General features: G+C 30.5%; 2 protein-coding genes across 5 annotated transcripts in view; both read left to right on the top strand.

Annotated features, from left to right (window-relative positions):
• Positions 1-15,120: 15,120 nt before the first annotated feature.
• On the top strand, positions 15,121-58,042 carry LOC142326227 (kelch domain-containing protein 3). 4 transcript variants are annotated; one of them, XM_075368521.1, is made up of 10 exons: positions 15,121-15,223; positions 15,407-15,455; positions 19,171-19,339; positions 27,564-27,734; positions 32,982-33,181; positions 36,024-36,237; positions 40,816-41,011; positions 44,904-45,001; positions 48,112-48,205; positions 57,467-58,042. In XM_075368521.1, exons 3-10 carry the CDS (start codon positions 19,189-19,191, stop codon positions 57,534-57,536), a joined length of 1,194 nt encoding a protein of 397 aa, XP_075224636.1. In that variant the 5' UTR covers positions 15,121-15,223; positions 15,407-15,455; positions 19,171-19,188; the 3' UTR covers positions 57,537-58,042. The 4 variants fall into 4 exon arrangements, with proteins under 4 accessions (XP_075224636.1, XP_075224638.1, XP_075224639.1 ...); XM_075368523.1 differs by lacking the exons at positions 15,121-15,223; positions 15,407-15,455 and adding an exon at positions 15,570-15,803; XM_075368524.1 differs by lacking the exons at positions 15,121-15,223; positions 15,407-15,455 and adding an exon at positions 15,570-15,808.
• Positions 58,043-63,883: 5,841 nt separating this feature from the next.
• Positions 63,884-72,089, top strand: part of bsf (bicoid stability factor) — an 88,742-nt gene continuing 80,536 nt past the window's right edge. The window contains exons 1-3 of the mRNA XM_075368520.1: positions 63,884-64,077; positions 69,100-69,257; positions 70,581-70,703. Coding sequence (XP_075224635.1) covers positions 63,953-64,077; positions 69,100-69,257; positions 70,581-70,703 — 406 coding nt within the window. The 5' untranslated portion in view covers positions 63,884-63,952. The remainder of the gene's footprint in view (positions 64,078-69,099; positions 69,258-70,580; positions 70,704-72,089) is intronic.

Below are 72,089 nucleotides of genomic sequence, written 5' to 3'. Positions count from 1 at the left end.
TTAGTATAGAACACTCGGTGGATAGTTTACACGGTATATAGAAAAGAAAATTTACTTTAGTAGATCCTGCTTCTCTCTTTATAAAAAAAAAATCAGATATAATTAAATTTTTATTCATTCATGTTTATTTTTAATTATATATTTTTTTATTGAAAACGATGCAACTTCAAACATGAACAATAAGAAAATTAAAAAATTATTGCTTGATAACCATTCAACTATTCAAATATTATATCCTTTATATCTTAAAATGTATAAAGAAAAAAAAATTATGCATGAAATAAAATGCCTCATTACGTCTTTGTTTCTAGTTATATATTGCTGGAGTTAAGAATTTAACACTTTTGAATTATATATACAGCATCCCCCGTCGCGGCTTCGCCCGTGCTATATGGTGGTTATATGCGTTTCCCGTCGCGGTCAGTTTTTTTGTTTGTTTTTCTTATACAAAATAAAGGAAGTATTTTGATCGCAATAATTTTCGGTTTTCAGAATTCAACGGAAATATCCATTTTGCCTATCCCGTCAAAAATAAAAAAAAAATTGAATTTTGGACTTTTTCTTAACTGCAGTAAATTATTGAGAGCTTTTCAACGATATAAGTGGTACTTATTTTCATTGGTTCCAGAGTTGTAGCCAAATAGGATTTTAATTAATGAAATATTATGATCTTACAACGGGAAGGCACATCGGTTCGAATCAGACATCCCCTTTTTTAACTTTTTTTTTTTAAATTTAAATATATTGATTTATTAATAATTATTAATTCTAATTGTAAAAAAAAACCTTTAAGATAAATAATAATTCAATAATAGCAATAAAAAGAAAATGAAAAATATCAGAAGTTACTAATGTGTAACAATGTGTATATGTAATTTAATAGGCGAACAAGGAAGTCATGGGGTGTGCACATCAGATTTTCTAGTCAAGTAACCGGAGGCAGGTAATCGGAGGCTGTGTGTGTGTGTCACATCACACACATAGTAACAGTGGCAGTGGCTGTGTTGGTTTAACCGCCACATCGTACACCGCGCACCCCTTAATAAACCGAAATTTAAAAAACTTCGAAAATAGTTTTTAAATATTTATCTGATTTATTAGAAATATTTAGCTGATATTTCATATGTGCGGGAGAGTCCCTCAGGGATCAGTGCTGGGTCCTGTCATCTGGGACCTAGTCTTTGATGAACTTCTGAGACTGGAGTTTCCTGGGGATACGGATATAGTTGCGTATCGGACGACCTCGCAATCCTTGTTGCTGGATACACTGAAGGGGAGGTTGAGCAGGTTGCAAATGAAGCTGTTGAGAGGGTCAGTGACTGGTTAAAGTCGAAAAACATGAAGCCTGCACCACAAAAGACAACAATAGTGGTGATGGTAGGTCGTAGTAAAATAGGGGACATACAGGTAGATCACATAAGGGTGGGCTTGTCAAAAATGCTAAATATCTTGGGGTTTGGATGGAGAAGTCGGGATTTTTAAGGCCGGTATGTAGCAGACAGAGGAATTTACCAAAAATGCGGAGAAAGCTATCAACTCGTTAGGAAGACTCGTGGCTCATAGATGGAGATCTACAGCGGATAAGAGGAAACTGGTGTTGACAGCAGCCACATCAGTTCTCCTGTATGCAATATCCGCATGATTGGTTGCACTTAATAAGAAAAAGAACGTAAACCGTATTGCATCCCTTCAGCGGAGGGCAACAATTAAGATAACGACTCCATATAAGACGATCTCGCGAAAGCAGCTGACGTACGGGCTGGTGTTCCACCGATTCGTTTACGAGCCCTGCACCTAACCAGGACCCATCAGAGGTATGGCTATGACGGATGCATAAAAACTATTATTACGTGAATGAAAAAGTGACTGAAAAACTACTATCAAGGGAACCTGGACGCGGACTTTGATCCCCGAGATTGAACCTTGGCTCAAAAGAAGATCTGGTGAGGTGAATTTTCACCAGACGCAATTCATTTCAGGACTTTTCAGGATTTTGGCGAGTATCTACGTAGGTTCCGAATTAAGGACTCATCGAGGACTGTGCTTATTGTGGAGAGGGAGACACGCCAAAATACACTTTTTTTTCCTATCCACGATGGAGGCAGGATAGATTTCAGGACTGGGCTGGACAAAACCAGAAACTATTGTTGCCCACATGCTGTTTAGCCAACAGAACTGAGATACTGTAGAGAAATATGTAACAACAATTCTCCAATGTAAAGAAGTAGAGCAACAGGAATGGAATGCGGATTAAATGGCTTTCGATGACTAGATAACTTAGTACAAGGTTGGAAAGCGAGAGGATGATGGACAGCCCTCTGCGGAGACGTCGTTCTTCCCCGACTGGACGAATGGGTGACGTTGATAATACACGGGGTTTCTGGATTCCCTGAGCTTGATGGCACTCCCCGGGGCTGAATGATTCTTAACCGATGGTCCGAGCCCAGGGAGGGAAGAGTCGGTGAGGTAATGAGGTTTAGTCGGTAAGGCGCAGGCACACATATGCACCCTTAATAACATTTTGCGGAACCTGTTAGCGAGTCCGACACTTGGCCCGTAAATGGGGTTCCTCAGACTCACCGAAAAAAAAATACATATATTTTTATTTGTAGAATATTTGCAAGCCCAAAAAAATACAGCATCCCGACACGGCTTCACCCGCGCTACCGTTTCCCGTCGCGGTCAGGCGATATTTAGCTGGTCATGACTCACTTCGCTCGCGCTTCCCGTCTAGCCAGAGCCTCTGCCCCTTGGATCCCGTTGCGTTCATTAAACTCATGCCTGTGAGAATAATAATGATAAATAAAAACTAAAGCCTGTTCAATTTTTTTTTTAATATTATTCATTGTAATTTCTTTGGAATAACACTTTGGTTAGTACAGGACCCGAAACTTTGAATGATTTAAGAATATGGGTTTCAAAAAGTCAGCCTCTACTTAAAAATATTAGTTATAAATGGTTGTAACAAATTAAAAATTTTTCCGGTTCTTAGCGTTACCAGATAAATAGCACTAGAAGGTGATCGTCTCTCGTTTTTAATTTTTTTAATTACATTTATTTTCTTTTTAGTCAAGTAACCGACAAGTCCAGCCAGTCGCGTCGTACATACATTAACAGTGGCTGTCTTGGTTGAGCCATTGCGCTGTACACCATTGCACTCTATAAAAAATAGAAATTCAAAAACCCGAAAATGGTTTTTAAATATTAATCTGAAGAGTATTTGCAAATTCTAATCTTGCAAAAATCTTGTTTAGTATAGTCGAATATGAGTAAAATTTGCAGTCATATTTCAATTTTTTCACCTTTCTTCTCCCCTTTCACGGTCAAGTTTCAAAAAATCTAGAAATTTGTCTTTAGATATTTACATTAAAATTACACACACCAAAATTCAAGTTGATATCTTCATTTTTTACGGAAAAAAATAGTAAATTTCATTGTTACTCCATTTTAACCCTTTAAACTCGGAATTTAAAAAAAAAAATCCTTTCTTGTTGTGCACTTTCACCGTAAGAAGAACGTGTATACAAATTTTCATAAATTTATCTTTAGTAGTTTTTGCAGGACGTTGATGATGAATCAGTCAATCAGGACAAGTTATGCATAATTTTTTTTTATCGAGAAAATTTTTCTGGTGGTCTTATTATAAATTTGCTATTTTTCCTATAACTTAGATTGGCGATGAAAAAATAAAAATGATCTAGTTAGTTGATTTAATCAATTATTTTTTGTTAATATTATTATTATATACTTAATTCTGGTCTGTCATACAATATGTAAATTGATGTTATTCTAATATTCAAATATTTTACACAAAATTTAAAAAAAAAAGAGAGAATTAATAAGAAAACTAAAAGCGTAATAATTATATACTCTTCTGCTCAGAGAACCGTATTTCATGGCTGGTTACTAGCAGCAGTACCTTTAAGTCGTTTTTCTTCTGTGTACACTTTTCTTAATTTTAACAAGGTAAATTTTTCACTCCTTTTTATTTCTATTGGTTAGCTTTTTTTTATGATACTAGATTTTTTTAGGCCAATTTATACTTAAAATAAATATTTTATATTATTTATTTTTTGAATCCGACATCAAGCGTTGTTCATTTAATGACAATACATTAATTTCATATTAATCGCTTGTCCAAATGTAACCCTAAGCAGTATAACACATTGTGGCAAAAAGTCGTATAATAACTATATGGATGTAATCCTCTTTAAAGTGTAAATTATTTGTGGATTATGTTTTGAATTGATTGATTTATGCCACTGAGTCCTTTTACGCTTCTGTTTCGGTTGGTATATCCTACGGATAAATTTTAGTTCTCCATCAGTACAGTAAATTGTTTTTTGTTTCTTTTTTAAATTCTATCCTCATTAGATATACTTTTTGATTTACGCGATGACAATATCGTATTCAAGTTCTAAAAGTTCAATTTTATATCTTACATTATTTTCAACAGCAAATATTCCTGATAGAAATCAGTTCTAATAAAAACTTAACTATTTTTTACTTCCGTTCGGTAATTAATTATAATAATAATAATGGTTTTTGCTATGACAGTGGAACCATAAAAAAATCAATCCGTTTTTAAAATATGCACACAAAGTTTTGAAAAACCTCTGTTTGTTGTAGTCTCGAAATGGTTAACAGGTGAGGAACCTTTGGTAGTTTCTGCTGGAATGAACGGATTAAGTAATAATCTATGGAAAAGAGATTAGAAGCTATTTTAAATTAGCTACGAAATAAATTAAACAAAGAAAACAATAGTTTTTAACGAGTAGTGGTTTGGTGAATTAAATAAGTATGTTAACATCTTAACACGTAAAATACTCTGTTTTGAAATTCAGAAAAAGATGATTGAAATATTTTACCCAGAAACCCCTATGGTTCGTAAAAAACTTGCAATTTATTCTGTTAACACGCGTGTATATTTACATTAACAAAAAAAATATTTTTACATACAACAAAAATATATCTTTCAGAAATTTATTCGTGAATAAATTTTAAAATATAGTGATCATATTTAACGGTGCTAATCTGGTCGATCTTTTCTATTCATTGTTCATACGTTCAAAATCTAAGGAAAAATACTAACATTAAAATTAATGTGCTCAACAGCTTTTGTGTTATATATTACATTCATAGATGAAAATATAATTCCAGTGAAAACATTTTAATAAGTTACAAAGATAGAGATATTAATGTAGTAGGCGATCTATCTCTACAGTTAGTTCTTAGATGACGCCACTAAAACGTTATATGAAATAAGAAAATAAATAAATAAAATTATAAATATAATCTAATCAATCTACGCACGCCTCGCTCGCTACCCAACCTTCACTAGCGAAGCGAGCGTATATTGGTTAGATTATATTTATCATTTTGTTAATTTCTTTATTTTCTCATTGCAATATAGCGTTTCAGTGGTGCCATCTAAGAACTAACTAACTAACTACAGCGGTAGACCGCCTACTACTTCAATACCCAAAAACAGTCCTTTTAGTAAAAACATTAACGATAAATTAATGAACGATTAATTAATTTCTGACAATAGCTATATAACTGCTACAGTAGCTGTCAACAGTTATAAGAGAAAATATGATGATAGATCAATTTTTTTTTATGCGAGTTTTTTTTTAAATCCTTCTAAATTCACTAAACACTAAATTCTCCTAGAAAATTTCGGAAGTGTGTATGTTTGTGTTTACGTATATATTTGAAAAATATCTCCGGACTGCCAGAATATTAAAACTTGAAATTGGTTAACTATTCTTAAATATGAAGAGCCCATTAAAGTTTTTAAATAATTAGTCAAAATGGTGAGGTATTTACCACCGCTTACTGGTAATACTGTATGATTTGTTTACGTAACTGAAATTGTAAATCAATTTGAGGTAGAGATCGGGATATAATTACTCAATTGTTTTGAAGTTTTTTTATATTTTTTCAAACCGGATTATTAAAAACTCATGAAACTTAGAAAAAAATTCCTCTAGATAAATTGTAACTCCTGTTAAATTTTATACGTAATCTGTTAATGGGATATGCTCATATAAAAATATATATATATATTTTTTTTGAGTTTGCTTATTTCTAAATTATCTTAATCAATAAGCGCTAAATTAGTCCAAAATATTTCTGTATATGAGATCTTAATTGTATTACGTTTTATACTCCTTTAGACAATGGGGTAATTCGATACTCAATTTCACATTTTATTAGTTTTCTTCAAAAAAATTTGTATTAAAGCACAAAAATTAATTTAAATGTTTTCTTATAAGAGAGAATCATACCGAAGGATATTAATTTTAAGAATTTTGTTCTCCAGAAAGGAAAAAATTGTTATATAAATCCGGTTTCTAAAACTGTTTTCTGCTTTATGATCTATTTTAAGCAATTAAAATTGCTTTTATTTTCTTTTTTTGTGTTTTAAAAACCCTAAACTTATTTTAAACAAAATTCTGTTATAGGGAAGCCGAAAAGTTATGCAACACTTGCCGGCAATTTTTGTTTTTAGCTGTTTTTTTTAAATAAAATATTTTTATATTTACTTATATGGAAGAAAAATTATATTTGAGGCAATTATTATGAATACTATGATTGACTTTTAAGTCGTTGTATTTCAATTATGAAATACAATTTTGTAAATTTGTCGATAACCAATTTATATTATTCATAATTGTTGAAAAACAATTTATCACACTTAAATAATAATAGAGTATAATCTTACAAAATAAAGATTCTGCTGCCTTTCAAAATAAAAGATCGTGTAAATAAATAAGAAGAATTAACTAACTTTGATGTACATTGGCTACACAAATTATTCCTGTCATATTGTACGAAAATTAATTTCTTTGTTACTTTAAAATAAATAAAGCTATTACAGGTACTACAATCACATAAAAATAATTAGTATAAAGATTATATTATATACGTTACAGTAGTATCTGAGTGGAATTTATGAATCTATTGAAAAAATAAAGAAATTTTGGTACGTTTGATTCAATATTAAAAGTAGGAAGATCTTTCCTACTCCTCCCATAAATATGTTTAAAAAAAAAGGTGACAACACATTTATTTCTGACGCACGGCTTACACACACAATTTAACTTAAAATTTCTTTAAAATTTTTTCGTTTATTTAATTCAACGATTCTAATTAAGCTCGCACACATACCGTATTTGATTCGCGCAGGTCTGGCGTTACCAGCAGCGACGGTCGGCACTAACTAAACTAATTTCACCACTTACATAGAACAAATGTCTCTTGTACGGTCGGCCGACTGGTGTAGCCGCGAGGCCTAACACACCAAATACCGAGTCAGCCAGGCTGGGACTCGGAGTTCGAGTCCCAGCCAGACCGAGTTACTTTAAATATTATTCATTTATTTAATTCAACCGCTCACCTGTGACACCACAACATAGCAGACGATTACAATAGTAGTAATAGGGTAGGGGTGTGATTTTTCAAATATTTTTTTTGCAAACATTGTTATTTTTTAATGTTAGCAAATGCGCCTAAGAAAAATATGACCTTAATTAGGCGAAATTTCGAGATACTGAGGGTGACCTTGTTCTATAGCCTCAACCCCTGGACTTTTTAAGTTGAAAATTTAATGGCATCGATGCCCCATATATAGTAGTAATCTGACCATGTTTGATCAAAATCTGTCCAGTAGTTCTGGATATATAAGGTTATTTAGAGACCAGCACCGAACACACATGTTCAAACGAACAGTAACATCCGGAAAAGTTCGTCCGGTGTTTTGGGTTCCTCAGGTGTCAAAACGTCAAGATCCGGTGAAAACCGCGTATTCCCAAATTGGACCGACTACAATATTTTCCCTCCTAGAGATATACTCGTAGCTCTACTATAGCGCTATCTAGACAGGAAATAGTTCCTTGACCTTTGGTTCCATATGCAGAATTTTATTACATTGACATAAATTTACAGGTTATTGTAAAAAGTTATTCGAAGTAGAGTCGTTGTGATAAAAATTTTCATTTTTAATTCTGTTATAATAAAATAATTATTATAACAGAGAATATTTCCTAAAATATTAGGAAATATTTTTCCTAATATTTTATTTAATATAAGAGTAAACTCTGAAAATGACTTCCAATAATCTATAAAAATTATTTATCTAATTTTTTATTTATTAATTTTTGAATTATCAGTCACAAAAACGATCTAACGAAATCAAACGATCTGTGTGTCAGTATACAGCCCAGGGGATCTGAAATTGCTGAATCAGTTCCAAAATGTAATGCATCATTATTAAGGACTTTGCTTCATTGCTCATTAATCGCCCATTGCCAGGAATCGAAAGCATATCTTATTTTTTAAGCGATGCCAATCTCACAGAAATGTTACTAAATGCTTTTAAACATTGAAAGTGCTTATTTTATGACTAATTACCAACCAATACATCTTTATTTATTCATAAATTAATATAATTAAGAACACAATCAATACGTTTTAGGTTACTAACCTCCATTAATAACGTTACGCTTTGTTAATATCAACAAAAATTACATCAGGCACTTTCTCTCAAAAACTAAAAATATATTATCAACATTTGTCGTCGTCAGACCCTCCGTACAATGGACAAAGGAAACAAATGACCAAGAACCTACGAGAATATGTAATCCGATTTATATAATATAAACATACATAAATTTAAAATTGTCGCCCAAACACGGTCATTTTCATCTGTATACATCTAGAAATAAAGCACAAAATGTAATGACAAGAAATCGCCTCAACAATGAATTGAAAAATTGATTTGGTTTTTACAGGCCTTTCACCTAACCATTTCGTTACATTTTAACAAATTTTAATATAATTAAATCAATATTTCTACATCATTTAACACTTATTCCTTCAGCTATGGCTTTTAAAGTATACTTTAAAAGCCCGTTCGATATATATCATTGATTACTAAATATTTTGATTAATAGAGTTATTTTAGTTATTCCATAATCAATTTATGAAATAATTTAATATAGGCTGAAAGATTACAAAATAAATTCAGATACTTATATGATCAACAATCAATCAATCAACAATTATTATGACAAAAGAAACGGATCAACAAGGTTAACAAAATTACATAAACATTTTTCCGAATGAAAAAAAATTAAATAAGGCCAAAATAATTATTATCATATCACATTAATTTCTGTTATAGCATTAATCATTTTTGGAGAATGTTTTTTAACTGAAAAATTATTTTACTCCCTTAAACAATTCTTCTCAACTGCAAATAATCATGTAAATCTATGATCAGTATCAAGCCTACTCTAGATTCCTCAGTACAAAATCACAGAGATTATTAAAAATATATATATTATTAAAAAACAGGAAGTTGTAAATAATACGCCTTTTTATAGACATTCATTCAGTTGGTTTACGTACGCTCCACTAGTCACAGCACATACCGACAATACATAAATGTTAAAAAGAGTACAGTAAAGATAATTTCTAATAAGACTATTTTTCTTATCCTTAATCTGTTATCAATTATATTTCTTGCTACATGATATCTCCACTTAATTAGACTACACCGTATTTGATACAGCATCATTTTCTTTGAACATTTATTACATAAATTCAATTTTAGTCATATTTGAATAATTTATATTAGTAATTTTTACACTTTTCATTTCATCTATCATCTATAAAATTATAAGTATTAAAGTACTTTTTAAGGTTGTAGTATTATAATAAATTCTATATCATGTTCAAATTAAATATGATTGATCATGATTTTATAAGATTAAAAAAAAAATCAAATTAAAATTAACACACAGCCTAAATGCATGGAAATGTGAATCCAAAAGATTTTTTCTGAACTTTCATTCATGTATATGGTACAGAGTATTTTTGTAGATAGCAAGATATGAAGGTAATAAGAATAGCTATTTTCTTGTATTAAACCTGTTGAGTGAAAAAACTGTATGTTTATGTCGATATTATGAGAGTTTATTCACTATATTGATTCTATCAAGCTTACTGTTTTTAGATTTCATATTCTTCAAGTGTGTTGTAATCATGTTTTTTCTTAATTATCATATTTGTATGAAGACAATTTTTACGTTATAGTTAGTTCATAACACTGAGAAAAAATTAAACATTTTTTAGCATGAGGAACAAAATATGTGATTCTAATAAACTTTTCCCACTCAATTCAAATATGTAAAATAAATTTTATCCATCATACACAATTTGTTTTGTGATACATAGGTAAGCTTTGAAAGAAATGTAAGAATTTGCAGAGTTCTATTCAACTTACCTAAAATGTGGTAGTTTTCCTTTTGTGTTTGGCATCTTAACACACCTCTTTAGCATCCAACAATAATCTGCGAGCATTCTTACACTCCACTGTCACTGGTACCTATTTTCCGTGACTGAGATTTGCTGGTGGAAACATTACCCGTGCTTATCACTGATGGTGGCAAGATTGTCTAGAAAGAAATATTTCAACCTGGATTTTTGTTAAATGACTGAGTAGTTACAAATATATTTCATTTTCTAAATACCACAAAATGAACGCTATTAATATTTTAGCCTGCAGTGGGGTATTAGCCCAGTTTAGACAAATCCTGCCCTACATTAATGAGGTTTACATCATTTTATCTGGTGGAAAACCTAGTATTTTTTCATCAAGAAAAGCAGACATAATTCTTTTACAATAATGTGGACTATGTGTGTATATCCTGTTACATCTAAACAGCATCCTATATACACACTCATTAATTAGTACGCTAATGTTAATTAATTAATAATAAAAAAATTTTTTTTTCTGCTAAAATTGTCATTTCTGCCTTTCTTAGCAGTACAGTGGTTTTTGAAAATGGAATATATCTGAAATGTGTCAACATGTGATTTAGTTATGATGAACCTAAGAAAGGTAAATAATTGTACTCATATAAAAATTATAACTATCTTAGCAGAAAAAAATAAATAAATAAATATATATATATATATATATATAGTTCAATAATAATTTTAATGAGGTTAACTAGAATAGAATTATGAAGAGATTTGAACATACTTTAAGGAAATTACATAAGACAATAGCAAATATGTGGTTCAACAAACAATGTATTTACAATCAGATAATACTAAGCAGTATAATGAGTTTTGAAAATGGAATATATCTGAAATGCATAAACATGTGATTTAATTATGATGAAGCTAAGAAAGATAATATAAAAATAATAGATAATAGTAATAGATAATAGATGAGATAATAGTAGATAATATAAAACTAAAAATATGTAATATTTTTATTACAATATAAAAATAAATTATTTGTAATGAATAAAATATATTAATTATACTATTTTTACATAAAGAAGTTAGACTTATACATTTAAGATTTATATAGATTTTAAGACTTATATACAGTTTAAGATTTTAGACTTAGCTAATACAGTAACAACATAGAAATGAGAATTTTGAAATGTCAAGAATGAAGAGACTTCTCCTGAGCTGTAGTAAAATAAATTATACAACCTGCACGAATTCTACGACTACATCACTTCATGATCTTCAAGTGTGTACAGTATCAGTAACATAAATAGATAAATAAAAATTTTATTACTAAGGGAAATTTCACTGATTATATATTAGTTTTGGCAGAAACTAATACCAGTTAGTTAGTTATAAGCATAATCTTATACCTAAACTAATAAAATTTATTTTTATTGGAAAAATGGAATAGTGTTTTCAAAAAGTCCTTTTAACCTCCATAATATTTTAATGGTTGAAGATAAACATTTTAAATTTTCAGGGCCACCTCAGATTTGTGATCTGATGTCAGAATGTTGACTGATGCCAAGATCACTGAACTGCAGTGATATTCAGCTTTATAAGAGAAACTATAGGGATTACTTATATAATGAATATTTCTACTCTTAGCAAAAACAATATTTTAAGTGGTGCCTCAATAATCATAAAAAGACTGGGACAAATATTATGAACTAACAGATTAATATTCTCTCATTTTTCTGAAATAAAACATAATTATACATTGGTATATAAAGAATACAGACAAATAGAGAATTGCAAAATATTATTATTCTAAGAATAAGAATGTAGATATCTTGAGTTTTTTCAAGAGATTTTAAACAAGAGGAGAAGCTTTGTCAAAAAGAAAAAATGGAATTGTTCCTATATTTTGTCCAAAAATTTTGTTCTTGAATTTTGTGATTCAAAATTCTAGACTGGTGTAGCTAAGTACATTAAAAAGTTCATTAGCATTTCCATTACATACAAGTTAAATACCAGATTGAATGATTAGAAAAATCAAACAAACTAATCCATTTCCTTTTTAATCAATCCATTTACCAACAAATACATTTTGAAAATTTTCAAAATGAAAACTTTCATTATTCTCTTTTTATTTTACTAGCTAAAAAAAATTCTTATTTTATTAGATTTTATCTTTCTCCCATCCTTACAGTTTAATTTGCTTATTTACTGTGGATAAAAGTCTCTTTTCTTCTTAATAATGTTTTTTATGTTCAAAAGCTCTTCATCAATTGTGTAACAACTAGTGCCTCCCAAAAGCAATAAAGTAATGCAAGAAATTTTTTCTTGTACTTACTTTTTTCATTTACAATTCCAATGACATTATACTTTTGGAAAACTCTGAATGTTTAGAAACAATCTTCACTAACAAATTTTTATCAAATTTTCTTTTCATTTCAAATTATTTTTAGTTTGATAATAATACTATAATGAACTAAATTTAAATTGTTCATTAATTAGCTTTGAACTGATAATACAGTTAAGAGTGAGTGTGGGTAAACAGACCAGCTGCTATAGCATGATTCCAGTCCAGCCAAGTAACCACTTGGCCAATGTACTGTTTAACTACTCCACTATTCTGAATACCCAGAACCACCAGTAAACTGGACCTAAAGTAATTACTCCTATAAGTGCAATCTTTTTATTTTGATAAAATACTTTAATAGTTAAGTCATTATTTGAGTGTAATTACTTTGTTTTATTAATTTCTCATAAATTATTCAAAAATTGCCGCTCAATATCAAAATCAGCATTTCAGAATAGTTAAACATTCTGAAGAAACTATAATGTTAAAGGGTTCATTCTCACACCAGCACACTAATCTCAATGACAATTGTTACAAAGCTTAATGAGTTCTGTTAGCTTTTAATGAGCATATAAATATGAAACTTTTAACAAGAAAAATACTCAAGAACTCAAATTGCATAAAAGTTCCATTCAGAATGAAAAATTATTTTTGATTATTATCTGATAAATATGATGATTTTGATAGCAACAAGAATGTAGTAACCAAATAATGAGAAGGAAATCCAAACTTTATTATAGCATTGTTTTAGATGAAGTGTTAGTTTTCAACATCACATTTAATTATTGCAAGTGTCAGTACTGCAAAGTGAAAAGTATTACTTCATTTTAGTTTAAAATGAGTGAATTTTTCAGTTATATTTCCACAGCAATAGATTGACAATTGAGAAGAAGTAGAATTGTCAACCCACACCTAAAACTTGACTTTACTTAACTACTTTTTTTTCTGAAATTATTTAAAAACAAGGTTTATGAAACTTAGTTACTTTTAAAATAATACAACTTTAAACAGCTATATAAAACTATGATGAATTAAGTATAAAATTAAAATTTTACATAGTTTTACAAATGGTATATGGTTTACAGTTTTTGCAAGAAAGTGTGAAGTAATTAGTTATCAAAATTTAAATTTTTAAAATGTAAAGAAAACAAAGTATATTAAAATCTGATTTAAAATGAGATAATGTAATCTGATTTAAACATTGAAGTAGACATTGTTGGAATTTCAGATATCATTTTGTACTGTGACAAGATAACAATATTTAATTTTTGCTGTTTTCCATATTAATCTGAAATCTTTAAAATAAACTACTACTTGATGAGAGTTGATATCACCTTTTGTGAAAGAGAACTTAGTACTGAAACAAGAATATTCTATACATCAAAAGTTTATTTATCAAATCATAGTTTTTTACCTTTGTCAGTATAAAAGTTATTTAATTGTTATAGATCTTTTTGATGACACCGTAATTATGGAATGTTCTCATTTACAAAAAACAATTTTAACCTTGAATGGTAAGTTGGTTCCTGTACTCAAGATAATTTTTTCTATTGTGAAAATTCTGGTAAATTCATCATTAATGTCTGAACTAATGTAGAAATGTTAGAAATGAGGTACACTTTCTCCTGTTCATTTTTTTTTGTCGAGTCAGCTGTTATTGACTGAAATGTAATTTGATATTTTGTCATTACCTACAGGAACCTAGGAAAAAATACAACTCCTTTATTTAATGATATATATTTGTTAAAAGACCAATAAATTCTACTATCAATTTTATTGGTTGAATACATCTTATTTGCCAGAATTTTTTCTTAATACTTTTTCTCATTTATTTGTGATTTTATAATTAAAATGAGATATAGACAACTGAAGTTAATACTATTGTACATTACTGATTGTTAATCTTGTCATGGTATTAACTCGATTGTATAAGTTCTTATGTGTAGGTACATAATTTATCTTAATATTAGATTTATCTAATAAAGTACAAATTTAACTTGGATACAATAAAATCCATTCCAGATCAATAATTTTTAGAATACATGTTAAATTTAGAAAGATATTTTATACTTAATTTATAGGTTTAGTTAAATAGAGATGAAATTTAACAACAATTTGCATAATATTGTCTTAACAAATTATTTCACCATAATTGATAAAGTATACAATAATTTCTCCTGCAAAATTATTGAAAAAAATGATTTAATTATATTTATTTATATTTACTATTTTACAGAAGCAAAACTAACATAAATATTTTAAACATCATTATCAGAGAGATCCACTTAACAAAATTAATAAGCACATATGTTATAATTTTATATTCCATTAAGTAATACTGTTCAAGAATTTAGGAAGTTTTTATTCATTTTAAAAAAATAAAAAGATCCAGTCGGTATCAAATTTTAAATTTATATTTTTTCTCACATAGAATTACCATATACATTATTTTAAATTGACTGGATTTATCTGCAACCATAAGCTTAAACAAAATCGATTATTTTTTACTTTCGTTTTAGGGTTATGAAAAGTTGCAAGTCTATTTTTGTTGTTTTAAATAAACACTGTTTGGATTACATTATTATATATCATAGAGATCACAACTGTTAATTTTACATACAGTACACGTAAAATATACTTAAAACTATGGTGTTAGTCTTGAATTGTTCAGTACTTACTTTATCAGCGAAGTTTAAAATTTGGCAGAATTTAAATGTTTCACATTTTAAACTAACCGCAGCGTAGTAGAGCACTCTAGTGAGTAGTCGATTTTTTAATGCAAAAAACGTAGTGGACTAGAGTATTCGTTAAAAACATTTAAGAATAACATTTTAAGGTAGGAAAGTTGATTATTTTTAAAACCTGAGTGACTTGTATATTATTAATTAAAATATAAATGTGAAACTTATGAGGTATTAATAACAGTCTATATACGCTTCATCAGTTGTTCCATGTTACGAAACATTTGATGCACTTACTCTTAGGCTCTTTGTTGTTTACTGTGACCAGTATGTTATTTTTTTTTACGTAAATAACTAACGAGACTATATATGTTGCTACAATTTTAATGTGCTGTAAAAGATTATGTGACGATTACTTTGATGAACTGTGCGTAATTTGTATCATATATGTGTAAAGCATAGTGGACGTCATAAAAAATAAAAAAAAATATTTTAAGAAGAGTGTACAGTTTGGTATTTATTAAGTGTTACTCTTATTTTTATTACGTAGTTTTATAAAAAGTATACGTAAAATGTACATGATCCTTTCCTGTTAATTTACAATGACACATTTCCCCGCTTTTACAATTGTTTAATAATAACAAAATTATTAGGATGTCGTTTGAATTAAATTTTTTTTTATTAGACCTGTTGAATCGAGGATATTAAAATTTACTCTAAACTCTATTTAACATTTAAAACTAGGCGTATGATATACTTTAAAATTAAAGTCTTTTTAGGTTATGAGACTTCATTATGTGACATTCTCATAAGCAAAGCCAAGATTACTCATAATCTTTTACAATTTTTCTGAAAGCTGTCAAAATTTCATGTTATGTTTCTCCATGTTAAATAACTTTGCTATAATTATAAAATTGATGCATTAAAATGATCAGCTGTAATTATATCTTCTTTGTTAAACTGTCATGTGTTTATCTTGCCATGTGACAAACATATTTTTGTACTGAATTTTTTAAATTCAGCTGAGAGTGATTTTTTTAGTTATCTAATCATTAATTTCATTCAGCAGAATCAGCTTCAGTAACTAATGAAACAGGCTGCCATACTTTCTGTTAATATCCATTGGTTCTGTAACAGTAATGTAGGATGTAGGACAGCCTACATCCACATATCACTGGGGATGGATAAAACAGCAGGCTGTTTTAGGCTACTCTTATACTTTAAATGTAACCAAGAACAATGCACTAATTATTGCCAATACACCTTGGAATTACTAACAAATTGAAAGCAGAAAAAATTAAAATATAATGATTTACAGTGTGTGTTATATTAAATAAAATATTGGTTGTGATACAATCTACTTTTCCCTTCCTTAAGTGTATAATTTCAGTTTTTACTACGTTTAAGTATATTTGTTCATTTAATCTTACTAATAATAATTACCAAATTCAGCAGTGAATATATTCTGTAGAAATAATCCTTTCTCAGATCAGTATAACTTTGTTACATCTTATCCTGGGTAAATAAGCTTGTGCTATGTTTAAATTTTTGAGGTAGGCTGTATCAAATTTCACCATCTATTTTAATGCTATTGTGTTTTCAGTTTTGTTCTGTAGCTATAATTTTGGTGTGGTTAAAAATGTCACATGTTATTCTGCCGTCTCTGGGTAAACTTCAAATTAGTAGCTGTTATGTAACACATGGGTTTCTGCTGTAAGATTATTTATTCATTAGATAAAACAGAGATACATATTTTTAATAATAAAGTTAGATATTGATAGTCAGTCATTTTAGATTTGTAAAATTGAAAAATAAGCCTCCTTATTTTTATTATATAATAAATATAGGATTATGTACATTGATACAACCCGTATACCTAGTGCATGGTAGTTAGATGTTGTTTTAGTAAAGGAGTGTGATTGCTGTACATAAAGGATTTTTCCAAATTTAATAGACCCCTTTAAGCCTGAGACCTCTCTGTCCGAAGGGAATGAATGAGCCTTCTAAATCAGCTCCCCAATAACATTTGTGAGCTTCAATGAAATTTTCCTGAGCCGAGGAAAGTAGGTTTGTGAAAAGGCAAGATCTAGATAAAGACCAAGAAGCGATTGTATTGGAGCCTTGTGAAGATCATCATTTAACCAGCTAAATAAAAGACAAAAGTTTGTCAGTAAAACAGTGGCATTATCCAAAAGCTGTAAGCAGAGAATCCATCCAGCCTCACATAAAAAATTGAGGAATCCATATAGATACCTATTTCAAACAAGAGGTAAATTAGCAGTGTACTATCATCATATAGTGAACCCTACTTGGCTAAATATTAAACATTGAACTGTAAGAACCACCAAATAGCCAACAGGTATATAAGATCATATTAAGCCAATTTGAACAGAAAGGCCCAAGTGATCCAAAAGTTGTCATAAATTCTTTCAAACAAAATTCTTCTGTGATATGATATTCTTAAAAACACTTTTAAGTGAATTAAATGTTCCTTCTTCAAAATAATCACGTATTTTCCAGTGAGGAAAGATTTATCTCTACCACCCACAGCCAAATCTGTGAGGGATATCTTTAAAGTAAAGATCGCTAGTAAATTTCTCTCCTCAAGGTTGGTGAACCTGTGTCATTCATGGCCACGTTAGTAATGTACACACTGGATTGTTGTCTGTAAGTTGTCGCATTGTTGTATCTTTGATTACATGTGAGTTATTATGTTATAAAATGAATAGGAAAATCGATATTGCCGCCAACTGAAATACGTGGAGTCAAACATTTTTTAAACCATCAAAACTTTAAGCCAGCTGAAATTCATAGGCAGTCGGTTGCTGTGTTCGGTGATAATGTAATGAATGAAAGAAACATTTGAAAATGGTGTGATAAGTTTAGAAATAACAAAATTAATGTGCATGATGAAGAATGTTCAGGACGGCCCTCAATAATTACCGGGGACGTATTGAAGCGCGTCAATGATGAAATCAAAAAAGATTGTTACTCAACGATTTCCGACCTGGCCTATCTTTTTCCTGATGTTTCAAGAGCTGTTATTGGTCACATTGTTCACGACCACTTAGGCTTCAAAAAGGTATGTGCAGTTCTTAATGGAACGTCACAAAAAAATCCGAATGGGATCTGGTTTGGAATTTTTGATGCTCTACACAGAAAAAGGTGATAAGTTCCTTAAGTCAGTTGTTACTGGCGATGAAACATGGATTTTGTGTTACACGCTAGAGTGAAAACGGCAGTCAAGTGAATGGCATCAACCTCAATCAACAACCAGACCAACAAAGGTCAATCCATAGCCATTTGGATGCAAACTGATATCTAACAACTTTCTCAAATCACAATATCAATTTTATTCTTTTCATTGAAGCCACCCACTACTTATCAGAATCAATTTCTTTGAGAAGCTTCATTCCTGTTTCAATGAGATAACTTTTCAGTTACTCCAATTGGGAAACATTCATTATCTTCTATTGTGGTTTAAACTCTCCGAGTTTAAACCACAATAGAAGTTTTCTTTTCAAGGGGGTTTTCTTTTCAATGTTTTCTTTTCAAGGGGGTTTTGATGTGATTTTGAATTCCATCAAGTCTACAGTGATTGATTCACCTGCGTACTGGCCTCAACCAGTACAATGCTGTGCTGTCAAAACTTAAGTAGTACCACCTTCATAAGAGAAGACCTGATTTATTTAAAATTGTCAGCACCATATCAGTTTCTTAACTGTAAGGGTTGTGTCATTAATCTAATTTTATATTTTGAGATATGCCATGTGAATTTTTTTGATATTATTTGTGTGTTAATTTCGGAAGTTTAATCTATTTTGTTCTCAGTTATTATAATATTTCAATTTTAAAATTTAATTTTCACAGGTATGCCAGCTAATTAAAATGTATTGGACCGTTCACTTAGAAGGAGGTCCACGTCGTGTCAATCATGCTGCAGTTGCTGTTGGAGATAAGATTTATTCCTTTGGAGGATACTGCACTGGTGAAAACTATCGTAATAGACGGCCAATGGATATTCATGTTTTAAATACAGGTAGCAATGTTATTGTGTGAGATTCTGTTTATAATATTGATAATTCTTCAGTGAATTTCTTACGTATCATAAACAGAATTGATGTATCATGTCATGTTTATGACAGTATTTATAAATAAAAATGGTAATAAATTTAAATGATTTAGACTCTTACTTGTTTTATCTGTTAAGAATCAGTGGTGTGTTAAAGAAAGATCAGAGGAACAGTCCACCATAGATTCCAGCTAGAAGAATGTCATTTTGTTTGTTATCTTGTATGTGATAATTTAAAAGCTCCACTAAGTTTAAATGTAAGAAACGTTTTGATACAATTCTCTAGTTTAAGTAATCACAGTAGATAAATTTATTATAAGTCATAGCATGTATAGCAATACACCTTTTCCTTTTGTTTGAGAGAAAAAAATGAATGGTTTTAACTGTCTACAATATCATAAAGCTGACTATACCTAAGATACTTAAGGTGATTCTAGATGATGTTTTCTTTTGCAGAAGTGATTCCTTCAAAATCATGTTCATCAGTGATAGGGTTTTTGTTAAATTGTCTATGAAGTTTGTCCTTGACTAGTTATCATAACAATTATAATATTTTTAGAATGATTTGCTTTGGAAATTGGTAAGTACAAGCTTCATACATTAACAGGCAGACTTCACCAATAATGCTTCACGTTATAGTCTAATATTACAAAAGACTTTTAAGCTGGTTTAAAGGAAAGTGGGGTTATTTTGATTTAAAAAACCTAAAAGAAAACTTTTTTCTAAATACATGTAAGAATGAACTGTTTATGACTGAGAATAACATAAGTTTTTTTTATTTTTTTTATTTATTGATCTTTAAACATACACTGCTTGTTATTAAGCTTGCAGTATTTATGTGATATAGATTTTATACTTGATTTCATCTCTTAGTCATAAACTTAAATTTATATCTTACTTCCTGAAACAACTATGAAAAAAGAATGAAACACTATTAATTTCCTAAATTTATGATTTAATTTTCTTAATTTGTTATAAACTGTACTCAATATCCAAACAAAATGTAATAGATAATACTTTATTTTGATTAAAAACAAACGCGTTTCAGTACCCATCGAATTGTGGTTAAGGGGTGTTATTAGTACATGGTGCACAAACAAGTTTATTTTAATGGGTCTTTTCATTTTCATACACTTTATTATCATGCTTCAACAAAAACCATTGGATTGTATGTGTAATATGCAAAGGTGATAATTTCTTCATAAGTTCAGTCTAGTCTTAAATCTGGTTTTTGCTAGTACTGCATGAACTTAAATGTAATTGCTTTATTTTCATTAAATATTTAATGAAAATTATTTATTGACTGTTTTTCCGAATTTTAAGGGATCTATATGCACTCGAACAAAAGTTTTGTGAACACGAATAAAGACCAAACAAGAACAAGATTTTATTACCAAATGTTTATAAATAATAGTGCGTAGCACCATTATTTATTTTCATTATTTAAAAATTTTATTGTAGAAAATATTTAACAACCTATTATATTAAGAGTTTAGCAATGTAAAGAACATACAGTTCTCGTACGAAGTACTGTTTCATATTTATAACTGTTGCTGTTTAGAGAAAAATCAACCTTTTAAATTTATATCAGAGTGTTGAGTGCCAAAACAAATGGTTGTATGCAACCTGACATGAGATACCAGTCATTCATGAAAATGACTTAATAATTTTTTTAAATAATCTGCAACCTTAGGAAATTAAGGAGTAAAGTAATTTTTTTCAGTATATCTGTATTCTTTGCTGAGCCAGTTATATTTTGTATTTTAGAATGCCAAGCCTACCATAATGCTATGTTATACAGTTCTTCAAGTGGCATAGTAACTCTGTTCACCACGAGGACTGTATAATGAATAAAAAAATATTTTTCCTCCTACAAAGTAAACATTGGCAGATAGTATAATATAACAAATGTGCCCTTTGCTGTCCAAAGTGGTGCGCATTATGTAAACTGCTCAGTTAAGTAACAAAAACTAATGTCACCAAACAAAAATCAAAAAGACTTGCATCCGCAAATAACAAAGAATTGATAACTACTCAAAAGAATAACAAAAGCAGAAGCTCTAACTAATTGAAAGAGATACTTACTCTACATGTACTGCTACAGCAAATGAGTCATTTGGTGGCAGGACACTAACGTGTTAACTAAATAGTAAATAGGTAGAAACAGATTATTAATGCTACACTTCTGCCTACTCCATAGTATCTCAATTTCTGTGTACTGTTGGCTTGGCATTGATTATCTAATTTTTTTAAATTTCTTTATAAGAATAAAAAAAAAAAAAAAATTTCAGTTAAATGACTGTTTTATGGCAATTTCTCTTGATTCAACTTTAAATTGTTTGTATTTAAACAAACAAGTACTATTTACTATGTACTCATTATAGTTATTGTGTCAACTTACAGACTTCTGAAAATTTCAGCCATCTTGCTTATTGGGAAATATTGAAATACATATTGATCTTCTTCTTCAAGTGGCATCTCCTTTTAGGAGGTTTGCATCGCTACTTTTACCTTTGAGTAGGCAGCTCGGAACAGTTCAGTAGACGTTGCACTGAACCATTCCCTCAGATTGCGCAACCATGAAATTCTGCCCCTCCCAATGTTACGCCTGCCCACTATCTTCCCCTGCATGATCAACTGGAGGACTCGAACTTCTCTCTCCTTGTTATGTTACCTAGACACTGTAATTTTCCTGTTTGTACTGTAGACGTGATCTCAAGTTGTTTATTCATACTCTCTAGTACCTTGATGTTTGACACCTTATCCTTCCAAGATATCCTTAGCATGCGTCTATAGCACCACATTTCAAAGGCCGCCAGCTTTTTCATGTGTAGTTTTTTTCAATTACCATACCTCCATTCCATATAGCAGCACAGGAAACACATAATATTTTACCATTCTAGCCCACAGGTATAATCTGACCTGCCGGATCACCCAAAAGTACGAATTTTGAGAAATGAGCATCTAGCCAATTCTATCCAGGTTTTAATTTCCAGTGTTTGGTCCATGTTGTTGATTATCCAAGTACAAAGATGTTTGTACTTTGTTCTTTCAATTATTGCGTTGTCGATGTATAACTCTAGGCCTGCCATTTGTGATTTAGTTCATGTTCTTCATCTTCTTGAGTTTATTCTAAGGCCGTACTGTATATTAAAGATCACTCAAAGTCTCCATTATGATGACAGTATCGTCCATGTACCTCAAATTACTAATTGGCCGACCATTGACTATAACTTCAGCTTCATTTTCATTTAGAGCCTCCTTGAATATCGCTTCAGAATACAGATTAAATAGCTTAGGGGACAAAATGCTTCCTTGCCTTACTCCTGTTTGTATTTGTATTTCCTCTGTAACGTCATTATCTACTTGAATGGTAGCTGTTTGATACCAGTATAACGAATCAACAATCTGTATATCTCGTGAGTCGATATTCCGCTGTCTAAGTAAGCTTATTAGAGTATCATGGCAAACTTTATCAAAAGCCTTCTCGTAATCTATGAAACAGACGTGCATATCTTGGTTCATATCTAGGCACCTCTGAGCTAATACATTAAATAGTGCTTCTCTCGTACTAAAACCTTTCCTAAATCCAAACTGTGTTACTAATATCTTCCAGTTTATTCTTTTTTGGATGACTTTCAAGAATGCTTTTAGTATATGACTCATCAAGCTAATAGTTTGGTAGTCACTGCATTCTCTTGCATTTGGTTTTTTTGGTAACATTATAAAAGTTGATTTTATCCATTGCTTCGGTATTATTTCAGTTTTATCTTTAATAACAACGGGTTATCTTTTTCTGGTTGTTCTTGTTAGCTCTAATTTCCTTATGCAAATTGTGGTTGTCATATTTCATTTATAGCACTTCTATTTGTTCACACTTTTCCGAAATCCATCTCTCCTTTGCTTCCTTAATCATTCTTGTTATCTTCCCTTGTAATTCTTTATATTTATTTGCATTATTCCATAAAAAGCATTATTTCTTGGTTCATCCATTTCTGTTTTGGCCTCCTCTTATCAGATGTCATCAATCTGTTCCTGCTTCCATCAATCAATGCCGCCTTATGTTACTTCATTTATGCTCCACGTCCAAATTCATTGCCCTGCACTGTACCGAATCAATACTGATATTTATCTCTCTCTGCACTTGTTCTCTTATGCCTTCATCCCTTAGTTTCTCTGTCGCTGTCCTATTATCCTTACTTTTATGATTTATTTTTTTAAGCTTTTTATGTACTTAAGCAACTACCGGGTTATAATCTGATCCAATATCAGCTCCTGGATAAGTTTTTACTGATGTTATGCTGTTTCTGAATCATTTCTTGATAAGTAGATAATCAATCTGGTTCTTTACTGACCTATCTTCAGTGTCTTGAGCAGATCTCCACGTCTATAATCTTCTCTTGGGTAATTTATAGTACGTATTAGCAAGTATGAACCTCCCTGTCTTGATGATTCTACAAGCCTGTCGCCTCTATCATTCCTCTCCCCCAGTCCATAACCACCAACAGTATTATTCACTTTATTCTCCCCCACCTTCGCATTAAAATCTCCTATGATTATAGTAACATCCTGCTCCATGGTGCCTTCCAGAACAATGCATAAATCTTCGTGGAACTGTTCAATTTCTTCATCAGGCTTACCCGATGATGATGATTGAGCCGTTTTGACATCATATCCGTAAACCCATGTTTCATCACCTGTTATGACACATTTAAGTAGCTCTGCATCATTGTTGACTTGATTTAGCAACTACTGAGCAGCTTCCATTTGCCGCTGTTTTTGTTCGAAATTCTACAATTTTGGAACAAATTTTGCTGTTGCACGTTTCATACCCAAAACATCTGAAAAAATTTCATGGCATGAGCCATGAGTTGATATCCCAACATCATCAGCAACTTCTTTGATTGTGATTCAACAATCATTCATAATCATTTATTTCACGTTTTCATCAGTTAATGTGCTGGAGCATCCAGGATGCTTGCCATTTTCAACATCTTCATGACCTTGGAAACGCTTACACCACTTGTAAACCCTTGCTTTACTTATAGCAGATCTACCAAAAGCAATATTTAATATTTTTAAAACATTGCTACACTTTATTCCATTCTTATAGCAAAATTCAATACAAATTCTCTGATCTATTATTTATACAAATAAAAAATTGCTGATCGTACCAAAACACATATTATCCTTTTGACAGCTGACAACAGATTATACATACAGTATGGCTAAAAATGTACAGATGCTTTTTAGACATATTTACCAATACAACAACAACAACAAAATCCTGAGAATCGGACTAATACAACCCATGAAATTTCAAAATTGTCATTACTTTTGAACACACCTCATCATATTCTTTATATGACACACATGAATTTTATAAATGTAGGTGCTGTAGATGTATTAACCATTAGGTTACTTTTTTTTTTTTTTTTGTCTTCAGTCATTTGACTGGTTTGATGCAGCTCTCCAAGATTCCCTATCTAGTGCTAGTCGTTTCATTTCAGTATACCCTCTACATCCTACATCCCTAACAATTTGTTTTACATACTCCAAACGTGGCCTGCCTACACAATTTTTCCCTTCTACCTGCCCTTCCAATATTAAAGCGACTATTCCAGGATGCCTTAGTATGTGGCCTATAAGTCTGTCTCTTCTTTTAACTATATTCTTCCAAATGCTTCTTTCTTCATCTATTTGCCGCAATACCTCTTCATTTGTCACTTTATCCACCCATCTGATTTTTAACATTCTCCTATAGCACCACATTTCAAAAGCTTCTAATCTTTTCTTCTCAGATACTCCGATTGTCCAAGTTTCACTTCCATATAAAGCGACACTCCAAACATACACTTTCAAAAATCTTTTCCTGAGATTTAAATTAATTTTTGATGTAAACAAATTATATTTCTTACTGAAGGCTCGTTTAGCTTGTGCTATTCGGCATTTTATATCGCTCCTGCTTCGTCCATCTTTAGTAATTTTACTTCCCAAATAACAAAATTCTTCTACCTCCGTAATCTTTTCTCCTCCTATTTTCACATTCAGTGGTCCATCATTGTTATTTCTACTACATTTCATTACTTTTGTTTTGTTCTTGTTTATTTTCATGCGATAGTTCTTGCGTAGGACTTCATCTATGCCGTTCATTGTTTCTTCTAAATCCTTTTTACTCTCGGCTAGAATTACTATATCATCAGCAAATCGTAGCATCTTTATCTTTTCACCTTGTACTGTTACTCCGAATCTAAATTGTTCTTTAACATCATTAACTGCTAGTTCCATGTAAAGATTAAAAAGTAACGGAGATAAGGAACATCCTTGTCGGACTCCCTTTCTTATTAGGGCTTCTTTCTTATGTTCTTCAATTGTTATTGTTGCTGTTTGGTTCCTGTACATGTTAGCAATTGTTCTTCTATCTCTGTATTTGAACCCTAATTTTTTTAAAATGCTGAACATTTTATTCCAATCTACGTTATCGAAAGCCTTTTCTAGGTCTATAAACGCCAAGTATGTTGGTTTGTTTTTCTTTAATCTTCCTTCTACTATTAATCTGAGGCCTAAAATTGCTTCCCTTGTCCCTATACTTTTCCTGAAACCAAATTGGTCTTCTCCTAACACTTCTTCCACTCTCCTCTCAATTCTTCTGTATAAAATTCTAGTTAAGATTTTTGATGCATGACTAGTTAAACTAATTGTTCTGTATTCTTCACATTTATCTGCCCCTGCTTTCTTTGGTATCATAACTATAACACTTTTTTTGAAGTCTGACGGAAATTCCCCTTTTTCATAAATATTATACACCAGTTTGTATAATCTATCAATCGCTTCCTCACCTGCACTGCGCAGTAATTCTACAGGTATTCCGTCTATTCCAGGAGCTTTTCTGCCATTTAAATCTTTTAATGCTCTCTTAAATTCAGATCTCAGTATTGTTTCTCCCATTTCATCCTCCTCAACTTCCTCTTCTTCCTCTATAACACCATTTTCTAATTCATTTCCTCCGTATAACTCTTCAATATATTCCACCCATCTATCGACTTTACCTTTCGTATTATATATTGGTGTACCATCTTTGTTTAACACATTATTAGATTTTAATTTATGTACCCCAAAATTTTCCTTAACTTTCCTGTATGCTCCGTCTATTTTACCAATGTTCATTTCTCTTTCCACTTCTGAACACTTTTCTTTAATCCACTCTTCTTTCGCCAGTTTGCATTTCCTATTTATAGCATTTCTTAATTGCCGATAGTTCCTTTTACTTTCTTCATCATTAGCATTCTTATATTTTCTACGTTCATCCATCAGCTGCAATATATCGTCTGAAACCCAAGGTTTTCTACCGGTTCTCTTTATTCCGCCTAAGTTTGCTTCTGCTGATTTAAGAATTTCCTTTTTAACATTCTCCCATTCTTCTTCTACATTTTCTACCATATCTTTTTTACTCAGACCTCTTGCGATGTCCTCCTCAAAAATCTTCTTTACCTCCTCTTCCTCAAGCTTCTCTAAATTCCACCGATTCATCTGACAACTTTTCTTCAGGTTTTTAAACCCCAATCTACATTTCATTATCACCAAATTATGGTCGCTATCAATGTCTGCTCCAGGGTAAGTTTTGCAGTCAACGAGTTGATTTCTAAATCTTTGCTTAACCATGATATAATCTATCTGATACCTTCCAGTATCGCCTGGCTTTTTCCAAGTGTATATTCTTCTATTATGATTTTTAAATTGGGTGTTGGCAATTACTAAATTATACTTCGTGCAAAACTCTAGTCGGTCCCCTCTTTCATTCCTTTTGCCCAGCCCGTATTCACCCACTATATTTCCTTCCTTGCCTTTTCCAATGCTTGCATTCCAATCTCCAACTATTATTAAATTTTCATCTCCCTTTACGTGTTTAATTGCTTCATCAATCTCTTCGTATACACACTCTACCTCATCATCATCATGGGCGCTTGTAGGCATATAAACGTTATTAGGTTACTAAAGATACCAATTTTTCTGTGATACCCTACTAATAATGTATACTCTATATAGTTTTAGAAGTAATAATTATTTTAGTGTTACATATGACTTCTGAATCATTGTTTTCAAACAAGTATAAATACTCCTATGTGTGATTTTTCATTATAAGTTGTATTGTTAAATTTTTTTTTTTTAATTTTACATTATTTTCTTGCAGTTAGTTTAAGATGGAAAGCTTTGCCTTTACCAAGAAAAGGAGACAAGCAGTATGATATTGCACCGTATCAGCGATATGGTCACACAGCTGTTGTTTATAAAGATAAGATATATATTTGGGGTGGAAGAAATGATGGTGCTGCTGATAATATTTTGTACTGTTTTGATCCAGGTATTATACTTGAATTATTTATCAATATGTACTATTGTATTTTATATACATATATACACACACAAGGGTTGTCTGAAAAGTTTTGAGCCTCAACATGAAAATGGCAGAAATCGTCAACAAAAGTTAGGGAATGTATTCAAATATCTGTTGAAAGGTACTCGCTGAAATTTCATCCATTTTGATTGATCAGTTATTTAACAATCGTTTGAGTAGGTCATTATGAGTGTTTTAGTGAAAATTGAAAAAACTGAATATTGTTCTGTGATTAAATACTTGCATATGAAAGGTAATACACCTATGTAACTTAAAACCGAGTTGGACACTGTTTACAAGGACTGTCCCGTCATTTACCACTGTGAAAAGATGGGCAGCTGAATTTAAACATGGTCATACCAGCTTGGTTGATGATGAGCATTCGGGATGTCTAAAAAATGCAACCATCACTGATATCACCGAAAAAGTTCATCAAATGGTACTGGACAACCAACAAATTAATGTTAGAGAGATAGCAGAGACTATGGCCATATCGAAAGGATGTGTTTGTCATATATTAACTGAAGTATTGGTTATGCATAAGCTATCTGCGTGTTGGGTGCTGTGTTTGCTCACTTTGGACCAAAAACGCATTCAAATGAACATTTCCAAGTCCCTGTGCTAGAGCAGTTTAAGCAAAATGAGTCAGATTTGTTGGGTCAATTCATAACTGTAGATGTAAAGTGGATCCAGAGACAAACCAGCAGTCAAAATAGTGGTCTGCAAAGGGTGAACCTACTCTGAAAAAGGCGAAAACAGTACCATCAGCCGGGAAAGTGATGGCAACTGTTTTTTGGGATGGTAACTGAATTTTGTTTATTGATTATCTTCAAAAAGGTAAAACAATAACAGGACAGTATTACGCATCATTACTTGACAAGCTGAAGGCAGAAATTGCAAAAAAACAACCACATTTGAAGAAGATGAAAGTGTTTTTGCATCAGGACAATGCGCTTGCTCACACTTCGGCAGTCCCCATGGCTAAAATTCACGAATTGCACTTTGAATTGGTTGACCATTCACTGTATTCACCAGATCTGGCCCCAAGCAACTTTTTCTTGTTTTTTAACCTTAAAGTTTCACTTGGAGGAAAAAGATTTTCATCAGACGAGGAGGTTATTGCTTACATAAACGCCTGTTTTGCGGAGAAAGATGCCTATTTTTTTAAAGAAGTTAGAACATTGCTGGGAAAAAGTGTACCGACTCGAAAGGAAACTTTGCTGAAAAATAAAACTATATTTGACAGAAAAAAATACATTTTTCTATGTTAGGCTCAAAATGTTTCAGACAACCCTTGTAAACCCTTAAAAATTTAATGTTAGTGGTATGTATATGTTTTATTGCTGTTTAAAAAATTGCCTAGTCCATCATTAAAATTCTTACATTTTTACAACTGTACTGGTTAGATTACACTAGTCTTTTTCTTTTTTCAGAATTGCAACCATGACATGTTGTTTTATTTAGTTCACATACTTTCTTAAATAAAATCATTGAAATTTACTTCTTTATGTTTCTTAAATTTATCTACAGTGTAAGAAACCGTGAAAGTCAGAATTGGAACAATACTCCTAATAGCCATGAAAAAAAATGCTTGATCATGAGTATGTGTTTTCTTTTTTACATTAAATGAAAAGTGTTATTAGAAATTGGACGGATATTTTATTTATAATTGTAGAAGTTAAAGTTGGCTGGTTGTACTATGTTAATAAATGTTATTATTTGCAGAACACAAAGAATATATCGTCATTTTATTGTAATTTAGTGTCTGCAGAGAAAGTTGGTAAGAAAATTAAACTTTTTTGGGGACAATGATGAGCAAGTATAATCTTTATTTATTCATTTAGTTAGAAAAATTAAATTGCTGTAAAATAGTTTTTCCTTCCAGTAGTATCTTATTCATCTTGGAGTTAAGGTTTAATGAGTGTTAGTTGTATCCCTTTAAATGAATTTGGTTTGGTTGGGATAGTTCATGTGGAAGTGCTTGTCTTGTTAATATTATATAAAAAAGAATGATTGAAAAGAAAAGGTATGAAGAATACTGTAGTTGATTTTGGAATCTTGTCAGTATGTTGTAGCGGGAATATAACAACAAAATTGCAAAATTCTATTTGTATAGGTTATTAAGAAAGGTTATATAGTAAAATATTAGTAATTACTGGATTAAGCTACATGTTAGAAAGCATCATTAAATGGTTTGTAGTAGTATTTTGGTTATATTTTTTTTATCACATATCCTTATTTAATAATGGTTAATTTATAAAAAAAATATGTTATTACTCCTTTGATAGTATTTTCTCTTAAATTATTGCTTTAGTCTTTGTCAACATCATAAAAACGTACATGAATCTTGCAAGAAAAATTGTGTAATATTGTAAATAGCATGAATTCTGACGGTATAGTTTATACAGACTGCTCTAAATATGATAATTCTGGTGATTGTGCTTTTGTGGTTGGAAAAATACGTGTTAGGCCTTCCCAGCCCATGAGTGTTTTTGCAGTGTTACGGAACTGTCCAGGCTATTAATAAGACCGTAAATTTAATTAGCCAAACATATTGATACATACTTGTCTGTTAAGATTCCATGAGTGCCTTGCAGGTAATTAGTGACACATACTCCAGACACCTTGTTGTCTGTGAGCTACAGTCTATTATTTGTGAAATGTCTCAGGTACAGTGTGAGCTTCTGCTGGATCCCCAGCCATATTGGAATTTCAGGCGATGAATGTGCAGATAGTGTGGCAAAAGAGGCTTTTTTGCAGCCTCCTTTCACTAATCACATTGTTTCAAACGATCTTGTCTGTTTTCTTAAGAGGGTGGTTCATGATGAATGCTAAAGTGAATGGAATGCTACCAACAACAATGAACTTTATCTAGTTAAGAACACTGTGTCACCATGGAGCTCTTTATGCAGGAGTTACCATTGAGAGGAGGTTAATAGGTACCATAATGTACCCTATTCACTAGTTTTGTGAATAGGGTACATTAGACTCACTCGCAGACATCTAATGACTCAGACCATTGCACCTGCTTGTGACTGCTGCGACTGCCAACTAATACCACTAATACCTAATAAGAATGTGGTTAACACCACATTCTTGTGTCTGTTATGCGACATTGTGTTACAAATTTAATGGAAGAACTAATATCTAAAATATTTTAGGGAATAAAATGTCTTGTTTTTTAAGGCCATGCATTTGTAGTTGAATATTTAATATTTTATAGTGTGTTTTAGATTTTTACTATTTTGCCTGTGATATTGTTATTCATTTTATATATACTATCTGTGGTTATTTAACATTGTTGTTATAGAACTAGTTAGTTTATTTGTTGTAGAAGCATTGCTTCTGGCACTAATAACGAATCTTCATTAGGTGTCCAAAAAAAATTATTATTTTTTTTTTAATTTAGCTGCTCAACTTTCTAGCATCTTGTGAAATGTTGTTACTAAATCCAATCAATTTTTTAAATTATTTTAAACTAATTTAACAATAGAACTAATTTTTTCCAGTTTCTTTATGAGAAAATTAATGTGAATGTTTTTGTTAAGACGGATTCCAATCTGCACTTTAGTCACTCCAGTCACTGTTTTATTGTAATTTGCTTTTTAGATTTGTTAGTGAAAAGGGGTAGTTGATGTCATCGTGGTCAAAAACTGAATACTAGGTAATTTTGCATGTGGATTAAGTGATGATCAGTGTTTAGAGGAAATTACTCCTTTGATTGGAGAGGATTGTCCTCATTGTACTACAATATTTAGGTGGTACCAAGAGTTTGAAAAAGGAAATTTTGGCCTTGAGGACTCCAAGGTCAGGTAGACTGCCTTCATCTGTGACTGCAGGAAACATTGCTGCAGTACAAAAAATTCTTGAAAAAGACAGGCATGTGACCTACCACCAAGTAGAGGTGTCCTTGGGTATTAATGTGCCAGAAATTCATGCTATTCTGCAACATCACCTTCAAGTTATGTGTCATCCAAAGGAGGATGACGATCAAATGACACTTTGTGTTTCATTGGCCATGAAATGCTGAAAAAGGGAAATCTCCATGTGTGAATAGTGTTATGTCAGGTGATGAAACTTCACTGTACTATTATGATGTTCTGACCAAGGCCCAGAATGAAGTGTGAGTGTTTGATGATGGAGGCCTGTGTGGCTGTTCAAATATCCAGATCAGTGAAGAAGATAATGTTGGTGAAGTAAGAATATTGTATTATTTAATGTATCAGGAATTTTAAAACAAGTTGTGTTAGAAAATCAGAAGATAGTTACAGGGGAAGTAGTATACTGAGGAATGTCAGCCTAAAATTGTCAAAGCTCTAAAGAAAATTCACCTAAACTCAAGAATGAACATATTGTTTCTTCACCATAATAATGCTCCAGCAAACTGCTCCAACGTTTGTTCCAAGTATTTGGCCAGAACTGGAATAAAATGTTAGAGCCTCCTTCTTATAGTCCCTCACTTCATGTGACTTCATGCTGTTCGCCAGCATGAAAAAAAGCATGAAAAAAGTGAATGGAGAAATTGTTAGTATAAGCTTCATTCATTATTTCACATTCACTATCTTTTTACAGTCTTGGGCTAGATAGTAAAACCTGATCAAAGATATCAGCTATCTCTTGATAGTTTGATCAGTTTCATTCTCATCTTTCTATACTTCTCTTCATCCTTGATTTCTTCTTTCTGTAAATAGATGTGTGCAGGAGGTTGATATCTCAGTATTCTCTCAAGCCTCATTCTGTTATCAGGTTCTGATTAATAACATATCTAGTCTGGCCATTCACAGATATGTTACTAAAGTATACTTCCTTGAAAACCAAAGGGAGTCTAAAAATCCCAATTCAAGAAAACTGCACTAGTTACCCAGAAATGTTTGGAATATATCAGTCAGTCATTTGGATAGATATAATGAGAATCATTTTAGTCCTCAAATCAACTTCATTTGCAGTGTTATGCTGGCACCATGTAATTACTAGTAGAACAGCTGCTTCCTTAGTAGGTTTGTTGGGGTGGTAACTTTGTTGGTTGGCCAGTTTATTTAATATCTGGGAATTACATAAAAAGCCTGCTTATTGCTGCCTATCAAGTAAACCCCATTACATAACCTAATTAAATTTAAATTTAATTCTGCATTAATTAATTAATTTAATTCTAAATTTCTACGTAGAAACATTTTTCTTAAATATTCACTACAACTTTATTGTTTTTTTGTTTAGAGACTAATCTTTGGTCATGCCCTAAAACAACTGGTATAATACCTGGTGCTCGTGATGGCCATTCTGCATGTGTTGTTCACACAAATAACGCAGATGTTATGTATATATTTGGTGGTTTTGAAGAAGGAATCGATAGATTTTCTCAAGAAGTTTATTCGCTTGATTTTAACACAATGCGATGGACATATCTGATTACGAAGGTAAGTTGTTTGTATATTTTTAGTCAGCAATGTTGTACACGATTATTTATTTGATTAATTTATTTACAGCTTGCCAGTTCATGTTGATCATTAGATTTATAGTATATATAGTTTAGTTTGATGTTACCTAATAAATCTATTTCAGTTTATTTACATTGTGAAAAATTAATTTTCTATCTTCAAATTAGATTTCATCTTACTGTTACCGATTTTGTAAATAGGATTTTTAAATGTTTATATAATAATAATATTTTTTTTTTTTTTAATTTTCAGTTTTTCTGTAAATTATATGTTTGAGCTATCTTTATAATAAAATAATTAGAGATACATGAAGTTTCTCATATTTCCATATCTAGATCCATGTGTTTATAAGTACAAGGTTTGATAAAAATTTATGCAGAATTTTAGTTTTTATCAAAAAATCTTTATTTATACATCATTAATATTGATTTTGTCACCTTCAAAGTACTCCCCTTCAGATATAATACATTTGTGTTGGCGTTTTTTTTAATCTTCTAAGAAACTTTAGAACACAATTTGGGGTTATGACATTTAACTCCTTCAGTAATCATGTCTTTATCTCTTCAATGCTGGCAAAACATCCTTTCATGGTTCTTTTCAGCTTGCGGATTAGGAAGAATTTATAGGGGGCCATGTCCAGCAAATGCGGAGACTGAGGCATCATAACGATGTTGTTTTTGGTCAAACATTTATGAACATGCAGTGAAATGTGAGCAGGCGCGTTATTGTGCTGCATTTGCTATGAATTGTTTCACCATAAATCCAGGTGTTGTCTTTGGATTGCCTCACGCAAACAGTGTAGAACTTCAAGATAGTACTCCTTTTTGACCATATGACCTGGTGGCTAGAACTCATGGTACATTAAGCTGTTGAAATTGAAGAATGTAGTGATCGGAATCTTCACATTCGATTGAACTTGATGAACTTTTTTCGGTCTTGACTCTTCAGGAACCTTCGATTAGAACGATTGGGCCTTACTTCCAATGCCATACCCATATACCCATGTTTCATCACTAGTTATGACCCGTCGTTCACTTCATTTAGCAGCTCCTGAGCAATGTCCATTCAGCACTGTTTTTGATCAAAATTCAACAATTTTGGAATTTGCTGCCATAATTTCATATCCAAAACATCCCAAAAAATTACTTGGCATGAGCCAAATGATATGCCAACATCATTAGCAACCTCTTTGATAGTAATTAGGCGATTGTCCATAACCATTTTCTTTACTTTTTTGATGTTGTTATCTTTTGTTGATGTACTGGGATGTCCAGGGTGTTCATCTTTAATGTCTTCATGGCCATCTTGGAAACTATTTTACCACTAGTAAATGCTTGTTTTTTTGTAGAAGAATCACCAAAAGCAACATTCAACATTTCCAGTGCTGTGTTGCACTTTATTATATTCTTAAAGCAAAATTTAATGCAAATTCTTTGTTCTATTTTTTCCGCATATTAAAAATTTCCGACCATACAAAAACACCTGTAGCCCTTACAGAAGACAACAATAAACTAAGCATCCAATATGGCTACCAATGTAAATATACGTTAGGGACAAATGTACCAACACAACAAAAAAACAGTTGTGATAGTTGGACATATATAGCATAGGAAATTAAAAAATTCCTCATATTTATTTATCAAACCTCATATGTATTTTAATTGTACAGTATTTTTATTTAAATGCTGTAAAAATTTGTTCTCAAGAAGCACTTCTATAATACTTAATTTTTTTTAACATTCTATAAAAAAAGTTCTATATTCATTATTAAGTTATTACCCAGTTATCCATATGTGGCTTAAGTGGATATAACCCTAACCATTCATCCAAGGTATGTGTAGTACTTAGTAAAAAGTACATCATTGCATATTAACAAACTATTTTTATGATTGTAATGTGATTACATTTGTACATTGACCTTTGGCAAGTACATTAACTTAACAATTTTTCCCCTTATAGGGCTGTTTTTATATATATAATGTTTTTAGAGTTGTCATCTATCATAATTTACCATTTAGTTCACATGTTTATTGGATTAAGTTGTTAATTTTATGTATAAGTACTCAATTATCACTATAAGTAATAGTTAATTTAGTGACCTTATAAACCATATATAAAAATGCTGGTGGTTTACAAAAAAACATATTGGTAGAGAAAAGTACATATACCTAAAGCGGGAATTATACTGAAACATAAGAGTATCATATTAATTTGTACCATATACAGGACAATATTTATGTATCAGCCATTTTAACTATTCACTGTGTTTAAATCTGTTAAAAGCATTGTTAAAAATATTATTGCTGACTGGACTGTGTTAGACAGATATTGTGTATGGTTATCAGTTTTTAGTTTTCTCATACTGACATCAAAATCAAAATATTAATATTATTCATTAAATAAAGTGTTTGTTGTATTACTCTTTATATGGACTGTGCTTATGGGCTTGATATAATGATCTTGAAAAGCCAGAATTATTAACACATTAAGAGGGCTTGTTTTTCATTGGAACGCTGCATTTTAAATTTAGATTAATTCAGATATTTAGATATCTTAATTTTTTTTACTATAAGTTAATTATCTAAAATCTATATGCTATTCATTGACAACTGACATATTGTTTATTTTTTCAATCAACATTTATTATTACATTAACCATTCCATTTGTGATAGATTTATTTCTTAGCTCTTTTATTATTTTGTTTCTATAATTTAAGATTCCAGTAAAAATAAATAATCATAAATAATATGATATATAATAACCATTTAATATTCCAGATTAATATTTAACAATAAATATTAATAATCTTTTCTTATTTAGAGTGAGCCTCCATCATACAGAGATTTTCATTCAGCAACAGCAATAGGTACTAGAATGTATATATTTGGTGGTAGAGGAGATCACCATGGTCCTCATCATTCACAAATGGAGTTTTATTGTCGTGATATAATGTATTTAGATACGATTACTCTACAGTGGCATAGGCCTTCCACTACAGGGGAAATACCTATTGGAAGGAGAAGTCATTCAGCTTGTAAGTACTTTTTTAGCATATTTGATAATGTTTAGGTATTTATTTTATTGTAAGCTAAGACACCTTATTTATTATTGCAGTATAAATATAATGTTTATTGTTCGACTGAATGAAAAAGTTTATTGGATTTCCTTATCTCAATTTATTTCCTTATTTATAGCTAATTTTACAAGTAGCAATGATAAGACTAGGAGATTGAGAAAGGCAAGGACTGATTCAGAAAGGAGCGAGACAATGTTTAGCCTGTTCACATTTGCTTTTCAACTTGTATGTGGAAGCAGTAGTCCAAGAATTAAAAGTCATTTGAAAGTAGAATAACTGTTCAAGGAGAAATAATAAAAATTTAGAGATTCACTAATGGTATTAATCTTTTAGCAAAAGCCAAAACTGAGTTATAAGAAATTATGAGGCATGTATATATTGCTAGGAAAGAAATTCAGTTTGAAAATAAACAACTAAAACAAAGGAAATGAAAATCTAATTTTAAAGATATGTAATGTAAATGTGACAGAAAAGAGTATAATGAGGAATTATACATCGAGATAGGAAAACACAATATGACAGAAGTGGGAGAATTTTGTTATTTAAATAGCAAGATTACTAAGGATGGGTATTGTAAGGTAGAGATCAAAATCAGACTAGCACAAGCAGAGAAAGCTTTTATGATCTTTTGTGTTATTTAAGTGCAACGTGTTTAAGTGTGAGTGGTTATTTTTTTAATATGTGATTTTCAGAAGCAACTATAAGACATAGAATTTTGGGTGAAACTGGGAAAACATTCACAGAAATGTTTCAACTTTTGAAACAAGCTTACAGAGATGATGCTCTGGGTCATATGCAATGTTAAGAATGATTTTAACGATTTAAAAGTAGTCATCAGTCAATTGAAGATGACCCTCGACCAGGAAGACCTTCAACTTCAACTGATGACACTTGTGTTCAGAAAGTCTGATCTGATGTGCGTAAATCGCCAAATGACTGTCAGAGAACTTGCAGAAAAGGGTAGCCAAATGTCATGTCATTGGCATGCCATGACATTTTGATTGAAAAATTGAACATCATCGAGTGCAGCAAAGTTTGTTCCTCGTTTAATGACCAAGTAGCAGAAAGAACATCAAGTGGACATCTGTCAGCAACTTCTTGAACAAGCAAATGACAATGAAACATTCATGCAAGGGATCATAAGGGGAGATGAAAGCCTGGTTTACGGCTACAATATTGAGACAAAAGTTCAATCATCACAATGGATTGGCAAAGGATCACCATGCTTCAAGAAAGCATGCCATTCTCGATCCAATGTCAAAGTGATGCTCTCTGTGTTTTCGATTTTAATGGAATTGTGCATTTTTAATTCTTGCCTCAAAGTGAAACAATGCTTACTATCAAGGCGTTTTACAATGATTATGTGAAAAAATTCACAAAAAGAGACCAGAATTGTGGTGCACAACTTATGTTTCCTTCACCATGACAATAAGCTTACACATTTAGCTTTGTCAATTTGTCAGTTTTGTGCAAAATATCAGATAACTGTCCTACCTCAGCCTCGCTACTCACCAGATCTGGCTCCTTGTAGTTTTTTCTTATTTCAAAATTAAAATCAGTGATAAGCAGTGATGCCATTTTGAGACTAATGATGACGACATTAAAGCAAATTTATTATGGACCTTAAAGATGATTTCAAATGACTTTATCCAGGACTGCTTCGCGAAGTGGAAACACTGCTGAGAAAAGTCTGAGAATAGGAGAGGGGAGTACTTTGAAGGGGACAAGGACCAGTAGTCTGTAAAATTAATAATTTTGACCATCCCTGAATCCATTTTGACTAGTTTCAGCATGACATCTGTATGTACGTACACTGTATGTCTGAAAAATTCTCTAACTAAATTAAATAAAAATATAGATTTAAAGATAAATGAGTTTATTTACATCAGCCCTCTACGTAGAACCCTTCTCTAGTTATACACTTGTTGCAGCGCCAGTAGAGCCTGTCAAATGCTCTGGAGAAATCACTTAGTGGGTTTGCCTTCAACTGCTTGGTGCAAGCCCTTTGGAAGGTCAGAATGTCATTGAAAAAGCGGCCTTTCGTCTTCAACTTGATTTTTGGGAACAGAAATAGTCTGCTGCCAAGACAGATGCAGTGTACAACGTGTTAAAACTGTTGCCATGTGTGTGGGCATTGTCATGCAAGAGTCCAACTCCTGGATCCCGCTACTTGGCCCAGATTCAACAAATGTGGTGCATCAAGTATTTCACTTTCCAAATAGAATTTAGAATTCACGATTTGACTAGTAGGGACAAATTCATGATAAATCATGAATTTTGCCCTTTGAGTCAAAGAATGCAATCAATTTTGTTTCCGCGTTTAATTTTTGCTGCCTGACTTTTGCTGGTCTTTGTGCTCCAGCACTCAACCAAGCAGCGGATTGTTGCTTTGTTTGTGGATCATACATGAAGCATCAGCTTTCATCCCCAGTTACACAATTGTTTGCAAAAAATTCAGGTTGTTATCGGAAGTTTCAATGAAGTCTTGAGCACAAGAAAGATGCACCTGTTTTTGTTCTTTAGTCAAGACGTGTGGAACAAAACGAGAGCACACCTTTCAGCGGTTCATTTTTTGTTAGAATTGTACGTACCGCATCTTTACCAATGTATAGCTCTTCTGTTATGGCCCAACAGGTAAGATGAGGTTATTCGAGCAGGAGCCTGCACACTTTCGCAATGTTTTCGTTGTGAACAGCTGTTGACGGCCTCCCGCTTCATTCATCATCCAGCGACTCTCTGTTGTCTTTAAATTGCTTCCACCATGTGTATTGTAGTATGAGATGCAGCTTCATCACCGAATGCTTGCTCTATCATAGAATAAGTTTTAACGAAAGATTTTTGAAGTCGAACACAAAATTTTATTGCAAGCTCGCACAAGATCACATGAACACAATGTACGCAACCAAATATAACTAGAGACTGGAGTGACGAAACGTGATGAAATTTTGAACACACACTCGTCAGACATTGTGCTACACACAATGTCATTAATTAATTTTAATTAATGAGATATTTGGATTTTATAAGGGGAAGGCACATCAGTTCGAATCAGACTTCTTCTCCCTTTTTTTTAACTTTTTTTTTTTTTAAGTTAAGTATATTGGTTTATTAATAATTATTAACCTCTGATTGTATAAAGTTTTACAACAAATAATAATTCAGTAATAACAATAAAAAAAAAATATGAAAAAATATCAAAAGTTATTAATGAAATAAAATTTTATATACTTTTCATTTTAAAAAAATAAGTATATGTAATTTAACAGGTATACAAGTAAGTCATGTAGTGTCCACTTCAGATTTGGTGAAACATCTGATTATTCGTTATTGTTTTCATTTTGTTGATGGTTGCATAATAATAATTTTTTTAAAAAAGTATTAGATATAATACTTACATTTATCTAAAGATTAATAAAGGGATTTTTACTGTATCATAATATTTCAGATAAGATTGTTGAATTAATAATTGTATAAATATTTGATGTTAATAAAAAGTAATATTTTAGCAATATTTTGACTATCCCATTTAGCAAAATACCATTTTACCGTCCCTGAATCCATTTTGACTAGTTTCTGTTTGATGTCTATGTACGTACATACATATGATGTTACACCAAAATGATGATGTATTACAAATTGTACTGTTATTATGTTAGCAGCGGTCGTAGTAGTAACTATACTATTAGGACGCTAAAATACAAATTCATTAACATGTGTATGATTTTACTTTTTTTACTTTTCCCACCAAATATAACTATATTAAAGTTATATTTTCCCTTATATTAAAGGGAAAACTATTGTGATAATTTTGAAAATTGAGTTACCAGTTTTTTTGCAAATTTTTGCATTTTAGGATCCAATATCTAGATATAATCGATAGTTCATGTAGACCAAAAAAACATATAAATGTATGTGTCCACATACGTAGGTATGTGTGTTGTACTGCTTTTGATGTTGTATCATAGGATTTATTTATTTAATTTGGTCCAAATATTTCTGTATATGGACCATTGATCATATTATATTTTTTCAAAATTTAAGGGGATGTGGGTTATGAAAAAACCAATTTTGATTTTCTTTAGAGGCATTTTAGAGAAAACTTTATTAAAGCAAATTTATTACATACAATGCAAATATAAATAATCCAAAAAAAGGATTTTCAAAAGATCAACCTCCACTTTTTAAAGTTGAAATATTATGTTTTTTGTTCTTTTGCTCTATCACGCTTCAGTTTAAATATTTTTTCAAAAAATTGTGGTAGTTTATATTTCTTATAAATAGCTATCAAGAAATGTCTACATTTTTAAAAAAATTATGAACCATAAAATGCAGAATTTTTTTTTTTAATTTTCTATGATATTTTAACCTTTATTGAAGGGGATATTAGATTTAGAAAATAACTTTACTGAAGCAGAATTTCTAAGCTTAATTTACACATGAATATTTTTAAAAAAATTTTCTTAAAATTTATTCCCCACTTGTAAAAAATAATTATTTGTGTTTTGGCCCTAACTGTTTTAATTATTATTTTTGCAGTTTATCATGGTGGTTACCTTTATATATTTGGTGGTTACAATAGTCTTAGAGATGAACACTTTAATGATCTCCATAGGTTTGATCCGATAAGAAATGTATGGGAAGCTGTTAAAACACATGGCCAAATACCTAATAAGAGAAGGAGGCAATCTTGTATTGTTCTTGGTGATAGAATGTATTTATTCGGAGGATCTAGGTAAGTTTATTATTATACTTCCAAATTATATGCAGAATCAGACACAGTGTTACTTTCATTTTAATGAGTACTTCAACTATAGTAACATTCATTATTCTTAGTTTAGTTAAATATTCCCATTTCTTTGGATATATATTTTTTTTTAACTTTGACTGTATTTCATTGTGTGAACAATGTAAAACTATTTAGCCTTGAATCTGCATGGTGTATACTTATTCTACATCCTAGTTAAAATTTAGATATATAAACAGTAAAGTATAGGTATAGAAACTTACTATTACTAATGAAATATTGAAATAATTTATTTCAGTATTGTTAGTAATAAATTACTTCTGTAATTACTTCTTTGTCACAGGCTATAGAATTATTTTTGTAAATCCCTGTAATTAACTTTACTTAGTATCAAAATTTTGTGTATTTCAGGTAATATAGGTATTGAAGAAAATTAATAAACTGATGAAAATCAGGTTAAATGATGATTTTTTGACCAGAGATTATGTTAAGATTCTGTGAAAACTGAAAATTAGGTGTTATTTGAATTATTATTGTCTGAGAGTATCCTGAACAAAATATGGAAAAGTTATAATTCTAAAGCCATTCTCAAAACTGCCAGGTCTGTTTTGATTTTTGCTTTTAGTTCAGACACTTTTATAAATATTCAATAATTATGATTGATTGTATAAATAATACTTACAAGACATCTTAAAATCTGTTACACGTGTTGTATGAGAGATTAAAATCATATTGTTTTTTTTACATCATTAAATATCTATCTTAAGTGACCTTAAAATTTATTTTTAATACTCCGGTAGATGTGCACAAAAAATGAAGGAGAGTAGTTGCATGGATGACATATGTACAAACTTATATTTTTTATAAATAATTTTTATTAGAGAAACTAGATTATTTTTGTATTAAATTGTTGATTATTTATTTATTTGTTTTAAACTGAAAAGGTTTTCACAAAATTCATCAAATACAGAGCTATCTGTAGATTAAACCATAACTTTATTTTTGTTCTCTTCAAAACAGAAAATCAAATTTATATTTCCTTGATAAAGATTTAAAATCTTAAATCAATACAAGTAAACATTTCACTTGAATACAAGACCAGCACTGTTGTTTTGAAAAATGCAGAAGAGAAAATTTATCATTGTAGTAGATATATTATGTGACTTGCATAATATGTTTACAAATTTAGCAATATCAACACATGAAGATAAGATAAACTGTGGGTGATAAAGTAACATAAATGATAAACTGGTAACCATAGTAAAATATAAACATCAAACAGGAAAGTATAGTCATGTAGACAATGTTTGTATATGACAAACACTGTAGCAGTAATGATGTAATTATTTATAAAAGAATCATAATAAATATCTATATGCACGTAGCTGACACAGATATATTTGACAAAGGTTTACCTTTAATAAACACAAAGTATAACTAAAACAGTTGGGTGACATATGTCACCCACACAACCCCTCACATTTTTCAATAGTTGCGCGGGTGACGTATGATACCCTGGTGTAGGTTCCTAAACAAAAACTTATAAAAAATGAATAATAGATATCCAAATCACCATTTTAATTGTATGTACTTGCTCTTTAAAGTCCAATTGAACATTACATAATAATTCATTAAGTTTTTCAGTAATAAATGTACAGAAACTATGCAGTGGGTGACATATTTTATTTGTTCCAATCAGAGCAATGAGATTTCCTTTTGATTTTGGTAAGGAAAGGCAGAAGTCATTCATTCTTATTAGATTTTATTTTGTTTAGGATTTAATTTATTATGTGAAAACTTGCTGTCACAGTTTACATTTGGAAGAATGAAATGATAATGTTAGCATTAATGTCAGCATTAAGAGGCTGATTACTTTGTTAATCAATACCATTTAAAATAAAATAATAATAATAATAATTGGTATTCATTAAAAGGAAAAGCTGTTGTGACAGAGTTTAATTTAAAGCAAACATTTCCCTGAAGAAATTTTCAGTTTCTAATCAAGTTTGTTACTATTTTATAATAAATCTATTTAGACATTAATTTCTGTAACCCAAAATTGATAGACCAATCAACTTTGTGTGTGTGTGTGCATGCGTGCGTGTGCATGAGTGAAATATTGTTAAATTCTGTTAATAGTTGAGGGATACATATCCCGCAAAAGCACTTTCATGGAAAATTGAGGTAAGATATGTCTTATCTCAATATTCTGTACTATGTTTTTATTTAATATAATTTAACAGTACAGAGGAATAATACGAATCTTAAAAAGATTAATTTCAGTAAAATAATATATATATTTATATATTCAATATTAACAACTTAACCACCAAAATACAGTAACAGATAAGACCTAGAAAAAGCTATTATCAATAGTTGATTTTCATGAGATCTCACACTGTAAATTAGTATCCCGCATCCCATGGTATTATTTTTTTTATTATAGTTTATCTTTGCTGTGTTCTGGTGGTTAAGTAGTTAATATTGAATTTAATTAGCAGTGGTCGATATGTTGATGAATTATTTGAATTTTCAAAAGATAATACATTAATTACAGTAGTCATTATTTATCATAAAAATTTATTACAGTCTTTATTTTTTCATCAAATGTAACAACACATTATCATGTGATACAAAACATATTTTATACACTATGTAATTCACATACATTTATTTTTAATATAACTACTTATATTCCCTGACAAATGATTAAATTGTTAAATTAATTTTACTATTTAATATAAAATAAACATTAGAAAATATTGATGTAACTAAACAGTATTTCACATTTTATGTTAATCATAACAGATTATATATTGTTTTAATTTGATGTTACCATTGCTACTTAAATATACTGAAGTTCTTATGGTTAAATCTCAGGGCTTCTTTCCATCATTCGTACTTCATTTCATCACCTATAGTGATTACTACATAAGCAAAGTATTTATCATAGTAAACATTGTATTTAAAAATCTAAATAGAAGAAATAATAAAAGCCTAAGCTAATGGACTCAGCTTGTAAAGGTACTTCTTACTAGTAAATTTATTGTTACTATTACTAATACCAGGCTCTCTATAACTTTCACCTAGGGATCTGGGGAAAAATTAATAGAAAAACGTAAAGGCGCTGACATTGAAAATTATTATGCTTTAACAATTAAAAAGATGAGTTGGGTACTGGTACTGCATGCCAGGGATCAGCAGAGAGAGCCAGTAGTTCAGTGAAACTGTGTTCAGCACAGTCGTGATAACAAGCAAAAACGAACGATCAGTAGTTCAGCATAATCATGGTAATAAGCAGTAACAGTCAGTAGTTCTGTGAGCCTGTGTTTGGTGCATTTATGATAATAGTGATATCAATAAGCGTGAGGTAACTAAGATTAAAGATTGTCATGTATATGCCACTGCGGGTGAATACAAGAAGTTTTTCAGTGAATTACTGGTAAACAGTAGTGAAATTGACAGTGTTATATTCATTCATAAAGTGTAGGGTAATTTTTTTATAAACAGTAAAAGTAATAATATAATTTAACTGTCATTAAATCAATCTTGTCTTTTTATTTGAATTACTCTTTTGTATATTAAATGTATGTCTTATTATTATTATTATTATTGTGCTGCTATTTACATAGTGTTAATTTACTGTTTAATGCTTATAATAACATACAAAAAGATTATAGTGACAGGAGTATTTAATTATTATTGCTAATCTAAATTCTCATTATATTCCATTTCTTACTGAGCAATTAATGTATTGCTTAAAAATATATTGTCTACTTACATTATAGCAAATTTGTCCTGATTGCCATATTAGTTAATTTTATTTCATCTTATAAACCATTTTTTTGTTTTTATATTTCACAATTTTAATTTTTTTCAGTCCTGCTCCAGATGGTGGTCAGCCTTGTATTGATGATGATCTGGATCCACATGATGTTAAACTATTGGATCATGATGATTTGCATGTACTTGAATTTAGTAAGTTAATATTTCTAATAATGGTTTTAGTTGTATCCTTCATATTAAAGAAAAAAAAAAATTTTTTTTTTAATACATTCTAATGATAGTTTTTCCTTACATTATATTTACCTAATTCTTGTAGCTCCGTATTATTAAGAAGACCTAGGTTGGATTATATATGTTAATGTAAATGAAATCAATTTATTTATTTATTGCAGATTCTTCTTTTACAAATTATATATTTAACACTTATGTTGGATGCATGTAACATTCAATTTACAGGATTTCATCCAATGTTTGCTCATAATTAGATTTTCAAACAAAATTAGTGCAACACAAATTATTCTTTTAGACTCCTTAGTTATAAAATATCTTATACTGAGTCTCAGTTGTTCAAATACATAATACACTATTTGCTATCCATGGCTTCACATGTGTACTTTAAGTGTAGCTTGAGCTATGTTTTTTTCTATAAAAAAAGGAAGAAAATAAAAAGAGATTCATCAAAATCGGTGCAGTAGTTGATGTGTAATTACCAAACAACTTTCAGGTTTATATATTAGTGTGAACTAATGTACCACTTAAACAAGATACTATCAACAGAACGTAGTAACAATCTAATTTATTTTTAAAATCAAATTTAGAAGCTACTATTATTGATGCCAAAATATTATAATGAACTGCTAATGCTTTTACTTAAATCATTAAATTAAGTAACTATGTACATGTGCATATATATATATATATATATATATATATATATATATATATATATATATATATATTTACTGTCATGGTGGGTAATGTATTACCTGATTTTAAGTGGAGCATGAGGTTTAGGTTCTGCATTACCCCCATAGTCATTTCAGCCATAGTTCAGCTTTGAACAGTTCCTGAACTTGTAACATTTTCTAATGCAGATTGTACACCAGGCAGAGTTGCTGCCCCACACAGTTCCTATAGTAAAACAGCTGCCCTGGTTACTAAAAGATACCACCATGATATCGCAAATGTAATCAGATTAGTTTTGTTAGCAACTAACAAATTTCTATAGTACGTACTCCAGAAAGAAGGGATTAAGGATAAGGAAGGGATCTTATATATTTAATGATAATTAACCAGGATTAAATTCTTTTAAGAAAGGAATCTAAATCAAAATTCCAGTGATATAACTACGCTTGAACAAGCCTGGACAAAAAAAGTAAGTTGTGTAATTATACTAGCTGCAGCAAGTTTAGATGTAGTTCTGTTTTAGAATTAAGGTACACAATATTTTAAACATGATTATGTGAATTTTGGACATTACATATAAATGAAATTCATTAGCAGTTCAAAATATTATAAATAAGAATAATAAAGTGAATATAACAAAACATATGCAAACACACACATACTTAATTATGTTCTGAATGGCCTTTAATAATTAATGGCTTTCAGAAAATTAAACAGATAGTTGTACATTTCGCTGAAACTGGTCTATAATGAATCTGCCTATAAAATATTTTTATTTTATTTTTTTGCTGTAAACTTCTGATAACAGCATACGTGAATTTCTATATTTTGTAGTTTCTTATTCTAATAAAAAATAAGTTTTCTTCTTCTTTAAACTGATAACGACTTAAAAATCAATTAAATTGGTTATCTTGTAAATATTTAAAGTGAAAGATAAAAAATGTTTAATTACTTCTCAGTCTGATTTCACTGAGGAACAAAATTAAACAATCTTTTTGACACAAGGAACAAAATATATGATACTAATTGAACTTTTCATATATGAAAAGTTCTATTCAAATATGAAAATAGATTTTCTCCATCACATGCTGTGACACATAGGTACACTTTGAAAAAGAGGTTACAATTCTCATACAGTGTAATATGAAACTTGGCATAGATTATTCAATGTACTTAAATTGTGGTGATAGTTGTTTTCCTTTTGTGGCTGGCATCTGGAAAGTTTCTCTTTAGCATGTAATAATAATCTGAGCATTCTTGCACTCCACTGTCACTGGTACTGTTTTCCATGACAGATTTGCTGATGCAAGCATTCCCGGGCTTGCCATTGAAGGTGTCTAGATTGTCCAGAAAGCAATCCAAGTGTGAATCTAAGAAATAAATGTTTGTATGACTAATTCACCCATGTCATGATAGTTAGAGATTTATGATTTCCTAAAATGTTTTACACTATATTTTTAACTGCCATGATAACTTTAAAATTCGGCTAGTTAGATGTATTAGAGGATGTGGTACAAGTAAGTCTTCACTATGAACTTATAGCAGATGGTAAATTCTGGTACTGCACTGTGTCACTGAGTGTTGAATTTACTTCCTTTTATCTTTGTAATTTAGAAGTTACAACTCAACAAATGGTCTTGTGGTTCACATAACACCATTGGTATGGCAAAACTTGTGTGTCAAATACCCCTTTAGCCCAGTCTGTCAAATGTTTCACAAAGGTCAAAATCCACATGAGAGGGCCCCCATTATTTTGATCTCCAACTTTACAGCTAAAATATAGTTCATAATATTTTTTAACTATTGGAGTCAAACTTTGTCATGGTTCTTTCAACATCAAAACCCTACACTTCTAACAGAAGTTATGTGGAACATTTAATCACTTCCTTGGCATATTTATTCACTAACACAACACATGTGACATTATAATAACTCTAAATCACAATACAGAGTGAATCAACAATACAGGTATATTAATTGTATGTGTGACTCAGAAAACTCCTCTATGTTGACATGACAGAACCAACAGTAAATTAATTATATATATACAGTTATTGCCTTCATAATGTTATGTTTTTACCCTACTTCTATGAAAAATCATTTAAAATTTTCTTTTTTACATAACTTAAGCTATCCTGCAAAAAAATGTAGAATTCTGCTGTGAAAGCAATACTTCAAAAATGTTATCATACAAAAATTATAGGCGAAGGAAAAATTCAGATTGCATTTTTGAATTCATCATAAAAACATTAGATAAGGAACACAATAAAATTTTCATTTACTCAAAAACTGTGTTTATTACTGCTATTAATGTATTCAAAATTAATCTCGTTTTATAATATATTTAAAAAAGATTATTGTAATTGTGTTTTATTGTTTTGTTTTTTTTTTTACAGACCCATCATTGAAAAGACTGTGTTTAATGACAGTTGTAATGCATTATGTACATTACAACCTTCTAAAAGAAAATTTTCTACCTGAAGATATAAAGTAAGGGATGATTTTTATTCATATTTGACATATGACTTTTTTTTTTACATAAGCTACTGTGTTATGTAAATATACTGCCCAAGAATTGAAGTTGATTTTTTTCTTAGTTTAACGTTAACCTCATACAGAAAAATAAGACAGTTGAATGAATTAGCTTCCATTGATGTCAGTTCATTATGACATTATATGTTCATAAAATACAAGTAGCTTATTTACTGTTTAATAAAGTTCTATTATAAAGTTTAATAAAGTAGTTCCCAATGAATGATCAGAATAATTATTATTTTTTTGTTACTCATCAATAATTTGCTTGACTCACCATGAAAACAAGGAAACTTGCAGAATTTCCAGCATTCACAAAGGTTATTATAATCTAAAGAAGAAAATACAGGTAAAAAAAGGGAGACTGACCATAATTCAGTCATTGGCATTCATTGATTAAAAATCTACAGAAAATTTGCTTTCATTGATAAATGTAAATTTTCACTTCACCATTCAGGAAGGATTTGTACATGGATATTCACTATGAGAGATCTGTCAAACGTTATACACAACAACAATAATCTTTTTTGTAGGAGTTTTGTTACAATATGGATTGGAATATGTTTAAGAGTGTACGCTGAATTTTTATTTTCATTGAAAAGAGAGTTGACTAAAATCAACTCTCTTTTTGAACAATATCCTGTTTAGTGCCATTTGCCAAATCACATTGGCAAATGTGATTGACTCTGCAGGGAGGTCATACTTAAGGTGTTTCTAGATTGTAAAATATAGTCGGAATGGATTGCCCAATTTCCTCTCCAAAGTGTAATTTGATAAAACACAACTGGGATTATATGGGATGGTGTATTTTAAAGTTTGACCCCCTACAGGGGAACCTACTACAACTTAATGATATTTTGAGATGAATTTTGATTGATTTTGTAAAGAAATTGTCAATAAACAGAAGTAGTAAACCATTAAATTTCCAAGTAATTTTTTGAGTAAGAGAAAAGACAAAATACTTCTGAAAAGTTATATATTTAGAGAAGTTGTGTTTTAGAGAAAAAAACATTTACTTATTGCAAATAACCACCTTAAGTGTAATTATTATTATATTTACTATTACTTATGTTAAAAAGAAGATGCTTGTTATTGTCATAAGTATTCATTATACTAAATTCAGTATAAATAATGTTTATATTCTGTTGTAAAGTTGTGTTTGTTTATAAAATAATCTAGTTTTTCCTCTTAATTTTTTAATAAGCGAGTACTATTGATATCCAGTTGAGTTATTGTGCAGTACAGATTTTACAAGATTATTCCAAAATATATTGACACTTAAATTTTAATCATCATTAACTGGTATTTTTAAATAATACAAGAACCATTGAAAAAGCTCCGGCAATTTTGCCATAGGTGTTAGTTAAGTGAAAATCTTGATTCACAGATGTAATAATTTACTTTCAATATATGCTCGTATAATCTGTTTCTTCTTTATTGAAATACTTTTTATCAATTAAGTAGAAGAAAAAAATTTCTATAAGTTCTCTAATTACTGAAATATTCTACTACTGCTATACAGTGTCAACAAATCTTTTTCAACTTACAGTAGAACAATGAATGAACCATTTGATTCTAGATTTAGAAAGTTGCAAACCTAGATTTAGAAGGGGTACAAAGTTCTGCATTATGGTGCAGTTAAACTTTAGTATCATAAATTAACATTCAGGATGTTAAAGTGAGGGATGTATTTTGATAACAGTTTATTCATTTGTGTATGTATCCATTGTCATTGTTGTAATGGTTTTCCAGGGCCACATCTTTGGTTAATAATTATGAAGACTTTTTTTAAGAAGAGGAATAATAATTATATTATGCTTTTAATGGTCATGGAAAGAGGAACATATTATATGAGGTGCTACCCAAAAGTTTGGGGAATTTTACCATAAAAATAAAATAGCTTACCATAACTTATAATTTCCACTGTCTCCTTCAAAGTAATCCCCTTGGACATTGATACAGTGATCCCAGCGTTTTTCCCATGATTCCATGCATCCCTGGAAGTCTGTAAGTGTAAGTGTTCGAAGCACGTTCTGCGTTTCTTCCTGAATCTCCTCAATTGTATTAAAACGACGGCCTTTCAATTGAAATTTTATTTTCGGAAAGAGAAAAAAGTCGCACGGGGCAGGGTCAGGTGAATAGGGTGGGTGAGGAATCACTACCATTTTTTTGGAAGCCAAGAAATTCCGAATGGCCTAGCGATGTGTGCGCGGGCGCGTTGTCATGGTACAGAACCCATCTGTTGTTACCCCACAGATCTGAATGTTTGCACCTAATGCTTTCACGTAACTGCTTCAAAACTTCACAATAGAACATCCCATTGACAGTTTGACCAAGAGGAACAAATTCCTTATGGATAATGCCTTTGATGTCGAAAAAAACAATCATCATGGATTTCACATTGTTGTGAACTTGGCGTGCTTTTTTGGCTGCGGTGAACTTGGCGACTTCCACTGCGACGACTGCTGCTTAGTTTCAGGGTCATACCCGTACACCCATGTCTCATCACCGGTTATGATGTTGGAGATGAAGTTAGGGTCATCTCTTGCTGAATTTTTCAATTCAGCATGTGATTTTAGCTCTGGTCGCTGTTCAACAGTCTCAGTACGAATTTTGCAATTTTTGCAGCAACGAATTTTGCGTCTCATGTTCAAATTGTCCAACAAGATGCATTGCATGGACCCATATGACATTTATACGATTGCACAGACATCATGGATTGTTTGTCTACGATCTGCAACAATAGCCTGTCACACTTTTGCGATGTTTTCCGGTGTTGCGCTTGTTGATGATCTTTCTGAACGCTCATCGTCATCGACTGTCGTTCGTCCATCTTTGAATCGTTTGTACCACAAAAAAGTTTTACTTTTACTCATAGCATTGTCACCAAATGCTTCCAAAAGCATGCAATGGGTTTCTGTACCAGTTTTTTTTAAGCATGAAGCAAAATTTGTTGCAGGTTCTTTGCTCTTTAAAATCTGCCATTTAGAACTTTGCCGAAGCAGTAAAACACAACATTACAGAACTGCACGAAAGTCAACAATGCAGCTTCTCACCGTCACAGCTGTTGGAACACTGATTCACAAAGAGTACTGTTAGCCACATCTAGCAGCAGCAGGTTGTACCAGCAATGGTTCATCTGCGAATTCAAATTCCCCAAATTTTTGGGTAGCAACTTGTACATACCACCTATATTTATATATTAGCTCCCCATTGCAGCTTCGCCTGTGCTGTATGGTTACTTGCATTTCCTATAGCAGTCAGTTCTTTTATTTTATGTTCTTTATTCAAGTAACTGGAGCCAGGTGCAGCCAGTTACACATGCAGTTATGGTGGCAGTGGCTGTGTTGGTTTTATCGGCTCACCATATACCTTCACACTCCTTAAAAAATCAGAATTAAAATAAACAGAAATGGTTTTTAAATATTTATCTGAAGAGTATTTGCAAGCCCAAATCTTTTGAATATCTCCTTTATTATAGTCGGGAAAATTTACAATCATTGTTAAAATTTTTTTTTACCTTTCTTCATCCCTTTTCAAGGTCAAATTTCAAAAATCTAAAAATTGGTTTGTTGACATGAAGGTAGATTACACTCACCAAAAATCAGGCTGATTTCTTCATTTGTTACTAAGAAATTAAAAAATTAAAAAATCCATTTTAACACTTTTAATCTCTGATTTTCAAAAATGTAGAAATCAATATTCATATGAAGAGTATAAAAACCAAAAATTAAGTTGATATCTACATCTGTTACCAAGAAATAAAAAAGAAAAAAATTCCATTGTTATTCTATTTTAACCCATTAAACTCAGAATTTCAAAGTGAATTTTCTTAGTACGCACTTACACCATAAGGAGAAAGTGTACACAAATTTTCATAACTTTATCTTTAGTAGTTTTTACTGGGCACTGATCACTCACAACATGTTATTTTATATAGCATCCTCTGTCTCGGCTTCGACCAGTGAAAGATGAGGGAAGTATGAAACTTAGACCAATATTATCATTAACCAATATTAGCATTTTGGCCCTTATCAACACAATATTGATTAAATAAGTTTCTCTAATATTGTAAAAAATTGTCAATGTTATCTTGAACCATAAGTCGATAAGCATAAAATTGCATGCAGGAAACTGTTTTATTTTATTTATTATTATTAATTGGAATATTTAAGTAATAACAATCTTCACCCTTCAAAAACATAATGAGATATTGTAAAGGATCATAAAGAGTGATGAAGCTCTAACACATCTTGCGTATGACCATCACAACAATGTAAGATTATATCTCTAAGTCCTTTATCTTCATTGACCAGTAAAACAGCAACTTCATTAGTAGTTGCATCATTTCAGTGACCCCTATGCTGATTAACAGGTACATGATCAGCATGAATTATTAATTTAAAATCAGGCACACAATCAGCGTGAATTATTAATTTAAAATCTTCCACTTTACCCAAAGGTGCGGTGTCAATATTGCATTTAAACTCTCTGATCAAATTATTGTTCCAGCAAAACTTGCTGGAGTACTTCCTTCTTCAAGTTTGGAAAAATATTAGTAAGAAGGGAAGTTTGATCAGCATCAAAAAGGAAGTAAATTTGTAAAGATTGGTAATCAACACCACGTGCTGGCAATAAACTTCACCTTGAATTTTAAATATAGGCATAAAATTCCTTTCTTCGATTTGTTTAGCATCAAAAGAAGTCATCTGAAATAAAGTGTTGTATTTTCTAATATTATTGATAAAATGTTTTGACAAAGAATGAGATCCTAAAACTAAACTCTTGATTGGTTCTGGCAGCTCATTAAGTGTAGGAAGTGAAACTTTCCCACCAGGACACATCTTCATCTTTTTATTTTTTTGCAAAACAGTGATTGCATATTTTAATCATTGCACCAATTTGTAAATCTTTACTATTAGTTAACCTAAATGAGGATCATATTCAAAAGCAACTTGAACTTTAAAGTGGCTTTACTATATTGTATAGCATTTTAAAGTAGAACCTCAACCTCTTCCATAGTCTCATGTAAACGTAAGGTAGACATTCACCTCGATTCTGTAGATTTTCTATCAATATTACATCTCTTCTGTTTCGGCATGTTTTTAGAAAAAGAACTCAACAAATACCGCCAAAATAGATAGATAAATCATCACTCTCCGTAAAAAAGGATGGTGCGTGGGTTTGTTTGTTGTATGTGCTCACATTTTTATTTTACATGCTATTTGCACAGAGCGAACAAATTTTGTTGCGCCGGGTGGCTGCACACAGCTTCCTCCATGACTCTCTCCTGCTAGAAGCAATTCTTTGTTGATTAATTTTCAGATTATTTAATGTAATTTCTATGGGTAGATTATTTTAATTTATTAATTTATTCAAATTAAACTTTTTGTAGTCCATATTTTAATTTCTATTTCTATGTACTTATTATTATTTATTAATTTTATTAATAAAAGAAAGGTATTATAAGTTAATATTTAGCAGTAAAAAAAGAATGTCTGTTTGTTGTGAGAGAGCCATTGCACACAGCTCCTTCACAACTGTCTCCCAGCAGTTCTTTGTCAATTAATTTACAGATTATTTAATGTAATTTCTAACCATAAATTAATTTATATTTTATAGTTGTGTTTTTTATTTACTTATTATTATTATTTATTAATATATTAATATTAATATTTTATTTATTTTATTTTATAAATTTGAATAATCAAATATTTATAGCTCAAAAAATTTCACCAAACAAATAAATTAAAATTATCAAATATTTATCACAGAACCAATATATCATATTACCTGAGAAATCAAATTCATTTGAATTAGCCTAACTACTTTACGTATATCAAAGAAACAAATTAAAATTGTCTGATATTCAATAATTAACAGTTATCAGCAGCTTACACTTTCATGATTAAAAAGGACTGAATTTAGCGTAACATGTCTGCCACCTTTTTTTTTTCTTTCTTTTCCTGTTTAGCCTCTGGTAACTACCGTTCAGATAATACTTCAGAGGATGAATGAGGATGATATGTATGAGTGTAAATGAAATGTAGTCTTGTACATTCTCAGTTCGACCATTCCTGGGATGTGTGGTTAATTGAAACCCAACCACCAAAGAACACCGGTATCCACGATCTAGTATTCAAATCCGTGTAAAAATAGCTGGCTTTACTAGGACTTGAACGCTGGAACTCTCGACTTCCAAATCCGCTGATTTGGGATGACGCATTCACCACTAGACCAACCCGGTGGGTTAACATGTCTGCCACCTAGCAGAGAGCTAATACACCATGTAAAAGTTGTTGCACAACAACTTATCTGCTGCCTAGTAGAGAGCTTACATACAACATGTGAATGGAGTGAAGCATTATTTTTTTAATGTTGGTTTTTTATTGTTTTTTCAAAATGAAATATATCTATAAACCTTTTCAGTTATGCCAAGAAACATGGGTCAAAATTTGGTTGCAGTTGATTAGTAGTTTTTTGTTTATCCTGAACAAAAAAAAATCCTTCCTCTTTATATAATAGTACAGATTTAAGGTCAGTTACGAACTAACTAGTTTATATAAATTCAAGAAAGAATATCATTCTTTCAAAATGCAAAGTTTGACTACCTTAATTAGCACTTATTTATTTAATGCCTTTAATATTTTTTGTAGAAATAAAGAAAAATGGGCTGTAAGTAGGGAATTAAGGTAGATCATATTATTTTTCTCTACTTTGTGCTTGTAGTGATTCTGATCCTTTGATATTACAGAAAGTTACTGTCATATAATCAGTTCTGTTATCTATTTAAATATTTTTATTTTCATATAAAATTGATGTTAGTTTATTACACCTGTTAATACATGAAATTAGAGCTGTTCGATTAAGTGCTTGGTGCCCCCTAATCAGATTCTGTCAGAAATTTCTCATGAATTACACTTATCAGAATAAAATTAATGAATTAATTTTGAAATTTGAATCAAATAATCAATGATGCTTATTTGCTTATAATCGATGATCTCCATACTTCAGCTGTGTCACTTCAGGTGATTGTTTTATATTTATCTTATTTTAAAATGAATTTTCTTTAAAAACTTCTCTATAACATAATCATTAAGATATCTATCGCTTATTTTCTTCTTATAATTAAATTACCCGTAAAAATGCAATGAAGGAAAAATTCATTAATCATAGACATCTTTTTTCATTTAACAAATCTAATAAAAAGTTGTTATAAAATTAGCATAATTTGATTTACAGAACTAAATTATATAGTACAAGGATGTCCATTTTTTACTACTAATTAACCAGCAAACCAAAAGAAGTACGGAAGATTTACCAACCTACACTAAATTCCATTTACTCTTCATACATTTTAGAAAAGTACACTGTTGTATAAATATTGTTTTTTCCTCTCAGTTGAATTTATTTACACCTAGAGTGACTTATTGTATCAGATTTGTTAGGTAAAAAAATTATATATTATTTTTAATGTTATTTTGTTTATTTGAATTCAGGGGAAATTAATGTTCTAATTCAAATGAAAATAAAATGATTAAATTAAATGAAAATTATGAAATAGTATTGTAATTAAAATTTTTTAATTTTCCTTACAGTAGAAAACACCAATATTATGCACCTATATAAACTGTTGCCAAATGGCTTCGATGGAATATGCTACTTCAAAACCTTGTGGTAGCCCAGAAAAGTCCTGTTTGAGGTTTTTGGAGTGGTGGCCCCTGAAAAGGGCCATTTTGTGAGATAGCTCTGAGAAGAACTGTTGGGTTGGGAAGCTGTAGTCAGGGAGTTACGGCTCGCCCATTGGAATCAGACTGAGCTTCCCCCCAGCAGCAGTTGTGTTGCCACTACAGCATGACAGTGGTGGCCCCCAGAGTCTCACAGTGTTGAGCCAGTGCCGGTCGTCTTCTGCTGATGCAGCCGAGGTAGTTTTTCCCACACAATCCCACACTGGGCCGGCTCCTGCTGCTGGGCCCACCAGACAAGACGATTGAAGCCCAGTGAGTTAGGGCTGGAAGGCCCTAACTGACTGAAGAAGGAGCTAATATGTTCACACATATTGGCTCCCTCGGCAGGCCAGGCAGGGATGTTGGCATCTGTGAGGAGGTCCCACGTTGAGCCGGCCAGGGAACTTCTTCTTTCATCTTCTGCTTCTCCAGGCAGTGGTTGAAAATTTTCTCTCATGTTTGCTCTTTTATTGGAGCCTGAGTGATGGAGTCACTGTGATGGGAGAGTTGCGCCCAGTCAGCTACCTTGGTGGGAGTGGTGCTTGTGCAGGTGCATATGTATACTGCACTCCCACTGACGCCTGAGTGCCTTTTTTTCTTTTTTTTTAACCTCCAATTGTTTCAGAAGATGAGATGAATGACAATTTTTGTAGAATGTGAAAAATGTCATACCTGACTGGTATTTGAATACAGGACCTCCGGATGAAAGGCCATGATGCTACCACTCATGCCATGGAGCTCAGCACTGACATGAAGCTTGGGCTAACAATACCTTACTATACTATAAATAATAAACTCTATGTCAAGCAGTTTCTGTAAGTGTTGATTAGTTTCATTTGTTTCACTAAGCTGCTAATCAGCAGTAATTAACAAAAGATAGAAAATATTAACAGCAAAACACTGACTTATTTCTCTCTCTCTCTCTCTCTCTCTCTCTCTCTCTCTCTCTCTCTCTCTCTCTCTCTCAGTGTGTGTGTGTGTGTGTGTGTGTGTGTGTGCGCTTTTTCACTACAAATGCTGCATCACATATTTTATGACATTTCCCCCAACATTAGACTACTCATAACCATGTAGCAGTATCATTATATGAGCAGTATGATGTGGCATTACATGTAGCAGTATGATTTATCCTAAACTTTTAGTTCTTTTTTTTCCCTGGAAACAAAAAATTCAACATGATCATAAAGATTAAGAAACATTTCAAAATAATATTACATGTGAGAATTGATATTGTTTTGGTATGAAACTGATATTTTTCTTGTATTTTTTGGTAAGGTAAGCAAATAATGCTATTATAAGCTGTAAATAGCCATATCTGGTAAATCTGAAAACAAGTTTTACTGTATTTAATTAAAAATAATAACAGAATACCACTAATCACTGAAATAAAATTCACATTCATTTCTCTTTTGCATTATCTACACTTAAGTACATGTAATTCTATACCTATGTTTTTTTTATCTGAAATTAATTAACTAATATCTTTTTCCAGGTGGGAGATTAGAGCAATGTCATTCAAAAATAATTTATCTCCAAGTGAACAATTCAGACTGACAGGATGAATGTTTTGTTAACACAATAAATGTTAAAATGTATCCATTTTTTTTATATTAAATGTTTTAAATCTCTAATAAAAGCTTTTAATTATTTTTTTCGTTTACTACTATACTTATGTTTGTTTTGTAATAGAAAATAAATATTAATATTTTAATTTATTTATATATTATGTTTTTAGTAATTAATTTGGTGCTTGAAACAAATTAATTATTTATGATTAATAATAATTTGTTGTAAATAAATGTTTTTATCATAGATTTTAAAAATCTAAAAAATGTAATATGTTTATATTTTTAAAAAGGAATGATTTATCTTATGAATGTGATATAATATACTTTCAGCTGGAGAAGCCATTTTATCAGGCCATGTTGATAAAGAGAACAATATTAAATTAGAAAGGTGCAGAAAATAATGTACATTTACATGTATCAGAATATCACTCCAACTGTAATCCAGCTTAATATCTAATTTAATTATTTATTGTTAATAAATATTTACTTAATTTCATGTATTATGTTTTTATCATTTGTTTAGTCCTATTTTTATTCATGTGTTTAACCAAACCAACCATCCCAATTTTGTAGAAATGATAAAAGAAAAAACTGTTAAGAGGTTTCAAAAGAAATCTTTCTAAAAATAAAATAATTAAGAAAATGTTAAAAAAATTTGATTGAAATAGATCCAAAAAAAGTTTACCTAAGCAAGCAATAACAAATAATATGTACATGCCAAAAGGTAGTTCATATAGAAGTGGAAAAACATCCTATCAAATTAAAGAAAGATAATACTTCAAATTATTTTATATTTATGACAGTTGATATAAATTTTCTCAAAAACTTGTAATAGTTAGTCAGTTTCAGCCACCAGTGCCAAGAATAGCTGCATGTTTGTGTGCTAATTTGAATTATTTGTTACTGTCCCTTACATCATACGCAGTCAAATAGCAGTTATCTAGGACTGATCGGAGAATCATCTGATGCCATTAATTGGATGGAGAAAATCATCCAGATTTATAGATGATTTTACATGAGGCTTATTAGCACACGGTTTTAGATGAGGCATACAGTTACACTTGTATGCCTCAAGCATAAAACAGGTTTAACAAAATGAATTATACACTCCACAAAATTTCTTTAGTGGCTGCATTAGTTCATTCATTATATTAATTCTTGCATCGTAGAAGAAATTAATCTATGTGTTGTGGTTTGTGAGAAAAATATTGATACTTGCCTTGCTTTTAATACACTTTCAGAATCATAATACTAAGCATATGGCAATATCTATCCATGATGTGATATAAGTTTGTCTTTATGTCATACACATATAAGTAAATATGGTTGATATGACACAGATCAGCATATATTGGTCAGTCTTGAAGCAGAATCACAATGAATACACACTTCATTAGACTTGTCAGTGTAAATTGCTATATCTGAGTAAAGCACTAAGAAAAATCTCATGTTGAAATATCAAGTGATCAGTATATTTTTTCTTTAAGAAGCTAACCACCAGTGCCAACAATTTAATATTGGATGTTTCCATGGAGGAAAAGTATCTATTCATACATGATACTAATTCTTTGTTGTACAAGATACTAGAGATTATGAAGTAAATACTTGATAGTTAGGACAAAGTATGAGAAATATATATGCCTAATTCAGACAACAAGCTGTAAAGTTGAGACACTTGTTAAAAGAGGAAAATTTAAAAATAGCTTTTATTTATTTATTCAATATACCTATCAAATTAACTCTAATAATTGGTTTCTTGTAGCAGAATTGTAATACTTACTGTTTGCTAAATGTAAGATGTATAACATAGGTTGTATATAACAGTAAAAGAGATGTTTTATTAAATAAATGTAGAAATTATTGTTAAGTAATACAATTTTTTAAATGTTTGTTTCAAATAATTAGTTTCTTGGTTGTGTTCACACAGATATGTACACATGCATCTGTGCACAGTGAATTTAATATTTACTTCAAAACAAGTATATAAAGATTTTTGTTCTAGCATTTATAAATTGTACCTTCATTGCTAATTATAGCTTATGTTGTAATACAGCTAAGGCAAAAGTTCTATTAGGTATATCCATATTGAAATGCACAGTATACGGGAAAAAATGTCTTTACTTCTTTTAATAAACATAGTTAACTTTGATTGGTAGCATTATTACTCGTGTGATAACCGTAAGGGAAATATTTTTCTCTTGTAGTAATTGTAATATAGATTTCAATTTTGTTTAAATCAATCTATTAAAATGTAAATACTTAATGTAAGAATTTTGTTGACAGAATGGATATTACATGAATTATAGAGGCTGCATTATCTCAGCCAAATGTAAAATTTTGATTTCTGTGAAGTAAGAGCATATAAGAATGGATGTTCACTTTCCACATGGAAAATGCTAATAGACAGATAGAAGTTGGTTTAATTATTCAGTAATATTTTGAGGAATGTAACACAGAACTTTCAAGTATATTAGATTAGTTTTTGAAACAGACTGAAAATAGATAAAAAGAAGATTGTTATTCCGCAATACGTATGTATACACATAATAAGAAGAAATTCACAAATTTTACAAATTCTGTGAAATTGTTTCTATTAATATAGATTTTTATAAATAAGTTAATTGTTATGGGATATTTTAAGAGTCAAGGGCTTATAAGAGAAAAATTAAAGAAAAAAGTAATGGACCCATATAGATAACCCACTAGTAAATTTTTGTTAAGTACATAATTATAAAAACAACTAGTTTCTTTAAAAAATTGATATGTTATTTAACAGAAATCCTAATGAAATTGATTTTGTTCTTTTGCCAAATCTTAATAAATGGAAACTTCACACTTTTCTTTCTAATCTAATTGTATGATATTAAAATTTATTATTAAGATACCATGTTCCCTCTTTCAAGAAAATCCAAAGCAATAATATATTTAAATCAAGATGTTTATAGAAATGAATTTTTTAAATTACTAAGAATCTAGAATTTTAATAATTTCAATGATCAGCAAATAGCATTTTTTAATATCTTGGAAAATGCTATGATACAGCAGCCAAAATTTCCAAGCTGAAAAAAAAACCATATACTCTGTGAAGAAATGTTAAGGTTAATTAGGGGAAGAGATAATTTTAAAAGAAGGAAGAATAAAAAAAATTGGAAAAATTAGATATGAGTTATGTAAAAACATGAAATTCAAAATTGAAAGAGATGTGGAAAATTTTAATAAAGTTATTGTTAAAGAACTTGATAAAAGTATTACAGTTGAAAATACTAGGAAGAATATTGCACAGGGAAGAGATGAGTTACAAAAGTGAATAGTAAAAAAGGGAAGTGGTAAATACAGAATGGGATAATCAATGGTGTATATATATATATACTTTTTTCTGACAGTTCTATTACGGAATCTCATTGTAGCCCAACATATGAAAGTAATGATGAGGAATATATAAAAGAAGACATTGGCTTCTTTAATTTCTATACTTTGATATAGGATCTGAAGGAAGAAAAATCACCAGGCAGAGGTAGTTGAATCAATAAGCGTGTCTGGAATTATTGTACTAATTCTGACTCCACTGGGAATTTCTGCTTTATAATCCTTAAGCAACATCATCGTGGTTATCTGCTTTAAGTCAAGCTCCTTGTATCATGTCTGCCTCCTTTACTCGTAGCTAAACTTTTGAGATAATTTCCATTTCCTTTCAGATTGTCAAACAATCTTTAAATCACGTTTTGACTATTGTAAGATGAATATGGTATGTTGGTTTTATAAGTACTACCAAATTAAAAGATGTCATTTATTGAATCCCCCGCAACTGGAGCTATCTCAGATTTGTAGAAAAGTTGCCAGTCATTTAGTAAATCTAATTAGAAAATAAAGTAAGAAATTTATTTATAGGACCCAAATTAAAATACAGTCAATTTAAATATATCATTACTATCAACTAGATGCTCTTCTAATTACTATCAGTATGTGCTGCTGTTCTACTACAATCACTAGGTTGTTTAAATAATTACATTTTTTATTCAGATGTGTGAAAATAGATGTATCATGAGATAAATTTTCTTAAAGCCATGCATGAGAGTCACCAGTATTTTGTGTTCTGCAAAATGCAAGTATTTTATAATTTTTTTTTCATGTAATTCATAAAATACTGGTAATAGAAACAGTGATCTGCAACTTGGTAAGTCAAGTACTGAATATAAGCTGTCTTATAGAAGGAAAAGTTTAAGCAACCAGAAAATACTCTTATTTGTGAAAGGTAAGTAATTAATTTTTAAGAGTTGCTTTAGTAATATTTATGTTTTTAACCAAAATTTCATGAAGAATTGTGTCAATTTAATTCCTCATTTTATTATGCAGCAAGCTGAAAGATCACATTTGTAGTCTGCGATTCACTTTTTTGTTTGGAACACTGTGTCGGAACAGTTAAGTACAAGGGTAAGTCAATTATTATCCGCAATTTAGTTATATTTTTGTTTATGTTGGTAGTACTGTCGTGTTATGTAGATGACGCATGCATGGTTTAATTTTTATGTCTGTGCAGGTTTGATGCTGCTAGGTTAGTTCCATTATTGTTGCCTTGCCGTTAACCATGGCTGCTCCGCTTTCTGTTTGCACCAAAGAAGAGCAACGTTCAGCGATCTGTTTTTTGTGGTTGGAAGGTGTATCAGGGGCTGAAATTCATCGAAGACTTTTGGTACAGTGTGTTGCCACAACAGAGTGTCTACAAATGGATTGAAAAATTCAAAAATGGTCACACAATTGTTACACCTGACGAAGGAGCCGGACAACCGTCGACCGCCACAGATGAGGAAAACATTGAGCGTGCACGTGACATGGTTTTCTTAGACAGATGAGTAACTATTGATGAAGTGGCACATCATCTGCAAATTAGTCGGTTCTGCCTACGAAATCATCCACAACAGACTTGGGTTTCATAAAGTCTGTGCAAGATGAGTCCCAAAACAACTCATACAGTTGCATAAACAAACATGCTTGGACATCTGCCAAAAACATTTGGATCGCTATGATAACGAACAGGACATCTTAGACAGAATCATCACTGATGATGAAACATGGATCCATCAATATGAGCCAGAGAATAAACGGCAGAGTATGGAATGGAAACATCCAAATTCACCCTGCAAAAAAAAGTTAAACCTCCTCTTCTTAAACTGTCCACAGGAAAACTGATGCTTACGGTTTTTTGGAACTCACAAGGCTCAGTACTGGAACATTATGAAGAAAGGGGCACGACAATAAACAGTGCACATTACAGTGAGATGCTTACTGCCAAGCTGAAGCCTGCAATTCGAAGCAAATGCCATGGACTGCTGTCGAAAGGTGTTGTGTTGTGTTGTTGCACGACAATGACCGTCCACATACTGCTGCCCACACTGCTGAAACGCTCCAGAAACTCAACTTTGAAATACTGGCTCATCCTCCATATAGTCCTGATCTTGCCCCTTCTGACTACCATTTGTTTGGTCCACTCAGAGAGGCATTAAAGGGCCGTCGATTTACCTCGGACAAAACTGTGAAAGAAGCAGTGCATTCCTGGCTCGCAGCTTAACCGAAAACCTTCTTTTATGAGGACATCAGGAAGCTTGTGCAACTGCGTTGAAGTGCAAGGGTACTATGCTGAAAAATGATGTATATGTAAGTATCCTGTTTGTATTGCAGTAAAATTTATAACTACATTGCGGATAATAATTGACTTACCCTTGTAATTGAAATTTAAAAAAATTGTGTGCAGCAGTGAAAATGGCCCTGCAGTTTTTAATCATTTCAGAGTATATGATTCTTTTTACAATATGGTGAGTTATGTATTTTTCAGTTAGTGATTTTATGTGAGGCAATTTTGCATTTTTTAAAATAATTTAAGAAATATTATGTATGCAGGAGTAGCATGTAATGATTTAGATTCTTTTTTATTGATCTCTTTGTGTTTTTCTAATTTAGTAAATTGCTTCTGATATGTTTTGTTGGACCACCAGGCAAGTGAGCACATAAGTAAGTTTAATGTGTAAAAATATTAAATAAACTAATTATAAGTAATTTATATTTATTTCTTTACATGGAAAAGGACTATGTGGCCATTTTTTAAGAATAATTATACTTTCATTAGGATATTTATTTGCTGCTTAACTTATACTAGCGAAAAATTATCGGTAAAAAACTGGTATTATTATTCACATATCAGTTATTAAATCATTGATAGCAGAGATAGTGAAGTCACAATCGCCCCAGTAGGTTGAACGTTAAATCGTATTTTGCGCTCTTATTCAGCTGCCATTTATAAAAGATGGTTAAGTTCGTAGTTATTCGTCGAGTAATTGGTTTCCGTTTCCCACTCTCAGGCCATTTTTAGGTAGTACGCCGGTGCGGCTAGTGCTTTGCATGTAGGTTTTGTAAAAATGTCTATTTTACGTACTTCTAAGTTTGTGAAATATATAGGAAGTTTAGCACGAAACATTGTTTTAAATAATTCTCGTAGTGTAGATGGATTGTTAAATAAAAGTCAAAACTTTAATTTTTCTCAGTAAGTTTTCATTTTTATTTTATTTTTAATTTTGTTAAAGTATTGAATTTAAAAGTTATATTGTGTATGTTGTTTTTTTTAAACAGTAGTATTTTATGACAATATAAATTTCTTTATTTGTTGAATATTTTTTATGTGTAATTGAATTGAGGTTAGTTAGGTCTTTCATAACAATGCTTGCTTGAAAGTAACCTTCACAATCATATATATAGACTATCTACTGTATGAATGTATAAACTAAATAACTAATGTATAACCTAAACATTATATTTTCTGTCCCATAACAGTTTCCACAATGCATTATAATATATAATGCATTTCAACTTCATATTGATTTGGTAGCCACAGTTTTAGATAACACATTCCATAGAATACTTGGAAAAAATACCTTTAGTTAAAATAATTACATAATTCTAAGTAACTTATATTAATTTTCAGTCGTATAATAATTCAGTAAAGAAACATTTTATTGCTTTCAAAAGTGTAAATGAAATGTACAAGATAAGTACAGAATAACAAGATTATTAAACGATGCATCTAAAAGTATTAATACAATTACAAATTAAACTGCATTAATTACTATTTAGACAAATCACATGTACATTCATCTGGGTGGATTTCTTCCGTAAATATGCAGATAGAAAGATATCTAAAAAGCAGTACATACAAACTAAATTAAATTACTGTTCACTCATCTCGTACTTAAAGGACACACATCCAGATATTCACCACAACATACAGATTTCACTTGTACGGTAAAAGCCACTGTTTTAACTTCTCAATAATGGAAAATCATCAACAGTTATAAATTTGAAAAAAAAAATCATTTTATTAAATTAATAAATATAAATAGTAGATAAAATGTATTATTCGATCATGTACAAGATAATTTCCTAACTACTTCAAAAGAGTATTTTTAGCAGTTTAACTGTAACTTTGCTGATGGAAATACAGATATAACTAAAATGTTTTTGGAAGCACAATTTCATGTAATTTGTATTTGGAAATGATTGTATTAATGTTTCTTATAAGTGTAACCATCATTTGACTTGCTGATCAACCAATTAATTTTTGGAGTTGTATATCTTAGTTAAGATTGTTTTTAATTGGTAGATGTGATGTTTTTCAGATTTTCTTGTAGGTAGGACCTAATTTTTTTATATTTGAGCATATTTACTTTAACAATATTGGTTTTTTAAATGTAAGTATAAGTACATTATGTAATTTTTTTATGATAAAAACAAGAGTTACTTAAGAATGTATTTAAACTGCACTTAATAAATGATAGAAGTTTATATTCTAGTATGTTACTGTTATTACTTTTTTTAATGAAGAGTGTTAAAAATTTTTGATTTTTGGGACTAAATTTTGTAGCTGATTTTTTTTTAATGTTAATTAATCAATCAGAATTGTTAATTACAAAAAATTACAGATTATTAATACTTCCAGATATGCAGTTTGTAATACTAGAGTAATGGTTCATTTTTTTATAAATATAAAATCTTTGAATTTATTGTATAGCATGACAAAATATAACTTAAATAAATTATTAAAATTCATTAGGAATAACTATCAAATGTTTTACTGGTCGCATTTGTTGTGATAACTGTTGTCAGCCAACAATTACTTAGTCGCAGTTAACAATTTGGTACAGATTAATGGTTATTTAGCCTTATTTTAGACAATATGCTGCAGATAATATTATAACTAGTAACAGAAAATGTATAACATTTAATTACATCAGCTAGTATTGTTATAAAATAGTTAGGAAAGAAAGTCTTGCTTTCAAAACTACAAAAAATTTAGTTGCTGACAAACACATCAGCCAAAGAGTGTAGAGATAACAGATACCACATTGTTTAGAAAAAAGTGAGTTGTATACATTTCCTCAACCAGGTAGAAGAAATTTAGTGTGATAACTAGTAATTATGCACAAAAATTTTTAATTATATATTAATTGTGTGTAATTCATTAAATTTGACTGCTGATGATGGAATAACACTCCGGAAGCGCTACAGTTTGGTGATTTGTCTTAAATTTTATTTGAACTGTATCTGATGGATATAATATATTTGTTTTAAAAATAATGTATATGTATTACAATTTATAAATTACAAGTTTTTACTTCCTTGTACGAAGTAAAGGAAGTATTATGATTGTGAAAAATTCCGGTTTTCAGATTTCAACGGAAATTTCCATTTTAACCATTCCTGAATCCATTTTGACTAGTTTTGGTATGATGTCTGTACATACGTATGTACTATATATCTCACATAACTCAAAAACGATTAGCAAAGTAAGTTGAAATTTTGGTTTTAGGACTGTTGTAACATGTAATTGTGCACCTCCCCTTTTGATTACATTTGCTGCATCAAAAGTGTCCAAAAAAGCCCAAAATAAAAATAAAAAATTGGATTTTGAACTTTTTCTTATCTACAGTAATAAGCCCTCTTTGAGAACTTTTCAACAATATATAATAAGTGCTACTTATTTTCATTGGTTCCAGAGTTATAGCCAATTGAAATTTTTTTAATGAAATATTTGAATCTTAGAAGGGGAAGGCGCATCAGTTCAAATCAGACTTCATCTCCTTTTTTTTAATCTAAATATATTGATTTATTAATAATTATTAACCTGTGATTGTAAAAAAGATTGTGTAAATAATTCAATAATAACATTAAAAAAAAGTTTTAAAAAATCAGAAGTTATTAGTGAAATAAAATTTTATGTACTTTTAAAAATGTGTATATGTAATTAATAGGCATTATTACATATGTGTTTATGTAATAGATCTGGTTAAACATTATAATTTAGATATTGAAAATTATTATTTAGAATCGTATTATTTTTGGATTTTCTAGTTTAATTACTGTTTAAGTTCATTTAATTATTCTGGAATTTCTGTTTAATTTTATCTGCATTAAAGTTAAATAAAGTTACTGAAAAATAGACCCTCGCAAAACAACATATACACTGAGGCATTCATGCTCTATCTTTAATAAGTTGCAAAAAATTCTTATCTTTTGGTTCATTAATAATCTGATATTGTCAGACAATATTCTCCCTAAGTCAGAGTTTATCATAATTTTGTTTTTTGTTGCCAATCATTTAATTGCTCTTTGGTTTGATATAATTCTTCTGATTTTAATTTGTGTACACGTTTTCTAGTTTCCATGTTTTCTTTTTATTCTTTCTTTATTTGCTACATTTTCTTCCTGTTTATTTTTTTTATTTGCAACATTTTCTTCCTGTTTATTTTTTTTATTTGCAACATTTTCTTACTTTTTATTCTTTCTTTGGTTTTAACATTTTCTTCCGCTTTATATTTATCGTTTTCCCTTAATTTTTTTATTCTCCCCTTGTTCTTAACATTTTTATCCTCTTCATATGTTGTTTTTTTTAGATATATTTCTTCATGTTATCTTTTTTTTTCCCTGTATGACTGTTTCTTTTTCATTTTTGATTTTTCACCAAATAATCTGATAAAAACTGAATATTTTACACCATAAAGTCAAAATTAACATTTGTAACCATTATGCAGGCATTCACTATATGGAATAGTTTAATTATTATTAACTTTTATTTATACGACACACCGGAAATCTGAAACTTTTGTTAATCAGCAACTCACGAAGATACGATAATACTGTTGATCTAGTAATATGATTAATAAAGGGACTTTTACTCTATCCTAGTATTTCATGTAAATTTGTTTAATTAATAATTGTATAAATATTTGATGTTAATAAAAACTAATATTTCATCAATTGTGTAACTGTCCACCTTATTAAAGAATTGGAGGATCATATCTCACTTTCAAATGAAGTGCAGCAAAAAATGTGTATATGTAATTTAATAGTCGTATTGGGGTACAAGGAAGTAATGTGACTTCCACATCATCTGATCTGTCCACATCAGATTTTTACATTAAAGATATGTACAAGGTATATAGAAAGTGCTGGATAAAATTATTTTTGTTTTACTGAAGTTAATTATTTGAGATTCATATTATTGATTGTAAATAATGTTTTTAATTCTATTAATATAAACCATCTAGTACAGAATATTGATTAAGTACTTGTTCGAGATCCTGCATCTTCAGTCATGATTAGATTATTTAAACTGCATATTAAAAATGTTAAAATTTAAAAATACTAAAATAAACCGTACACACGATGTAATGTTTAATACATTACTGTAGTATTATAATGAAACTTATTAATTTTTTATATATGTGATGTCTGTTTCGGGATATTCCATTTTAATTCAACAAATGATCACTGCATCACAATTTTTGATTTTGATGATATTTGGTATATGATAACTACCCACCTTGTAGTGGCCAAAAAAGTATATTTTTATATTTAAAAAAAATTGTTTTCTTGAGTAATAGACTATTTTCTAACTTGCCAACAGGCATCATAATCTCTGTATAATAAGTTATCTGATGATTATAAAAAGCAACCATGTAATAATTTGTAATTTTTTTCTGTTCTGACACAAATATATATATATATATATATTTATTTATGTACCAGTTATGTCATCATTGAAGAGTAATGAGTAACATAAGTTGCAATGTAGCTTTGTGGAAAACAAATTTGTGTGACTAATGTATGCAACACTGCTGTCATAGTTAAGACAATAATTTCAGAATAAAATAGGATACATGAAGTCTTTTATAAGACTATCTTCTGCATCCAGTGCAGTTTGATAATTTTGCAAGATCTCTACATTTAGAGACATCTGTAAAGAGTAGGATCTTAGAAGTTGAGGAGCTTGAAGTAAGAATAAATTGTTTTCATTCATGAAACTGAATGTAAGTCAGAGACGACTTACATCTCTGCCTGCTGGTCAAGTTGTACCTTCAAGCTTAATTCTAATTTTCTAAAAGAAGTAGAAAATTGAAGAATTTTCTCTCTAGAATACTGTTTTTATAGTCAAGGAATTTTGTAACCACCTTTTGATCTGATTAAATTTTTTTTGTTATTTTAATTGTTTACTGACTTATTTTTGTTTTAGTAACTTCACTACAGCAGCAGTGGCAGCAACAACCTCACATCAGCAGAATGAAAACTCAGTTGATCGTTCTATTAAAAGGCTGGATGAAGATGCTAGAAGAATTGGTCGTATATCTCGCAGAGAGTTAGAGGAAGTTATAGAAGAAATAAAGTTATCAAGTAAGTTCTTTCCCATAATTGGTAATAGCAGTACTTGAAAATCTTAAATGTTTGTTTTAAAAAAAGTTCAGGAGAGATAAGTTGTATTGTATTTATATATTTACTATGAATTAGAACAAGTATAAGCAATTCAAAAGAAATAATAATGTTCTTCAGTATGTCAGACTGGAGTTGTCAATAAAGTTCTTTGTCTTATTATTATTACTATAATAATAAGACTTATTACTATAATAATAAGACGTGTACCAGGTCTCTGGTAATATTGTTATCTACTGTTATTCTTGTTATTAAACTTCTCCTTCTATTGCATTCTTGATGTCATGCACAAGTCTCAATTTCCTCTGCTTTCCTGTCCATGCACTATTGTCAGCAACAAGAAAGTTGTATTTTATCCAGTTTTCTCCCATTCCTTTCTTTATTCATGGTGGAAGAGGAATGAATTCTACCTTCTTTGGTGCTTTGAATTTTTTAAATTTTATTCCACCTTTTTCATTATTTTACAAACCAAATTTCAATTGCCTTAATTTTCTTTATTCTTTCTTTTCTTCTTCCGTATTTCTGACTCCCACAAGCAAAACACTCCATGCATAATGTATGCTTTACTAGTATATGTTTTTTATAGCATATTTATATGTGTAATGTATGTTTTTCTTAGATCTAGAGCTCACTCTGCTGTGAGTGATATCTTTTTTTATTAAGTACTAATTTTTATATGCTGTTCTATTTCTATATCATCTTGCTCCTAAGGTACTTATACAATTCCTGGATTCATTATTAAGGAACAGTCAATAATGTAAAGGGTTTGGGATTATATAAAGACATTGTTTTTCTTTTAGAAATAGGTGATTTTTTTGTATATTATGTGAGATCTTGGGATAAATGTCTCGTAATTTCTCTACAGAGATTGGCATGCCTGTGGTACTAGATGAACTGGTTATTGCCCCTTTAATGTAGTCTACCAACTAAAATATAATTTGTAAAATTTATAACTAGTATGTAAGTTGTAACATTTTTAAATAAATAGGGTAATTAGTATTGCCACTGATGATGAAATTCAGGCAATGGCATGTTCATTACAGTTTAGCAAATGGTACTGACTGAAACTCATTGGCTGTGTTTGATGTTGATATGGTGACTGAATGTAATGAATGTATGAAAAAAGTGTATGGAATTTTTTGGAATAATAGAATGGATAAACATTTTACTATTTTGGAAAAGAAAATTATCAGAATTCTCTGTCTCAGCACAGTAAAATATTGTGTCAAAAATAATTCTAAAATTTAAAATTACTGTTGTTTTATATTTATTTACTTTTCTGTTCAGAATCAGCTACTAGTTCACAGTCGCTCATGGTAATTAGATGTTGTGGTAATCTTGTACCTGAAGAAACTCCAGAATTCAGAACAAAATTAGTGAGCAATGTATGGCAGATTCTTGAAAAGCTTGGTAAGTTATATGTTTAAAATGTAAAAACATATTTTGTAAGAATATGTGTAATATTAATTTCTGACTTTAGCAACAATTTTAAGTTGTGAATTCCATATTTCTCTGTTTTAATATCTAAATTATTGTACTAATCAGTCCATCATACAACCAGTACCTTTACTTGTCAAGTAATTTTAAATGTTATATCCAGTCAAAATCTTCCTTCAACCTAAAATCAGTAAAATAGATCATGAATTAAAAGGGTGGAGCAGAGGAAATGCATGTTTTTCACTACTGAATAACTTCGATTGTTTTAATTATAGAAAAAAAAGTTTTACATTAAATAATAAAACTTTTATTGCATTTTTAAAATCAACATATTATATTTGGAAAATAATCTCAGTAAGTTGTTGTCCTTGTCTGATACAAATTCAGAGCTTCTCATCACAGATTTGCATGGCTTTCTCCAACATTTTATTCAACAGTTTCATTTTCATTCAGTTTCAGTTTCATTTTATCAGCTTCAGTTTCTTGATAAATGAAAATTTTCAGGTATCAATGGTGTGCATGAACACTCTTGCACATGAACACTCTTGATTTCAGGTATTCCCACAAAAAGAAGTCACAAATCGATAGAGCGGGAAAGCATGGGCTTAAAGAAACATCTCCAAAAATCATGAAATGACATGTCCAGGAAACATTTGTCAAAGCACTTCACCTTGCGAGCTGTGGCACCATCCTGTTGGAACCACATTTCTCTCATGTTCACCCGATGTCTTTCCAGTTGTGGACACAGGAAGTTGTTTAACATGTTGATGTAGCACGCTGATGTCGCTGTAATTGTGGTTCCCACTCTTCAAAAAAGTAAGGACCAACAATCCCTATCTTCGAGACACCACACTACACTGTTACTTTTGAGCTAAGGAGAGGTTTTTGTGTAGTTCATGTGGGTTCTCAGATATCCAGTACTGACAGTTCTGTGCATTAACATAGCCAACCAGATAGAAATTGGCTGGTGTCCCTTATCATTACTAGAGCGTTTGCATCTTCCGTAAGAATGGTATTCATTATATCACAAAATCCCTTGTGTTGTGCAAAATCCTTTTCAGTTAGCTGCTGGATGATCATTTTGTATGGGTGAAATTTGGGATCACACTGTAAAATGCGGTGAAGCGAACGATGTGACATATCCAGCACTACAGCCTATCGCCTAGCGGATCGTTTCAGATTAGCAAGAACTGGCCTTCTTACTCTGTCTATGTTTTCCAGAGTTCAGACTGAACGGGGAAGGCCAGGTGGTTTCTTCTTCATCACAGATCCAGTACTTCTAAATGCCTTAACCCATTGGAGTATAATGTTTTGATCTGGAACTGCACTTCAACATTTGACATTAAAATTTCGGCAGAT

Source organism: Lycorma delicatula, chromosome 6, assembly GCF_047948215.1.
Source record: "Lycorma delicatula isolate Av1 chromosome 6, ASM4794821v1, whole genome shotgun sequence".
NCBI classification, from domain to species: domain Eukaryota; kingdom Metazoa; phylum Arthropoda; class Insecta; order Hemiptera; family Fulgoridae; genus Lycorma; species Lycorma delicatula.
The sequence above is the reverse complement of the archived record's forward strand: the minus strand, read 5'-3'. Positions and strand labels throughout refer to the sequence as shown.

Coding starts and splice junctions, on each gene's coding strand:
- LOC142326227 (XM_075368521.1), top strand. CDS start 19,189: ATGTATTGGACCGTTCACTTAGAAGGAGGTCCACGTCGTGTCAATCAT. Junction 19,340..27,563: donor TATTCATGTTTTAAATACAG/GTAGCAATGTTA, acceptor ATTTTCTTGCAG/TTAGTTTAAGATGGAAAGCT. Junction 33,182..36,023: donor GGACATATCTGATTACGAAG/GTAAGTTGTTTG, acceptor TTTCTTATTTAG/AGTGAGCCTCCATCATACAG.